Genomic DNA, 70,746 nt, shown 5'->3' with positions numbered 1-70,746 from the left:
CTGGTCAAGGTGACGTGCCGAGCTCCTGCTTGCCGTCGGGCCCCAGTTGCCACAGGTTAAGTTCAGAACTTAACACTTGTCATCCCGAGAGCATCACCCGAGGCCACCAGGCCACAGGGGTCTATAAGCACTTGTGACTCTTAGTAAATACCTGTTGAGACCAGTCAAATCTGCCTTCATTCTGCCTTCCCGTCACATCCAGCCCCGCTCACATAGTCCCTCTGCTTCCCCCGGCGGCAAGCGGCTCTGCTCTGCGTCTGTGGTGGGACATCCGTCTCCTCCGAGCCTTTCCTGGTCTCGGTCTCCGACAGCCTCTTCCAGGCACGTCCTTCTCGTGGCCGGCAGCCTTTATGTGCAGCCCGTGTTTGGGTTCTCACTGACCACTTTTAACATTTTTTTGTTTCAGAGCCTGTCGCACAGTGTGGCCCCAGACCTCCCTCAGACCTCCAGGGCCCACAGAGATCTCTGACAGGTGCGTCGAAGACACCTCAAACCCCTTCTGCTCGCGCCCCGTTCATTTCTTCCCCGGTGCCCGAGAGCCCTCACGGGTGCTCACGGTTCTGCGCGCCCCGCTGGCCCGGACTCGCTCTCGGGCTGACGACCTACATGGGGCCCGGCTCTCAACAGTGGTTCTCAACCAGGGGGTCATCTGTCCTCCCCACGAGACATCCTACCGTCCTACAGGGGACAGCCCCCGTTTCGGAATCGCCCAGGCCCCAAGGTCGGTGGGGGGGTGGTGAAGCCGCCGTGGTCTGTAACACGGCCTTGCCTCAGCGTGTGTGACCTCCTAGCAGCGTGACCGTGAACTGAAACCAGGAAAGGATGCCCTTGGCGCTGACCTGGCGTGGCTTCGTGCGGATGGGCGGGAACAGCGCGCGTGAAGTGCTTGGCCGACTTACTGTGGCCGCGCAGGAGCCAGTGGCCGGGACGCTGCCGTCTGTGCAGCCGCAGGCCTCGGCTTCGCTCAGGGCCGGCCCTCGCGTTCATCCTGCGCTCAGTGCCCCTCGCTGGCTCCCTGCGCTGCCCTGCTTCCCATCAGGACTGTTGTCCACTCCCCTTGAAGGCTGCCCGTGGCCTGGCCCGCCCTGCCCCGCCACTGTCTGAGCCAACCCTCGGCTGCCCCTGTCCCTTGTTCCCAGGGAAGTGTCCAGGTTCCTCACCCACGCGTCTCTCCAGCGCGGTCAGGACGTGTGGAAGGTGACTCGGCGTTCAGAGCCCACCTCACTGGTCCGCTCCCAGGGCCACCCGCTCCCGGGGGTCCACGAAGCCTGGCCTAGGCATTGGAAAGGGGCCCGACGTTCTCCCCTGCGGATTTGAGAGTCTTGGGAACAGGGCGGAGGGGATGTGAGGAGTGTGAGGGTCCCTCTCCCCTGCTCCTGAGTCCTTCCCTGAAGTGGGGGCTTCTCACCTGGTGAAAATACACTTTAGAGCCCTAGTTGAGGGAAAGAAGTGTGTCAGAAGGTCTCATACTGCATCATTCTTGAAAATGAGCTCAGGGCAGAGAAGCCGCCTCTGTTATCTGATACTTAGTATCAGAACTACAGACTATATATTTGCATAAAGATCTTCCCTCTGTGCGGCTGGGTTTTGATTGGCCCAGCCCAGGGGTCTGAGATGCCTCTGCTGTGTGGGTTGGCTCTGGGTCCAGCTGGGGTCTAGCCCCTGTGTCCTCAGGACCCTCTTGTTCTGGTGAACTCCAGCATATCCCCCCGACCCCGGTCTCAGCTCGCCTGTCACCTCCTCTTCTAGGCTTACCTGAGTGTCTCAGAGAAAAGGCCTTTTCATCATCAGTCTGCCTCCTGTAACCTGGTTCCCGGTCCAACATTGTCACCCTCTGAAAATACCTCTTTGATTGTCCACTTGTGTTCTCTGAGCTCTGCCGAGGGAGCAGGTCTGTGTCTGTTCTGTTTACTCCTCAGTGTAGCCAGTGGACTTAGCCGAGCCTCGGGCAGCTGCCGGTGCATGCATGGCAGGGACAGACGAAAGGTTCTCCTCTTGTTCATGGAGATGGGGGGAATGAGGGAAAGGCAACGGGATGTGGCATCATGTCACTTTCACGGATTCCCCTTGATTCAGGCTGGGGCTGGGCATGGTGACACCTTCAAGGTCAGCGGTATTCTTCTTGGATTCCATAGGCCAAGGTCTCTGTCACCTTTAAAGTCACCCGAGACTCTAAAAGGCCATGGATAATAAGAAGGCAGCTGGGTCCTTGGAGCCATTCTGAGCTTGGCACGCATGGAGAGTGTGCCCTGGCCCTGGGCGGGCACCTGCTGTGTGTGAGGGCCCGGACCACGGTCTCACAAGGCAACGAAGCCTGCCACCAGGGATGGCGGACTGGCGGGGCAAATGCAGGTGGGAAGGTGGCATACGTGACGTTACATGACAGTCTGTGGAAGTGGTAAGGAGCCCGGGGCTCCTCCATGGGACTCTTTGTGATATGGGCTGCTAGGAAGAGCCCTGTCGTTTCTGCCGCGAGGTGAGCCCCCACACCTTACCCGCGGAATCTCGGCTTTGGCAAGAGTGTCTGTGTTTGCTGTTCATTCCTGGCCTCTTGACACCCCCCTCCCCCGAGCGACCCCAGGTACCTGTCCCACCAGTTTCCCTGCTCTGCCCTCCCTTGCTCTGTAGCTGACCTTTAGGGCTCGTTGGATCCCCCCGCCTGGGTTCTGTCCCAGTCACTGGCACCAACATGCCCTGTTGTGGTCACAGGAACCACATCCTACACACTCTGCTGTGGCTGGAGCAGGGACTTTTTAGAATTTGTCCATGTGGGGTTGTGGACAGGCTCCTAAGGTGCCTTCCCTGTGACACACCTCCGTGTCCGTTCCCTGCTCTAGAGCGTGGTGTGCTCAGGGCCCCAGCAGGGCTTAGAGTCCGCGCTGAGAGCCGGTTGCAGGAAACGCTGCAGAGTCTGGGTTCGCACGGCCCCTGTTTGGATCCTGGACCAGCATTTGCCAGCCCTGAGGCCGGGCAGGGTGTGTCATTCCCCCGTGCCCACGTTCCCTCCCGTAGGGTGCAGAGGGTACCAGCTGTTGTGTGCAGCTCTCAGGATGGAAGCTCTAGGGTGAGGCTTGCTCCTGCCTGCCCGGTGCTGCTTCCAGCTCTGCCTGTGCGAGGTCCCCTTTCCTCTGGGGAGTGCATTTCATGTGGATCAGTCTCCCCACCTCCCTCTAGAGATGGGCCCCTGACCCAGGCCTGGCCCAGCCAAGCTCACATCCTCTGGGAGATTTCTGGGTCTGTAAGTTCATTCCCGCGTTGCCCAGGCTAGTTTGAGTCTTTGTTACTGGCCGCCGGCAGAGCACGCACAGTGCCCGGCACAGAGCAGATGGGAGGGGTTTCGGGTCGGGAACTGTACTCCCGGCTCTGGGAGGAGAAGCCAGTGGTTCTGGCTCCCCGGCAGGGTCCAGCGGCAGCCGGCTGTGGAGAGGTGTGCCGTTCCTTCACATCCATCACGAAGGCCGACTTCTGAAGCGTCTGGGAGAGATACAAGGTGCCTCTTTCAAGCCCTCGGTGTTCAGCCTTGGAGGGTGGAGAGAGCTTCCGTCTCGAGAATGGCAGCGGAATGAACACGCGTCTCTTTAGCGCTGCTCCGAGACAGATTTCCTTCCTGAATCCCTGGCTACCAATAGACACTAATGGAAATGCACTTTCATTCCCAACTTCTCTTGTAATTCATTCCTTTTCAGCAATGCAGAAAACGGCATTTTATCCACGGATGGCAGGCAGAGAAAAGCTTTGCCTTTCTAGAAAAGAGACTTCAATACTCATATGTGTTGAGTGTAATCTTGATGTAACTTGAGTCAACATTTTAGGGTCAGAGTGTATCGAGTTCCTACAAGCATGGGTCTTGGAGGCAGGAGCCGTCTTTCTGATGAGCTAAATGAAAGTCAAACTAGTTAAGCCCCTTGTTGAACAAGTGACAATTGGTAATCTCTCAGGATTTCAAGAACCTGAGTAAATCGAGTGAGGCACTATGGGTTCCCATGCACTCTCACTTCATAGAGCTTGACGGCTGAGCATCACGTCACTAGGACCGACAGCACCAAGCCATGAATTATTCCTGCATGATAACGCCCTCCCAGACTAAGACAAAATCTGTCATTACCTCATTATTCAGCTGTGTCTTATTTATTCTGGGACTGCTCTGCAGAAACCCCAGGAAAACATTTTCTTTCCCTCCCTGAAAGCGCTCCCTCCATCGGGTAGAAATAGTCTGCTTCCAAGCAAAGAGCTCACAAATCAATTATCCCCAGAGCGATGAAAATCCGGAGGTCACTGTAGACCGCACTGAAGGAAGGAGATCCGATTTGTCTCTCCCTGCTTCATTAGCTCCGAGTGTCTGCGCCTTCGCCGCATCCTTGCCGGAGGGTCTCCAGCCTTTTCCAAGGAGTGACTTCTGATTTCCCTGAAGTCTTACGAGTGTTGATGGGCCGTGTCAGAGAGTGGCCTGCCAAGGGCACCTCCTCTAGGTCATTTTGAGCCCCTGCCAAGGGTACCCCCTCTAGGTCACTTGGTGGGGCCTTCAGAGAAGAGATGCTGGCGGGGGAGCACCTGTGCAGATTCACCTGTGGGAACCAGGCTGGCTTGACCTCCAGGTCTCGCCTTTGCTTGAATCCATGCGGGCCGCTTCACGCCGGCTGCGTCGCTTGGCTCCTTGTTCCTTCGTTTGTGTCTGTGTGTGAAGGGACGTCTCGGGCGTACACCCAGGCTGTGTGCTTTGTCATGACACGAGTTAAGCACTTCTTAGGGGCACATTTTAGGAAGAGCAGCGGAGAGTGCTTGGGGGTCCCGGTAAGTGAGACGCGGTGTTGAGGAGCACAGGGGCTCCCCTCAGGCTCCCTGGGGCCCTGTCTGCCTCTGTTCCTCACCACTCAGTGCATTTTGTCTCCTGCGACGCAGTACCACAGAATGAGTTGTGAATGACAGACAGACCTTTTTAAGAGTTTCAGAATTTGAGGAGTCCAAGATCATGGTATCAGCAGGTTCAGTGTTCGGTGTCCTGCATTTGCTTCCTGGTTCCTAGAGGCCTGCGTGTGGTGAAGGAGACGGGGCCTATCTGGAGTGTCTTTCTTGAAGGCACCGGTCCCATTCATGAGGGCTCCACCCTCGGGACCCAACCACCTCCCAAATTCCCCACCTCCTGTCCCCACACATTAGGCTTTAGTGTTTCAACACAGGAGCTTGTGCTGGGGACACAGACATTCAGACCATAGCTTGGAGAGTCGCGGATGTTCCCTGTGTCAGTTTCTCACCTGGGAATGAAGTGAAGATGCGATCTAGTCTGAGACTTGTCGTGAGAGCCAGCGTTAAGCGCATGATACGCAACGCCCGGCACAGCCAGAAATGCCAGCCTTTATTTCTCAGAGGTCATTGGACTGAAATCTGGAACTGCGGTCTTGTCAGGAGGGAAAAAAAAAACCACTGGTATTTTAAGAATCATACCACTGTTGATAGACACTAAAAAGGAATGCATGTTATCCTTCCGATGATGATGACACACGTCTTTGGAAAATTACTACTGAATGCACCAAATTTTGCCCTGTTCTCTATCTCTTTAGGAACAATCTGTTTGCATAAAAATAGGGTCCTCTTCATGTGTGCCTTTGTCCTAGAGAGATATCATGGCTTAGACATTCTTAATCTACCCTGGCCCAACTTCTTTCATGCAGAGTCCAAAGGATGGAGAGTAAATGAATCTTGTAGATGTTTGCAATCTTTGTGAGCTGATAAACTTGGTGGCTTATTAGAATCATTGCCATGCTAGATTCTAGAATGCTGGAATTAATAACCATCACAGAGCAAAAGCACCAATTTCTCTTAGGTTCCAGAATGCCCCTTGAGGGCTGGCTGGTAATGACAGGCAGAACTGGTGGGTCTCCCTTAGAAGAGAAAAGCCTGGTGCAAAGTAAAGTTCGAAAACAAAGACAAATAAAAACTCCCCTTCCTCTTCCTCAAGACCCTGGATGCCAGCCATGTGCAGTGGAGCCTGTGAGGCTCGTTAGATCAGTTGACAGAAATCCAGGCTGATCTTAGGGGAAACTCATTCAGCTCCCAGTCCTGCTTGGAGGAAGGGAATTTCACAAAGGATCCCTGACATACTTACATACTTACTCCAATGTCAAAGGCACGGCTCACGGCCTGGGACCATAGGACTGCACTGGCCTCGGTAATGATCATCGGGGTTCAGATCCCTGCAAGGCAGCCCTGAAAGGTGGAGAGTTCCAGAACGTGGGAGAATCGGCGATAGAAATGGGTGCTGAAATGTGGGTGTAGGAGCTTAGTTCTGCTGAGGAGTAAGTCCGAATGTGAGTGATGGAGGAGATTTATCAGAGAAGAGATCCTGAAGCTCAGAGAGGTTGGCTGTGGAAGGGGCCAGAAATCAAGATGGTGGTTGCCCTACTTCCAGGTGATTTCATTTCTCACAGAAGAAACACTATCCAGCCCTCACTGGGAACTTTGAAGTGAGGTTGGACCCCTGTGTTCAGGTTTGGGAACTTGATGGAGGGATAGGATATGGAGGAGAGTCTTTTTTATGTCTTCCAACACTGGTGGCTTTCATCAAGCCAACAGGCTCCTCTGGTTTTCTGAATAGGTAAGAATGGTTCGTCATTAACATATTAATTGTCCAGTGCTTCTGGAACGCTTTAGGATGCTGGAGAAAGACTTGAGTCCATGTGGCTTTGCTTTGCTTTACCCAAACTGTGCCTGCCCTAAATTGACTTAGCGGGTCCTTTCTTTATGCAGAGGTTAGTTCCCACCGGCAGGTAGAGATTATCACAGTCCGATGTGGCACTTTCTGTATAATATTTGCCTCTGGCCACCCCTGTGAAAACAGCTAAAAATAGGGACTTTTAGAGAGGGAAATCAACTGAGAAAGCAGAGGACTGGAGGTGACCTCGAAACCCAGGGAGGGAAGTACGCCTTCCTGGGCGCTGAGGCTGCTGGAGGCTGCGAGGGATTTCTAAGACGTTAATTCCAAAGAGGCCTTAAGTCTCCTGTACTCCTACTTGGTTAACTGCCGCCGACCACCAGGAAATGTTTTCTTCACACACATCGCAGTGTGTGCGATGGTGATCTAGTTGTCCCTGGCCTCTTGCACATGTGGCCCTCACGCACCCTGGGAGGTGAAGGGAATGGGTTTCATTGCCCTGGAAAAATCGAGAAGGACTGTGTGCTGCGGCTGTCTGGTTGAGATGGGACTCGAACCCAGCTCTCCTGGCTGCCGACGGCCTGGAATCTTCCGTCTCCCGGGTGTCGTCGATTCCGTTCTCCAGCTGCTAGGGAAGCAGCCCACTGTACAGCCGTGCTCCTTGTTGGCAAAACCTCCGTGTCTGAATTTAGAAAAAAAAAACAGAAGTGGAGAGAAATATCTCACTTCACAGGAAGATTTTCTCCTCTTCTCGGAAGGATTTATCATGTTTCTTTAAATAAAAATATGTATGTATGTTGCCAATTGTCATTCAGTTTACAAAAACGTGGCAGAACGTCCCAGAGCACGTCCATCTGGTGGACCGAGGCCATCGAAGAGAAGACGCTCAGGGAGAGTTCCTGCACGTTCCCTTAGCCTGTTCCCCCCATGGGCCGCCCTGGCTGGCAGCGCCCGTGCAGCCCTGCGCCTCCTGTGTGTCTGCTTCCCGCCCTGCCCTCCCCGCAGCAGGCCGGGATGGGCGCCCACGTGCGTCCCACGCTCCATCATCGGCGAGCTTGGACGGGGCCTCGCTGCCCCCAGCCTGGCCTCCAGCTCGTCCGCGTTCGACGGCCGGACAGAGCAGGTGCTCCCGAGGGTCTTGGAACAGGTCAGCTCGTCACGGTTCAGCTTGACGGACCTCTTCCTGCCCAGTGCCCTGTACGTCCTGCCCGCCTCTGCAGCCAACACGCCGCGGGGCTTATGCGCGCACACGCACGCACGCGGGCTTATGCACACACGCGGATTTATGCACACACACGCACACACGCGGGCTTATGCGCGCACACACATACGCGGGCTTATGCACACGCGGATTTATGCACACACGCACACACGCGGGCTTATGCGCGCACACACACACATGCGGACTTATGCGCGCACACGCACACACACGGATTTATGCACACACACGCACACACACGGGCTTTCCTCGGCAAATGAACAGACATGAAGCCATTCTCCTAGTTACTGGAGCAAATCTGAGACCTCGTGGGGAGCCCTTGTCAGTAGCCTCCTTGCCGCACCGGCATCCGCCCTCGCGCTCCTCCCCGGATGGCTTCCTTAACCCAGAGTCCAGCTGTGTTCAGTCTGTAGGAAGGGTTTTCAACTAGGGCTGATTTTGCCCCCTTCCCAGGGCACACTTGGCAAAGGCTAGAGACATTTTTGTTGGCACAACTTTGGGGCTGGCTCCAGGCCTCTCGTGGGGAGAGTCAAGGGTACGGCTAAGCGTCCTTGTGCACGGAACGCCCGCGACAGGACTGCCGGCCCCAAATGTTGGTCGTGCGGGGGTGCGCGGTGGGGAGCTGAGCGTGAAGGCGGAAGGACGGCTGGTTCTGGTGCGGGAGCCTGGCCCGGAGCTGGTCGATAAGGGAGCCTGGCCCAGAGCTGGTCGACAGCTCTCGGAACTTTCTTGGAAAGGTGGAAGAGGAGAAACATGCCGCACACACAGAGTGAGGCGTGTGCGTGTAATAAAGTCACGACCGCGGCAGCCGTGGAGACTCTCCCCTTTAACTAAGTACATGTAGCCAGTGGACATGGTGCTCAGAGCGGCCGGTGGCAAGGGGCCCCTCTCGTGATGTCCCGGCCACGGCTGAGCTACAGGGGTACAGCTGTTCTTTCTGAAACACTTCCCCTCCTGTTATTAAGAGATGGCGCTGTAAAGAGGCACTTGCTGTCTTTGCTGCTATTAATAACTCTGTTGTGACATCACCCACGTCCCCCGAGAAGCAGAGATTCGATGGCTGTGTTCCCACAAAGCTGCCGCTGGCACCGGCGGAGAGACGGAGACAGTGAGACGGGGAGGCTGGAGGTGGCTGCCCTGGGCAGAGAGGACGGGACTGATGTGACTTCACGGCAGGACGGCATCCGAGCCGGGGACAGACTCAGCATCTCTGGAAGCAGAAGCCGTCTTTGGCTTTGCTTGTGGAGGAATTGCACGTACTTTGCCACAGAACTCGCAAGCTATATTTAGCTGCGTTCCGGACAGGGTAGGAGGCGGATATGTTTAAGTAAAGCTTCGGACAGCTTGTCTATACAAAACCCATCACCCTCCGGGTACACACGTCTCTACGCATCGAGCGAGAAAAGCCTTCATCCGATGGCTCCCTTAAATGGTGCTTTCTGCTTCTGTTTCCATCTCAGAAGTACCGAACACAGCCGTTCTCATCAGCACAGACTTTAATGGGAGAGATCTGTCTGCGCTGCTCTGTCGTCTCCACTAGCTGAGACCGCCATTTAAAACAGCGATTGTAATAGCATCTTTGAGCTTTTTAATTAAAAATTAATTAGGAGGTTTAAGAACAAACTCATTGGGGGTTACTGTACAATAACATGTTTACAGAATTAGGTCTGGGCTTTTTGTTCCAGCTAAGTGTTTCAATCAATTCTCTGTCTATTAAATGTAATTATGTATGATGCTTCCTCAAAATTATAATGTAGCATTTAAAAAGCAGCTGGGAAAAGTCTATAATTTTAAGTTTGGAATTGGGGTAACTACGAAAATGCAAATAAAGGCAACTGTGTCTGGTGGTTTGGGGAGTGGAGGGGCCAAGAATCTCGAAAGCACAGTTTCCACCTTGAGGCCTCTGGAATGCCTTTCTCCTTGCTGGTCTGTCCTTCCTTCCTTCTCCTGTTTGGGCGTCTCCTTGGGGAGCGCCAGCAGAAGGCAGAGTGCGTGACGCACAACGACAGGAACAGTGAGCAGAAAGAAGGGTTATTCGTGTGTGTGTCCTCGGCACGTATGCTCACTCTTGCTGCTCTTTAACGGGTGGTCCTCGTCGAGGAAACACTTGCTTTTGACTTTGGTCCTTCGAATGCAGGTGCTTCTGGATTAATCCCCATTTTCTGTCTGGAAATGGCACCTTTTAAAAAAAAAAAGTTTTTAAAGATTTATTTATTTGCAAGAGAGAGACACAGAGACAGCAAGAGAGAGCAGACGGGGGAGGAGAGGGAGAAGCAGACTCCCCGCTGAGCAGGGAGCCTGACACAAGGCTTGGTCCCTAAGATGGGGGTCATGACCTGAGCCAAAGGCGGACGCTTAACCCACTGAGCTGCCTGGGAAGGCCTGGAAATGGCACTTCCAAAGACAGGCTCTGTATTCAGTTCTTCTGAGTGTACCTCGTTGACGGGTAGTCTGGGATGAGAGGGTTTTATTCTGTCCACAGGCAGGGAGTCAGGCTTCAGGACATGGAAGCCAAAGTGGGATGAGTTCCTTCTCACCCCCTTCATCATCGGACCTTGGGGGTGGTGACCTGGCATGTGGGATCCCGCCTGCTTGATGACCTTTGTTATGTGGCTGCAACTATGTCATATCTTGAAATTATACGAAATAATTTAAAAACTAGTGCTTCCTGGAGAAGAATGCCAAGGTCCGGTCATGCAGCCGACTCCCTTCTCCCAGCTGGTGATGAGCGGCGGAGCAGTTAGTGCCCGTCTAACTAGAGCAGGTATTTAAGAAGCTTGCAGTGGTGGGGCTTCCCAGTGAGGGGGCAAAATCGTGCCTAGATAAGAGCGATCTCTGAACAAAGAAGGCAGACCCGTGCTCCTTGTGGATACACGAGGCACAGAACGTGATCTACTGGACCAGTGGGTGAGCCAGCCAGGATGGCCCTCTTCTCTTCCCCTAAAGGGACCCGTAGCCCAGCGATGTGCGCTGTTTGCAGATGGAGGGGGGATGCCCTGCAGGGTGGCCCCAGACCGCAGGGCACCGAGGCTGTGTCTGCAGATCCCAGCCTGGTCCGAGTGCGCGGCTTGTGAGCATGCGTAGCATGCCGCTCCAGACTTCCGGCAGGCATTCTGTAACCTGGAGAATGCAGGTTTCTTTCGCCGCTGTGTTTCGGAGCATGTTTCTTGGTGAGAGATACACAGGGATCTGGAAGGGGTGGTGCGTTAAAGCCCCAGTGTCGGTCTTGGTCATCTGTGTGGTCGTCCATGGAACAAGTCCGTGGCAGCGTGTAGGCCACGGTGCGTCCCACCTCTGTCCTGCCTTCCTGAGATGTCCGCTGTCCCAGAAGAAGGGGCGGATTCTTTCCCACACTCCCCCAGGGACTGCTGATTAGGCAGATCCCTTTGGAGGGGGTTCTAATAAGGGAAAATAGACTGTTTCTCTCGCTGTGTTCATGTAGTGTTTGGGGTATTTGAAGAGAAGGTCTGAGTTATTTTCGAGGCTTTGTGGGACATAATGCAATTGTGTGCTGTTACCTTCTTTTTGTTTCTGCAAGAGCATAGTTAAAAATCCAGATTAAAATTTTGTGGCATTTCCCACTGCGTATCCCGATGCTCAGATTTCAACTAGGAGATTATATTTATTCCGTATGCCTGAGTATAAGAACTATTTTTCTAAAAATCGTTCCTCGGAAAGTGGGAGTGACTTCGTGTCTGAGTTTTCAATGCCTTTCATTTCCTGCGGCTCTCGGTCTGTTTTGAATAACACAGTTTTGACTCAGGAAGACACTTCAGGCTAGAAGAGCCTCATTCAATCCCAGCTTGGGCTGCTTATGGAGGGCACATGTCAGGATGGGTAGTGGAGGTGGTTTCTTAACAGCAATAAAGAAAATGGAGCACAGATTCGGCAGCTGTTCCATGGGTGGGACGTCACGTTTCCAGGCCTCGTGTGTTACTGGACACGGGTCTTTTCAGAACCACTTTAAAAAGCAACACAGCAAGGAGCTACTCTGGAGCTGATGTACACCTACAGGAAAAATAAAAATGAAAAGCAGACCGTCCTTGTGTCATATAAATGAGTGCTTGGATTAGGAAGCAATTTCCAGAAACACATTCATGTGTGGAATCAAAAAGTGCTTAATTGCAAACATCTGAGATGAAAGATAAAATGAGGTGCTCTGGAAAAGTGTGCGAGATGATTCCAATGGGCGCCCTAGAGACGGCAAGGATGCTGATGGCAGAGACGTGCACGGAGTCTGAATGAAGTCGTCTCAGCAAATGCGAGATGGAAAGATCTGTGTTTCCAAACTGATATTTTCCATGTGATAAAAACATGCATATATGCCTACGTTAGCAACCTAAATATTATCCATAGACATTGGATTCCTTCATCTTATCCCAAGAGTTCTTTGATTCAGTTTGGTCAACATCCCCTTGGGGATGACCTCTTCCTGCAAACACAGCCCTGTATGTCTGGGCGCGTGTCTTCTTCATTTTGCCTTCTACACTTGGAGGCAGACTCAGGCTGGGAAATCCTTGCTGGAGGCGGAGAGAGCAGGCCATCAACACCTTCGCATGGTGTACGGGCAGGGGACGCACGGGACGCACACCGCTGTGATTAAGTCAACAAAGCTTTGCGTGTGTTCTAGAACAGTAGTTCTCGAAGTTTCATAAACATTGGAATGATCCATGGAGTTTATTACGAATACAGATGTTTGGGTATCTTCTCCCGGAGTCTTGGAGTGGGGCTAGGAACCCACTCTGTGAACATATAGGAAGTAGCTGTCACGCCGAAGCCTGGAGGTCCAGGGAGGATCCAGCATCGAGAGGAGGCATGGGATACAGAGCTCCACGCAGGTGTTCAGGTGAAGGAGCCGTGTTTATACGTGTGTGAGGAATTCTCTTTAGCCTGGGGAGGTCGGGTCTTCGCCCTCAGCCTCAGGGAGGTGATCTCCAAGGCCCTGTGCTGTCCTGCCGGCGGGAGTGTCTTGTTTGCTGGAGGTTTTGGTCACTGGACGATCCAGTGGTGTGATTTATGATGGGGCCTTTAGGATGGATCCTGGGACTTCTGAGGCTAAACCTCCGGGAGGGGCTGAGAAGAAAGGTCAGTCAAGTGGGCAGGATATGGCCAAGCCCCAGGGAGGACTCTGGACACTGAAGGCCGTGATAAGGCCGGCCGTAGTCTGGAGTGTGGTCACTCGTGCCGCGGTCTGGAGTGTGGTCACTCGTGGAAACCGGGAGGATGTAACGTGGCCCCGGACTCCACAGGGAGGCGCCTGGGAATTTGCACGTGTACCTACCCAGACTTTCCTCTCTCCTTTGGTGGGTTCTGATTTGTGTCCTTTTACTATATAAAACCGTAATTGTAAACACGGTGGTTTCTTTCCTGAGTTCTTGGAGGTGTTCTAGTTTGTTATCAAACCTGAGGGAATCTTGGGGACTCCAGAATTTGTAGCCAGGTGGTCAGAAGAGACAGTGGCCTGGGGGACCCAGGTTGTGTGTCTGGCATCTGAAGTCTCAGGCCTACTTGGCAATCTGGAGGACTGTGTCGTCCCCTGGAGCTTGGCCAGTTCCCCTGCAATATGCTGCCGCCTGAGAAGCCTCAAAAACACAAGGTTGAGGGAAAGAAACACGTTCCATAAAATTATATACAGTGTGATAGCACTGATGCCAATTTTAAAAAGAATAAAACAATGCCATATGTTGTTTATTAACATATATACACACATATAATCTGTAATATATTTGCTTGCGTTGAGGCACATAGGTAAATGTGTATATATAGTTTCTATATAAATGTGCACATTTATTCGTTTCTATTTATCTGCAAGGGATCGCTGTTTGGAACTGGATAGATACACACCAGGTTCATAACAGAGGCTGCCTCTGGGGTCGGGACGAGGAAGACAAAATGACGAACTGCGAGCACGTGTTAATTACCGATGATGCCTATTGGACGTCTGTGCTGTTATTCTGTGTGTTCTCCTGTATTTGACGTTACCGCAAACACATCTGGCGTGGAGGCCGGGGAGACAGTGGTGTTCGGAGGGCACTGCGAGGAGGCATGGGGAGGGGAGAAGTTGGGGCTCAGGCGGCATCGGAAGAACGAGACGGGCTGCTGAGCAGGGATTAGTGGATGCTTGGTGCGCTCTTCTGGGATGGCTGCTCCAGGCACAGCCACGGGAGGGCACGTCCTCTAACCCTCTGGTGGTGGGAGAGCTCTAGGGCTTACCCGTCTTTGGACAGCCCTGCGGGGGCGGTCAGCATGGAGGGCACAGCTGCGGGCTCTCGATTCAGCGTCCGTGTGGGGCATCTCCGAGCCGCCCGGACGGAGCCGTGGGTCGTCCTTCCACCTTTGCCGCTGCTGCCCCCGCGGCCGGGGGTGCACGTGGGTCTGCGGACTGGCGCAGGCCGCTGGGGGGCCGTGGGTCGGGCCTCCCGCAGAGAGGTCTGTGAGACCCTCTCCCTGGCCCTGCCCCCAGCCTGCTCACACTCTCCTTCCGTGACTGTTGTTTCTTGCCTTTGCCTAATTATGCTCAACGGTGGCACAAGTCAATAAAAACCCCATCTGGCTCTCACATCACAAAAGACTGTATATGCCTTGAAAATTCATTTGTGCTGAGCAGAGCACACGCTCCTAAATCACAAGTGCCAGGGGAGTCAAGGTGACATGTCAGGAACAGGAAGAAACCAGCCGGCAGAACGGCCTGTGCCTCAGCCGGATTTCACCCTCAGTGGGAGGAGACCGAAGGCGCCTTGTCTAGTTTGCTCGGGTGATCAGAGGACCTGGGGAGCATGGACAGGCACGTGTGTGGCCTCCCTGTGCCACGCCCCTTGCGCATTTTACCCAGAGCACCGATACCCGGGGCTGATGCGCAGATGGCCCTTAGGTTCTGTTTGACCTGCTTGGGGACCCAGGAAAATGGAGCAGATTCGCTGTCTCAGAACTCCAGGCGTTTTGAGCTCCAGCCTTCCCAAAAGGTGCCTGACACGGTATTAGGCCATGTGTGGAGACTGCCTGCTCCCCACTCCCGAGGGTCCTGGGCACCATCCAGGTGTCAGAGACTCCTGGGCAGGATACCGGGTGGGGAAAGCCTGGATTTTCAGAACAGAAATGACCTTGATGTTAAAGGTGTTTTGTTTTTGGGTTGGGGAAGGACGTGCTCCTTCACTTCCTTACCCTCACTTTGCGAGCATCTGGGGAACACGCCAAGTACCGCGTCTGTGCTGGGGAAGGCGTGGGTCCTGCTCTCCAGGCTCGTTGTGTGGTCGGAAGACGGAGGCAGCCCCGTGAACAAGCAGGCATTTTCCGATGGTGAGAGCATGGGGGGCGGGGATGGGGTGGGGAGTGGGCTGTGGCATGGGGGCACGGTGAGGGCAGGGTCCGAGCAGCTGGCCACGTGAAGTGCCGGACAGACGGGAAGGCCTGGACATCGGACAGTCTGATGGGAGGGGCTTCTGGAGGGCAAAGGCAGAGAGTGAGGTTTGGGTGGGGGTCCTTAGGATTTGATTTTTAATCGGGGGGTACGGCGCAGATTCAGAGACAGGGACACTCATGGGGAAACAGCAGCAGGAGGAGGAAGGATGGAGGAAGGTGGGAGAGAAGAACACGAAGGGCGGCTCGCGGTTGCTGTGCGCTGGGGCTTCCTGGCGCCGCCCCGTGCCCCGCGCTGCCCTGCGAAGGTCTCAGCACGGGGCTCCCACCTGCTCTCCCTTTGATGCTGTCCCTGCTGCCTCTGGCTGTCTGTTCCTGTGGCCTCCAGCCTGGGTCCCTGCTTTGGGGCCAAGATTCAACAGCTGCACTTTTTTATCCAGTGTTGGAACCTTGAGCATGTCAGCCGCCCGGGGCCGGGGTTCCCCTGCGGGTCCCGTCCTGACCTTGCCGCTGGTGGGGCCTCCCGCTCCTGTCCGGGACGCCTGCGGCCACTGCGCCGTCCTGCAGGGGCCGGCTTCAGTGTCGCAGCCCTGGCCTCTGGGTCCCTCGAAATTAGACCCTGCAGTGGAGGGGGTGGATTTCCTAGCAGCCGGAATCGGCAGGAGCCTCATGTCCGTGCGCTACACACACTGGTCCGCCGCCTGCAGTCCCCGTAACCACCGTGCATGGGGCTGTGAGTCCCGTCTGCGGACAGACGGGGCCCCCAGCTCCACGCCCCATGCAGGATTAAAAATGTGGTTCAAATTCTGCTTGTGAATTCTGTCAATAATTCTAATAAAAACTTGCAATAATTAAATTAGAACCAGCCTATAGGTTTTTTACATGAAAGGAAGACACAATTTGCTGAGATAAGTCAATTTGAAAAAAAAAAGAAACTGCTTGTATTATGTATTTATGAAGTAGAAACTCATTTTCCCATCCAATTTGAGCTTGCGACTTTGCGTCGGGTAATAGGTCCTTCTGGGAGCAGCAACCGCCTCTGATGGCCGTGCACGCGCCTTCTCGCCAGCTTGGCCTTAGACCCAGGCCAGTGATGAAGCCGTCTCATGGGACCGACCCCGGCCAATTCCAGGGGGAGCGGTGCAGACCAGCCAGCACCCACTCCCTGCCTTCCTAGCCCGCGTGTGCTCTACGTTGTTCTTCTGTAGATGCCGCCATCCTGCGCTCGGGAACTCAGAGCTCCCTCCTCTGGGAGGTGTGTGAGTGTGGCCCCTGGGGGGAGCAGGTCTGCCTCTGGCCACAGCCGCCCTTGAGGCTCCTCCCACGCCGATCCCCAGCTCTGGCCTCAGGATGGGTGAGGAAGGAGGGGGAAGTACGTGCCAAGTCTGTCACCTGTTTTGTGCCGAGCCCCTCAAGAGAGATCTGTCTGTGGACCTGACGCAGTGTCTGCCAAGGCTCCAGGGGGTGTCCTCTGCCTGTTTGGGGCCCCGCCCGGTGTGGGAATCAGGGCGATGGGCGGAAAGGCCTAGAAGGACCCAGAAGGGTCTGAGGAAGTCACGCGGTTGAAAAGCTGGGGGCAGATTTGTTTCTGGAGAACTAGAGTCAGAGTGAGGTGCCGGAGGGAGCAGGGGCCCAGTTTAGGGAGAACTGTGCCATTGCTTGGGATTGGAAGTTGAGAGGGAGGTGAAGAGGGACTTTGAGGATGGCCACAGGGTGAGGAGCAGTTGAGAGTGAGTGGAAAGCGGAACCGGTGGACGGTAGGGTTGTCAGCGTTGTACACTGCATCATCTTTGATGTTCTCTAGATACTTGCCTAAACACAGAGTCAGTGACCTCCGTCTCTCTGCACCACTCCGTGTGGTGGTGCGGGTGGAAATACTTGTGGATCCACGTGGGCGTGTTGTGGGCTGCATAGGACCAGGACTCAGACCTGGGTTCGAATGCGGCTCCATCCCTTGGAAGGTGGATGGCCCGTCTCAAGCAGGCCTCGGCCGTGGAAGGAGACACGAATCGCCTCCTCAGAGGGTTATTTCGAGATCGAAGTGGGTCGAGTGCGGGTGAGGATGGGGCTCACTGTGCCGGAAGCAAGGAGTGGCGAAGAGGTCTTTGTGTCTCAGTCCAGCCCGCCCTCCGCACCTCTGCCCCCTGTGTCTGCGTCCTCCGCTCCAGCTACGGTGGGTGTCCTCTGTGGACGGCACCCTTCGTGTTGAGCTGTTGGTGCCTCCAGAGCCTTCCAGGGTGGGGTGCGCTGTGGGAGCTCCCCGAGCCCCGCGCTGCCCTCCCGGTACCCTCGCAGGAGCCTTCCCGCGCTGCAGGGGGACCACGCCCGGCTCAGCCCGGAGGTGAGCCCTGCAGTCAGCCCACAGGCCCGATGGGGCTGCTCTTGGGCTGTGCTGTTCTGTGTCTGAGTTTCTGGACTCTGATCGCAAGAATCTCATGAGGGAGAAGCACGAGGCTTTGGCCTGCTGTGCTCCACTTCTAGAAACGAACCCCCCGCACGCAGGCTCTCAGCAATGTTCCCGCACAGAATCATGAATTCTGAATCCCGTTTAACTTTCCAACAAGGCATCCACTTGTCTAAGGGCTAAATACTGAAAAATGCATAAAGAAGGGAAAAATCCTCAAAAGAAATTTAATTTAAAGCCCCACGACTAAGTGTTTTTGGAGGGTGTTCTGCGCAATTACAACTGACCATGTCTGGAAGCAACCAGATTGTGCGGAGGCTGGGAGTAGTAGCCAGGGGTCCGTCCCAGCCGGGCCAGGGGACTGAGGTCGCATCTGTGAGCAGGTGACTCTGGCATCGACAGCGCGTGCCTGGACCTCGTCTCACAGGAGGGGCTGCGTGCACAGGGACCGGCACCGAGCCGAGGCCTCCGTGCACAGCAGCTGCCGTGGCGGCTGTTACTGGAGTCAGGAGTCCTCAGGCCATGGGCTCCTCCTGACGGATAATCACGTCTTCGTTCTTGCGTGTGCTGTGAAGTGAGATAAAGAGTCTAACGCGCTGCTATGGCATGTCTTGTCTCTGACATTCTAGTGAGCAGCAGACACACTTCCATTCAGTAACGGCCTTAGAAGGACCGGAGACCTGGTTTTGCAGAGCGCTGCATCTTTGCAGGCAACAGACCTGTCATTCACTCCTGCGGACGCCAGCTGCCTTCCAGCTGTTCGAATGTGTACCTTTGCCAGAAATACAGAGGGCGTTGCGTGATCTTGAATATTTGCATTAGAACAGCAGGTGGCTGCGGACATAACCCTTGCGCCCAAGCTAAGAGCAAAGAGCCCACTTAGGAACATTCCATCGAGAGTAGGATCCCTGAGGCTTGCACCTTCTCACGTGGAAGCAAATCCGCGGAGGAAGAAGTGGGGAGAGCATGACATGGCTCCGACCAGGGGCCCCACAATCTGTGCAAAGACCTAAGAGTCTGATGCAGACCCAACACCGGCCCTTCCTGACTGTTCTAAGATAAACATCCTGAAAAGCAGCAGATGAGCTTGAGTCAATAGTTGCGGAAAGAAGAGTCCAAAAACTAGTGAGCAAAGAGAAAGCACCCAGTGGTGACTGACGGGTGTTTGGATTTTCCACCTGTTTGCCCCAAAGCCCAGCCCTGGGTGTTACCCCACTATTTCTGCTGCCTCCATAAGCCTGAATGAGCAAGGGCCCGTCCTAGGTCCCCAAAGCAGCCAAGGTCCCTGCTCTGAGAGAAATGTTGGTAAGACCATGGCTGTGAGTCCTCAGTGGGCAAGGTGCTTTGCAGAGCAATTCCGTGTGTGTCTGCTGTGGTCTAGATGTGTGTAGCCCCCAAGTTCATACGTTGAACCCTATTCCCAATGTGATGGTATTAGAAGGTGATCCTGTGGGAAGTGATTGGTCATAGCCATGGTTCAGTCCCTTCCTTACAAAACAGAGAACTCAGAGAGCTCCGTCACCCCCTCCACCATGGGAGGACACAGCAAGAAGAAGCTTTCTCTGAACCAAGAAGCCTTCACTAAGCATTGGGTACACAGTGCTGTGATCAGGAGTTCCTGGCTTCCAAAAGTGTGAGAGGTAAATTTCTGTTGTTTACATGTTATCCAGTCTATGGTATTTTTTGTTATAGCAGCCTGAGTGGACTGAAACAGCGTCATTTCTAATTTTATCTTCATAATAATCTATGAACTGGAAAATACCATCACCCCATTTCACAGATGTGGAAACGAGGCTCAGTGGGGCTAATGTGCTCCGGATAGCATAGGTGATGTGTGTTAGGGTTCCAACCCCTGGAATGTGTTGTTCCTCCTTCTGGGACCGCCTTCCGTCACAGTCCAGGCTCCCCACTTGGAGCCACTCATCAAACGCCTGTCCTGCCCAGAGAACAGACCTTAGGCAGCCAGAGGTGGTGCTCACGCTCCCGCAGTAACCACCTTCCGTACCTGCCGTGTCCTTCCAGCCTCCTTCCCTGGCCTGGCTTTGAGTCTCCTTAACATTTTCTGTTGTTTTAAAACCACATCCAGTGGGGGCACCTGGGTGGCTCAGTGGGTGAAGCCTCTGCCTTTGGCTCAGGTCATGATCCCAGGGTCCTGAGATCAAGCCCTGCATCAGGCTCTTTACTCGGTTTGGAGCCCGCTTCCTCCTCTCTCTCTGCCGGCCTCTCTGCCGATTTGTGATCTCTGTCTGTCAAATAAATAAAAATTAAAAACAAAAAACAAAAAAAAACACATCCAGTGGAGGGACACCCCTCCATGAAGTTCAGTGCCTTGGACCCAAGGTCATGCCGCTGCCTGGTTTTAAACACCTGGGTTATGTGTACAATGATTGCTTCTGTTAGCGCCGTCACTAGAACTTTCTAGTGCAACCTGAGTGTGTCCTAGCTGAGTCAGTGGCTGGTAATCGTGTGACTCCGTGTAGGTCACAGGGAGAGCTTGTTTGTTCATTGATTCGTAAAGAGCAGGGGCTGTCCCCTGTGTGCTGGGCTCTTGGCTCGGTGCTGGGATGTAACGAGGAACAGCAGTATTACACATGGAGCCGTTATGGGGCAGAGACAAGTGCAGTGGTTGAGCCAGTCTAAGTGGCTAGGTCCTGTGTATGTGCGGTGGAGGGGAGGGACCCTGGGCTCGACGGGAGCCTGACTAGGTAGTCTGGGTCTAGTCTGGATGGGGGGTAAGGGAGCATTTCCCCTAAAGAAGTGACATCTGAAGGATAAGCAAGGGGGTGCAGGGGTGGGGAGTTGGTAGGAGAGAGTATTCCAGGAAGGGGGCCTGGCATGTGCAGAGGTCCTGGGGTAGCAAGGGTCTTCTTGGTGTAGGGCTCAGAGGGAGAGGGAGTGTATGCAGACACGGCTGGAGGAGTCAGGGAGAGCAGCCATGTGAGAGCTGGGGGGTTGTGGCTGGGATTCTGGTTTTCGCTGGAGCGTAACCAGAAGTCACTGAAGGATTGTAGGCCTACGAGGGAGACCATGAGCTGACTTCCATCCCATCACGGCGTCGCAGGCAGGCTCCGGAGCGGAGACTTCCAACCACCTCCTCTCTCTTGCACAGAAGGCAGACCTTCCTCCAGCTCCCCACCTGCTTGCACTGACCAGGGAAGGAGAGGTTCGAGCCTGAGCTTGTGTTCTCTGAAGCTGTGCGGTTGGGAGGAAGCGCGATGGTGGATCCAGCCACCCATGCTCACCGTAGATGCTGATGCTCTAGAAACGGCAAAAGAGCTTCTCTGAGGTCGGCTGTGTCTTTGAGGTTGGAAGAGCTTACTCCCAGCTTGCTTCTTCCCAGCCGCACCCCTTCCCTGCTGCCACCCTGTCCGGGACGAACGCCCACGGTGCGGGGGAGCTGGTGGTGTGACGGGATGTGCAGGGGTGGGGGTGCCGGCTGCCCGGTCCCCTTGGGGACCAGCAGTTCGCAGGAGAGCATTTGGGGCTCAGAGGCCCTCATTTGGGTGACATGCTTGGAGTCTCAGGCCAACCTTTCAAGGGCATAACATCCTCCATTTCCCAGGCTTATTGGTCACACTCATAGGGATGCTGCAATTAATTATTTAATCATGGTGTGTAAAACCAGCAGTTAATGAGGATACAAGTGATGAAATTGATTGCTTTGCCCCCCAAGGTGACGAACTTCCACCCTGACTGCCCACACCAGGGCTGGAAAGCAGGTTCCCGTGGAACAGCTCTCGTGGGCAGAAGCCAGGGTAGAGGGCATTCGCTACATGGTTTCTGTGCTTGTCACGAGGGGCTTGGGGCAGAGTGGGCACAGCGACCTGGCAGTAACTGTGACCCCATGCGCTGGCCTGGCCCCGTGTCAGTCCTGTGATCGCCCGTCGTAGGCGCTGGGCCGGAGATGCTAAGGAGCTCGTCCAGCATCGCTCGGCTGGGAAGTGGTGGAGACAGGTCCCGAATCCGGGTCTGTGGGGTGACTGCATTCCTGCCTTTAAGAAGACCTTCTTGGAGAAAGCCCCGTGCCCATGTTTGGGACTCCCATGATGGGGACACCTGGGGAACAGGCCTGGAAGATGCTGCTGCTTATCCCCGTCCAGAGAAAGAGAAGATGGGGCTGTTGTGTCTTCCTGGGCGGACGGAACAGCTACCACGTCTGAAGCCTTCAGACAGCAGAAGCTCACTCTCTCACAAGTTCTGGAGGCCAGACGTTCAAAACAAGGGCGTCAGCAGGGCTGTGCTCCCTCTGGAGGCTCTAGGGGAACCTCCCTCCCGCCTCTTCCAGCTGATAGTGGCCCCAGCCGTCGTCCCTGCTTCATGGTGTCACCCTGACCTCTGCCTCCTCTTCACGTCACCTCCAACGTAAGTCACCGTCTGTCTCGTATAAGGACGCCACTGTGGTCATCTAGGACAAGTGCATCTTGAGACTCTTAACATGACTGCATCTGCAACGACCCTTTTCCAGATGAGGTAACCTTCACGGGTTCTAGGATGTGCCCGGAATGGGGGGCGGGCACCGTTCAACCCCGCAGCGGTCATTCCATCAAAGCACTTGGCGCAGTGCCTGGCACAGTGGGTGTTCAAGGAATGCTGTCTGTCCTTGTGACAGTAATAGCTCTGTTTCCTGGGGGAGGGCTTGGGCAGCCCTCTGGCCCTTTGGTTAAAACTGAACAGAGGAAAAGGAGAGATGATATCACGGTGGTGGGGGGAGAACGGGCTGGGGGGGCCCTGCCTGGCCTGCTGAGCGCGACAGGGCTCCCTGCCTTGGCTCCCATCAGCTTCGGTTGAGCTTGTCTCTTGGCATCTGCACGGTGGGTCTCTCTGGAGCTGGTGTTTTGAGGGTTGAGTGTGTTTTCCCTCCTGAGCGGCTCAGCTGTCCTGCCCTTAGCCAGTTCTCCTCAGTGCCTAACCTCAGGGCTGATAGCCCCCTGCTCTCACAGGAGCGGCAGGTGGGGCCCAGGAGGATGGCACGGGGTGAGCGCACTGCTGGCCCCTGCTGTCGTCCGAGGCTTCTGAGTGGCTCTGAGCTCTCCAAGGCTGTCTGAGCCTTCTTCCCCCAGCAGGGGAATTCAGGGATCCGACCAGGATGTTTGGCAGCCTGAGGACAGGGACTGAAGGGCCAGAGGCTCCTGGCCTGTGGCTGGTGCTCTTCGATGGGTCTGTATCCTGAACCCTGCACAAGGCCCTCTCACCCTGGCCTCTGGCCCGGCCTCCCGGATCTCATGGCGGACCCACGTGCACTCACGCCCTTCCATGTTCTCCTGACTTCCGGTGACCACGGGCCACTTTGTGCCAGGTGCTGTGCTCGGTGAACATTGTGGCTGGCGGGGAGCACGGGCTGGGCACAGGCCATCCCTCTGTGTCGGCGTCTGTGTCTGCGTACCGACCTGTAGGTCCCTGCCCGGCCGTCTGCCGGCTGTGGGCTCTCCTGGCTTTGGAGCCCTGGAGTCCCAAGCGCGTCTCCCACTCTGGGGTTGTGCGCTTGCAAAGACTGGTTATTTTTGTTCCCAAATCTGTTTATGCCAGTTGTACCAGCAAGTGTAATTATATCATGTAACTAAATATCACATAAAACAATGACATTTCAGTGCAAACAGGAAGAAGGCGGTTGTTTCTATAAAAACAGTTGCATTTTTGGAAAGGCTCAAAAAAGGCAAGGTACTAAAATTTTTCTTTCAAATTAAGTTTCTATGAATCTGCAATAAAGGTTTGGTGAAAAAGTGACAGTCCTGATGGATGGCGGTACCCATGGCTGCTTCTGATAACCTCCATGTCCTCACAGCAGGCTCTGTGGGCAGGACACGGCATCATAGGCCCAGAAGCCAGAGGGCAGAGGTGGGCGGATGGGTACGTGAATGCACATTCCGTGTTCCCTGCTGGAAGAGTTAAGGCACGTATCCCCGTCAGTGACGGTCCACTTCAGGACTTTCCCGATCCTGTTTAATCCCTGCTGAGCTGGGCAGTCGTCTGTGGGGGACGCTGTGACCAGAGCACCAACTGCCCCGTGGCAGCCCACGGGATCCCGGTGTCTCCGAGGGCCAGGCCTTCGCCCCCAGCCTGGAGACACAGAGCAATGGCACCCAGGGGCGCATGTGCAGGCCTCAGCGGGGCCTTGTGCCTTCCAAGGGGACCCATGCCACGGTTGTTGTCATGGCTCCGTGGAGCGAGTGCCCAACAGTGCTCACTGATTGCACACACACGCGGCCGTGTGCGTTCCTCTCTGTGCTCCTGAGAACGCTCTCATCCCCGCCGGCTTACACAGAGCAGTCCTAGCACCTGGGGCCTCACTTCTGAGAGAACAAGGGAGTGTAGACAGGAGCTGAGGTGTAAGCAGCAGTTAGCCCCCCGTCAGGTCTGCTTGGTGACCCGGGAGAGCTGTCCGCTGGCCCCTCGACGTGCAAACACCACGGCTCCTGGAGGGGCTGCCCGGGTGCCCGTGCCCAAGTGTAGGGATGCTTGGCTTGCAAAGCTCGTTGCCCTCAGTGTCTAGGTAGACGGCAATATCTTTTAAAATGTAAAATATTGCTCATGTAGATTATTTAACTATTTTTTTAGCTCCTTCTATAATAAAAAAGAAACATATAGCATTGCAATGAGCGATTTATGGAAACACATAAAGGAACACATTTTCCTAGCGAGTCATTGAAATTTAATTTAGAGATGTGGAACCAGATGAAGGGATGCATTTTAAAGTTGCTTGTTTCCCCTCCTTTGGATGACTTTGCTGCGCCTTTGTGAGAGCAGCTGAGTTCGGGGAAAGGAGCTACGGGGTCTCTCAGATGGCCAGCAGCGCCCGAACATCCAATGGGGGGACTTCCTCTCCCCCCGCACTCACTCCCTCGCTCAAGATCAGACGCCGTCCGCTTCTCCACTTGGATGGCCAGGAGCCATCTGAAGTCTGGAGTGAGCTCAGCTCCCACCTCCAGGACTTCCTGTCCCGGCGCTTCCCCTGATCAGCAGATTTAAAACCTCCCAGGTGCTTCAGACCAAATCCTGCGCCCTCGCGGCCCTGCCCCACCCCTCACACGTGACCATGACTGTGAGGCTCAGCTCCGCCTTCAATGCTTCCAGACTCCGGCCGCCCTGGCTTCCAGCTGGTCCATGCTGTCCACCCCGGGGAATGGCCCCTGGCTTCTAAACTTCCTGCTCCCACCCGCCCGACCCCGCGTCAGTGTCTACCCTGTGGCCAGGGGAGCCCACTCATGGCTCTCTGCTTCTCATCATCCGATGGCCCTTTTCTAACTCGGCGGGTCACGTGGCCGGGTGAGAGGAGGCCCACGTGCCACACTGAGCCACAGACGCTTGCCACAGGAGATATCGAGAGGGGGCAAAGGGCACAGGGCCCACGGCCAGAGCGGGAGCTTAGAGTTCTGACCTTGTCCCTCTGATGCCAGAGCAAGGGCTTATCGGCCTCATGTTACTGTTGCCAGGGAAGGCTTTCGAGGGCCGGGCTGCAGTGGACATGAAGGCCGGGTGCTTCGGGCGCCAGGGTGGTTTATGGGTTAAGCGTCCAACTCTTGATTTTGGCGCAGGTCATGATCTTAGGGTCATGGGATTGAGCCCTGCCCTGGGTTCTGCACCCGGTAGAGGGCCTGCTTAAGATTCCCTCTCTCCCCGTCTCCCTCTGCCCCTCCCCTTGTGTTCTCTCCATCTCTTTCTCTCTCTCAAATAAATTTTTTTTTTTTTTTTAAAGGAAGGGTGTCTCTAGGGGAGAGAAAATAGCAGGGCAGATGGGTGAAATGTCAATGAGTCTATTCCGGTGTAGGAAAAATAAATGCATCAAAGTAGAGAGAATCCAAGGTAGGACCCTCACGATGGTGATTTGGGGCCACAGTCCTAGTGCTTAGCCCTTGACCATGGTGGGGAGCAGAGACAGTTGTTAAAAAGACTCCCTGCTCTTAAAAAAGAGTGTCGAGTCTGGAAGACTTGTCACCAACCTCCAGGAGGGTCTGAAACTGGCTCATGTCAGCCTTGCCACGAAGAGTGTGGCCCGAGACGAGGCTCTGTGTCTTGCCTCACAAGAGAGCTCACTGGTGTCAATGATCATGTGATCATCGTTTGGTCCAGACTCAAGTGGACCATTTAAGCCCTCATCTAGAGTGACGCCAGGGCTCTGGGTGATTGTCCATTGTTTCACCCATCCACACACATTAATTGAGCACCTGTTATGTGCTAGGCACTGGGCAAGCCGCGAGGGTGGTGAGCCACTGGCTCCACGAAGTGCACCCAGACTTTCCCAGCACAGTCTCCCAGACGATCCCTGTCATGCGGCCGTCTTGCACAAGGGTGTCCGCACACTTGCCCTGGGCGGCTGCCCATGCACGCCGCCTCTCGGCTGTGTGTGTACGTGGGGCATCGGGGATTCGTGCTAGGAGGCGTGAAAGCATCTGGGAGATCCATTCAGAGCAACAAAAATACAAGATGGCCCTGAGGCCCTGAGGCTTGCACAGCTGTTTTCTGTGACAAATACGAACAACATTAAATCCGTTTTGGGTGGAATAATTGCTTGCCACCCGATGAAGAAGGTGGCTTAAAATGACAACCTCAGTAATGCAGATTTGCCGGCGTTATTTAAAGCCGGCACATTGTCCAGAGAGAGTGGGAGGAAGGCAGAGCCGGTCTTGACCGCCTCCCTTCCTAGCTCGTGCGGGCCTCTGTATCTGTTTTCAGCCCTCGCAAGTTCACTGTTTCTCAGGAGACAAAGCGTTTGTACCTAGGTTTGTACCAGGTCCCTCCACCAGACCGCGGTCGAGATAAACCTCCCAGAGCTGGGGGGAGGGTATGACGCACGCCATGGCCAAGTTCACTTACGCTGGAAGCTAACAGCCGTGTTTCTTTGCCCCGGCGGTTCCCAGAGTGTGGAGAGAGGAGGGACGAACAGACCAGTCCCGTCTGGTCCCTTCAGCGCCACAGGCTTCCCGGTGGAGAGTGGGGAGGATCCAGCTGTGCGTTCTGGTTCTCCTGCCCGTCCTGGCGGCTCCGTGGGGAGACCTGGTGAAGCAGGGGGCGGGGCTGTTCTCGCACCCCCACGTGCCACCCCTGGTTAGAGGCGCTGTTCCCCCCTCCCCCCCGCCACGTGCCTCCACTTCCCTTGAAATACATTTTAGAAGAAATGGCCTGAAGAGATTTGGGGCTCCTCGTTTTCTTTCTTTTCAGTAACTGACTTTGTATTGAGGTCCCCACACACGGATAGTCAGGTGCTGGTTCCAGGTAGAAACTGCAGCAAGAAACAAACGGCGTTGAAACAGATGACATCCCGTTGCTTGACAAATGGGTTTGCAGCAGCAGCAGAGACCCCTCCCCCGCCTCGGGAGCCGTGCTGAGCTCCTGACTGGCAGAAGGCAGCTCCTCAGTCGCCGCAGGAGAATGAATTGGCTGCAGAGGGCCTGGGGTGGGCAGTTTCCATATATTTGTCCTGGGAAAGTTAATCAGAGTGAAGCCGAGATGGGGAGAGCCAGGGTGAGCCAGGGTTATCCTGATAGTGCTAAAAAAATTAAATTCCTGGTGACCCTTTGCGATCCAGTGCATCTCTCTCTCCCTCCCTCTCTCTCCTCTAGAAACTGTGCCTATCCACATCTTTTCTCGGTAAAACATCATTCCGCCCTTAAATCTGTAGGAGGGAGCTTGAAGCTACTTGGGGGAGTGCGGAGGTGATTGCAGGGGGAGGCCTGCTGTCCCCCCATCGCCCTGTAGCCTCAGTCTCCAAGCTCAGGGCTGCTGGGAGAGCACAGACAGCCCCGTTTCACTTGGACAAGTGTGTGGGCAAAGACAAGGCTTCTGGTGGCTTTGGTGGGCATGGGTTTGCCCGGAGGACGTCTCTGAGAAGGTTAAGAGAATCTACCCAGGGACTTCCTGAGGAGCAAAGGAAGGACAGGTCAGAAATCCTGAATCATCGAGCACTCCTTGTCCTGAACAAGTCACATCATGTGACAGTGCCATCTTTGCCTCTGTATGTCATGCACAAAGCTGAGGGGTAGGCTGCACCCCTCAGGATTCAGTGACCAGACAGAGCCTCTCTGTGGGGTAGGGTTAGAGTGAACTCAGCGTGGGGTTCTCAGATGCTCACAGGTTGTTACTGGAGGAACTAGAGGGGGCTCTGGCCAGGCTGGGGGACACTCCCCAAGCACGGCACTGCCGGCTGGCCACACCAGCACTGACCACCGTGGCCTGGAGGGCTCAGAAGGTCAGGACCGGGAAGCCACCCTGGACGTGGTGCCTGTAGGAAGTCCCTCCCTTAGCTGTAATCCAGGGGACAGTCCCTGATCTTGCTTCTGAGCACACTGCCCCCTGCCCCTCAGCACCCTGGACAGTTCCTGGAGGCTGCTGGCCACCGCATCTCCCTGATCTGCTGCCCTCGGGAAAATGGACACAGCCAGGTGACAAGAAGTGACAGTGCCCACCATCCCTGCCCCGCCTCCAGCCAGGTGAGAACCTGCCAGGAGACCGGTAGGGGACTTTGTACGTGTGCAGCTGTCATGGCATCCAAGGCCGTGTGGTAGGCTGCTGGGTGCTGGGGCGGTCCAGCACCCCTACCCAGAGTCATGTCCTGCTTTTGGCTCCAGGTCCTCCTCTCCTCCTGCCCCCTGGGCGCCACATGCACACAAGCCACATGGTCCTGCCTGCCTGGTGCTGCCCCTCGTGGGTCACCAGTCACAGTGTTCTCCCACTGCAGCCGTTTCCTTCTTGCCCCACGGTTCTGGCCAAGCCTGCCTGACCCTACTTTCTGCCTTCACGGTTTTCCACTGAGAAATGCTACCTTTTTTATAGTTCACTGATTGTCTCCTCTTAGGTACCTTTTTTAAAAAAAAAAAAAAAAAACAGTCTTTATGTTTTAGAGTAGTTTTCAATTCACAACAAAGTTGAGAGGAAAGTACAGAGACTTTGGCCAAAACTGCCTGCCCTGCACACACACAGCCTCCCTTGTGCCCAGTGCGCCCAGGGGGGTCTGTTACAGTCCACGAACCCACATGGGACGAGTCATTGTCCCCCAATGTCCACAGTCCCCAGGGTTCACTGTTGGGGTGTGCGTTCTGTGGGTCTGGATGGATGTGCAGCGGGCACAGTCCTGGCACACCGCCACGCGCCACGGTCCACCGGCTCACCGCCACGCGCTGGGGTCCCGCGCTCCTGCGGGCTCTCTGTGCTCCTCCTCGTCCTCCCCCTCACACGCCCCCCCACAACCACTGATCTCTGTGCTGTCTCCCCAGTCTGGCCCGTTGCAGAAAGTCGTAGATGGGAATCAGACTGGCTTCTTTCCCTTCGTAATATACGTTGATTCCTTGGGTGACTTTTAAACTGAACAGAGTTTGTTTTAAATGGGATCAGTGTTGTAGATGGAAAACTAGTATCATTTATAGTCATAGGGGATAATGGAGTGAATACAGTAAAAAGTGAATACATGTCAGCTGCAGATCATTAATTAACCAAGGATCAGAGCCCAAGATCTGTTTTCTTTATTGAAGAGATAAATACGTGAGGTGTCGAAGATGCAAACACCGTGACGCGGGGACTTTCTTCCTTGTCAGGAGGGTTGAAAACCAGCTGTAAAGGAAAAAACCCACAGCCACGTCCATCGACCAGGGTGAGGCGCACAAAACGGCGGCCAAGCCGTGCCCGTCCTTATCTTCTCATTTGGTTTTACTCTGGAATAGATGTTATCATTCCCAGTTTAGAGATGGGAACACTGAGGCTCAGATAACTGTGTCAGCCTGCGAGGCGGTGTAGCCGGGGTCTGAAGCTGGCGTGCTGGGCCTCAGGGCTCACACTCGTGAACCTCGTGTCCGTGCGTCTGGGGGAGGAAGGGGCAGTTCTGTCCGAGGGCTCCCCGGCCTCGGCCTCCAGCAAGCAGGGGGTTGTCTTGGAGCGCTCTCAGTTGGGGACCACTAAAGCGCCCACCCCTGGGGCCCAGGCAGGCCCCGTCCCCGTCTTTGGGCTGGCTCTCTGGCACAGAGCACAGGCAGGCCTCTGTGTGAGCGGATCTCCCTGGCAAGGGCTCCAGCCTTTGGAAGCATTCTCCATGTTCACATGTCCTGGGAGGGGTCAGGAAGGGACACAGAGTGACCTTTTACTCCAGGCAGAGCTCTCCAGCCTGAGGGCACCTGCCCCATTAATGCGTGGCACCTGGGAAGATTAGGACCCAGACCCGGAGTCACTTTCTCAGAGAGGCTCTCCACGGGTCTGGCGTTCCTTTTAGATTTCTCAGCAGCAGTGGATGTGCTGGGATGACCGGAGTGCCCGCCCCGGCGGCTGGAGGTTTTCTTCCCAGTCACCCGGGAAGTGACCCGCTGCACTCTTCGGAAGGATACGCGCTGTACGTCCGGCACCTGTGAGCATCTGGCAGGGGTTATTACACATGCAAATTTTATACATGAAATTCAAACGCAGAAGGAGATGCCCCCCAACATTTACGACCTGGGGATAAGTTATGTGCCGAGTTATGCATCTGACTGAGATGGCGGCAGACCTGTGAGCATCTGTCCTGGTCTTCTGGGGTCTTCTGGGGTGGCTGTGCCTGAGGTTCTGAGCAGGACGATTGACATGCCTCCCACGCGTCCTGCATCCCTCCCTTCTTTCAACACCTGTTGCTAGCCCAGCTCCTACATGCAAGGCCCTGTATCATTCACGAGGGTACACAGCCCTCATTTCTGGCTCTAGTGAGCCATGGGGCATAGTGGCCAAGTGTGCAGGCTCTCTGCACCCACCCTGCCTGCCTCGCTCTGCCTTGTCCCTGTCTGGAAGCAGAGACAACAGTGGTGCTTACATCTAGGCTGTGGTTGTGATGACTGCACGTGTGTGTGTGTGTGTGTATGTAAGGAAAACGTGCATGATTACAGGGAGATCAGGAGGGGGCCCTGGGGGTCTCTTTCCTCCCCATTATGAGGCTGTGTGGGGGGGGAGATGGAAATGGGACCTACTGTCTCGAAGCCCTATGTTGAGAACTGAGTGGCGGGAAGTGTGTGAATGGACATGGCCAAGGGGGCCTGGCTCTCTTATCTGAGAAGTTTCTGGAAGCAACAGAGAGCAAAGTCAAAGGGCTTGTGTCCTGATCCCGTGTGGTCAGTCTGCTGATCTCCAGTCTGAGGTGGGGGAGTAGATCATAGGAAGGTTGGATCCATCACCCAGAGGAGGGAGTGGACAGGCCTCGGGCAGGTGAGCAGGGCCCCATGCAGTGGCTGAACTTTGGCTGTGGCTCCAGTTCCCATGGAAACTGTCAGTGCGGTGTGACACGGGAGGAGACGGGTGCCGCCAGCACACCAGGTACAACGTCTCCGTACCCGGCTGAGCAAGACAAGAGCTTGTGCCCATCACCGGCTGTGCTGAGGCTTCGGGTCTGCCTCGTCCTCTGTCGTCGCCCCCTCTCTGTTCGATCGTAAATAGTGGAAATTTGGGCCGGACCTTACACGGGGCCTCTTCTCTCACTCCCACGTGTGTGTTTATTGCTTTCTCCGATCATCCTCCAACCCACAGGCGCGTGTCTGGCACCCGCGAGTTCCAGATGTGACATGTGAGGAAGAGCCCCTACTCTTAGGTCAAACGCTCTGAAGGTCACAGAGGCTGATGGGGGGACAGCATTGGCTGTGGCCACAGGGACTTGCCAGCGGCCGTCCAGGGCCTGAGAGGAAGCCCAGGCGGCAAGAACGGCAGACGTATGAGTGGAAGGAAGTGAGACAGTAAATGGGTGCTGTGTCTTTGAGAAGTTCAGAGGTGGGGAGGAGACGCCAAGGTTCGTGAGAGTTGGCAGCTTGGGGATTGAAATGAACGTATTTCAGGTGGATGGAGAATGGCCAGGGGGGAGAAAGTGCTTGATGCCGGGAGCATGGAGCCCACTGCATGTCTTTTATCTTCTCCTGTCCTGTGGGACTGGCTGGCGAGGACGTAAGCATGCCTAGGAGGACCTAGGGGGACCCGCCTTCGTCTGGACTCTCAGATACCTTAAGTCAGAGATGCCGTGAGCAAGCATGCGGTGCTGCGGGGTGGCCCCCCTCCAGGATGGTGAGCAGGGGTGAGGGGGGATGGCTTTCTTAGGGACCCGTCCTGGGTATGTCAGAGCAGTTTGCACCACCAATGTGCCACGTGACAGGGACAGCTTCTGCAGCTGTGTCCTGGCAAAGCCAAAGTGAAAGAAGTCATTTGACAGATGTGCCCGAGTGCCTGAAATGTGCCAGGAGAGACGTTCCCGAAGGGGCAGCGTCCGCGGAGGCGCAGTCGGTGTTGATGGGCACGAGGCGGTCTCCTAGAGTGAACAGTAGTCTGACGGGGGTGCACCCAGCCCTTCCACCCCACGCCCTGGGAGCTCTTTTCCCGGAATCTGCACTAGCGATGGGGGCATTGGACTCTTCCATGAAATCATTACCAGTTGGATGAGGGCAAAGTGATCGCTCGCTGTAACTTGAATTTTCATTTCTGGATGAGTGAGTTGGAGACTTTTTTTCATGTTTGTGGATCACTTGGAGATACTTTCTAGAATTACCTACTCATAGCCTTTTATTCATTTACAAACAACTGGGTTGCTGCTTCTTGTCATTTTTGTAAGAGCTCTGTCTGTGTTAAAGCTACTAGCCCATTCCTTATTCTCTGTGTTACAAAGGCAGGTGGCCCCCAGCTAACGATGGTTTGACTTAACCGCTTCTCGCCTCTGCTGTGGCCTGAAAGCAGTATGTACTCGGTAGAACCCATTCTTGGCATTTTGCATCTGGACTCCTTCCTGGGTTAGCGATCTGCAGTTGGCTCTTGTCCTGTGACGCTGGGCAGCGGCGGCTCCCTGCCTGCCATGCATACGTGGATACTCACCCTGCCCCAGATATCCCTTCCACCTCCCACTTCGGGACAGTGTCCGGTATGTTAGGTGACACAGTTGACAGTTGGTGACCAGGCAGGCTTTGGGTTGAAAGATCCTACGCAGCTGCAGGCTCCGGGGAGCATTCCTGGTGTGGTCACGGCCACGGGGGCTTCGCGAGCACGGTCACAGCCGCTGGGGGTGTTGCCGGCATGGTCATGGCAGGCCAGGCTGGGCTGTGGTGGGCGGTTGGCCAGGTGTATTAGTACATCGTCAACTTAAGATATTTTCTACTTAGAATGGCTTTATCGGGATGTAGCCCCATCGTGTGCCCAGAAGGATCTGTGTTTATTTTTTACAAATCCTCCATTTATCTGTTGACGTGTTTGTAAAGGCTTCTGCCATGTAAAATCTCCCAATTTTTAGGCAGTCGAGCGTGACTGTTGATTTCACAGCATCTGCGTTTCCAGTCTTGGGCGTGTCCCTGCCCCCCCGAGTCTGGGTGCACTTCCCTAGATTTCTTCTGGGAAGGTACCTCCCCTCAAGAGCCTTGTCTTTTCTAAAACTTTAATTAAATTTGGAATAGGAGAAATATGAAAGATATGAAATTGTTGCTTTGATATTATTTTATAATCCTCTGTCAAGATCCTACTGAGAATTGCTAGAAAACCAGTGTTTTGACAGAACTTCAGCAAGAAGAGTTGGTTGCAGATTTCCACAGCGGACACTCACTTCATCACCTCCGAGCAGCGCCCATCCCTCTTCTCTGGACAGTGGCATCCCCAGGGTTTTGGGGGGAATGGATGCCTTCTGGCTATCGAGGGCATTCTGAATTTAACCCGTTGGGGTGCCCTCCCATCACTGGCTCCCTGTACAGCCATGCCCAGGGGAGTGAGGGCAGGGCCGGGGCAAGGGGCCAGGACCACTGTTTCCAGGCCCTCGGCCTCTCCTCTTTGCCTCCAGGCGCCATGTTTCTCAGGAGCGACTTGGCCGTCCCCGGCTGGAGCGCCCTCCATGCAAGCCTTCCTTGTTCTGGGCACACACGTGGCTCTTTCGTCCCCAGCTCTGGGGATGCATAGATACTTACCAGTCGGTGTCCGCATCCCAGGCCTGGGTCCAGGAGGACACTCAGCAGGCCCTGGCAGCACACTAGAGCTCATTTGGCTTGAACTTGGGAGAATGCTGGTGAGTCCAGGCCTACACCAGGGCTGGGCCAGGTAATTTGGTTCCTGATTTGCAGTCAGAATCCTGGATTTCCCTTGCAGGGAACCGGATGGACTCTGGCTAAGGAGCTCTTTCTTGGGGCTGCCCCTTGTGGAGTTGGGTGAGAGTGGGCAGAATAAAGACATCAGCCATGAAGGGACAGTGGTGCTTTGTGGCTGTGGCTCTAGGATCCCAGCCCTGGCACTGGGGGAGAAGTTCCCAGAATGTGATCCTGAAGTGTGTGCCTAGGGAGCCCAGGGGAGCCTGCAGTCCCTGCATTTCAATGTTGGATTTTCACACTGAAAGCTGTTTACAAGACAAGCTCAGTCCAAATATTTGCATTACCTGATGGTTTATGGATCAAATGCCAAACCACTTGACTTCATTTTTCCAAATTCAGCAGAGTGGTTGTAGTCCAAGTGGTGGGAAGAAGCACTCAGGGGAGGCCTGGATTCCTGAGAATGGGATTGCGGTGATTTTTGTGCAGTGACCAGAGGCAGTTTGCCCTCTTCCAGCCACGCCTCCAGGGTCTAGAGGGAACACACCCACTGCAGCGTGGTGACCCGCTTCCTCTGCGGGCTGGGCTGTCAGGGCATTCTGTTAAGAGTTTGCACTTGTGCACACACTCAAAAGTGTCGTTTTCATTCCTGTAACGTAGATTGCTTGTGAGCAAAGCCAAATGTGGTCACTGCCTATCTTCAAAGAGCTGAAATCTAATAGAGAAAACAGGTAACAGCTCTTAAACGTTTATATAATTTTATATAGAGTTTCAAGGCTGCAAGAGTGAATAGTAGGAGGCTTTGGGTTAGTCCTTGGGACTAGAGGAGGCAAGGAAGCCTTCCCTGGAGGAGGTAATGACTGCTCAGAGAGAGAGAATCATTGTTCTGGGCAGAGGGGATGGCATGAGCAAAGGCCTCGGGGCAAGTGGGAGCTTAGAATTCAGTGACTTGGAAGGCCCTCCTCATGGTTGGGAGTCACAGAGTAAGGGGAAATAGCAGGCAATGAAGCAGAATGGTGTCTAACACGTACCGAGGAGGCTGGTGTGGACGTCGATCATGTGACTGGAGCATCCCAGATCCGCCCTCCGTACCCCAGCTCTGTCCATCTGACCTGGCAGTCTTGTCTCTGCGATTCCACTCCTGACTTGCCAGACTGGGAGGTGCTGAGAAGCAGGTTCCAGAAGCTTCCTGGCTGCCGCTGCCTGACACCCAGAGCTATTTTCAAATGCTAGTCACAGACATTTTGAACTGCATTAGAATAAACAGAATTCTGAATTATCTTTTCAGCAGTACATGAAATAACTGTCTGTCACCCAAAAGGGGAAGAAGGGAATGAGGCATTTCTAAGGTACAGAGCCTAGAAGGGGGAGACAGATCCACAGGCGGTTCTGGAACTTTCTTATACTGCAGGCGGCCCTCTATCTCACCCTCTCTTCCCAGCCCAGCTCCGGCGATCTGGGGAGAGTGGAAAGAGCTCAGGCAGGATGAGCCAGAGTGGTGGGCTCCTGCCTGTGGGCAGCAGATCGGCAGAAACGGTGCCTCCACATTCATGCAGAGCCCTGCCCAGGAGTCCAGCCAGGCTGCCGAGGAGGCCGCCTGCAGCCCGCCATGGCCAGCCAGGCTCAGGCGCACACACAGCAGGGCCTTTGCAATGTGACTTTTATGCAATGCATGAGAAGAGCCTCACAGGCCTTCCTTTGGTCCCCAGGTCTCCTGTCACAAAGCTGGGCTTGTGCCAAATGACATCTGGGTGCCACCCCTGGGGCCTTGGTCATAATGAGCCCCCACGGCCTATGCTCATCCCCTTAGCTCATCCCCCACCTCACGCCCTGGCCATAGTGGTCACCCCCCACAACACACGAACCACAGGGCCTTTGCTCATGCTGCCCCTACCTCTGGAAAGTCCTGCCCTTTCTCAGTGTGGTGTTACCTCCCCAGAGAGGCCTTCCTGCCCACCCCTAAATTGGCCTGCCCCTGTCTCTTGCTCCGTGCCATGTAGTGTCCTTTGTGGTACTGCTCCTGACTGTGGCCATTTCCCCCGATGTTCTCTCCTGCTCTGGCTGTTCGCTTCCACCGGAATGGATCTCCTGCTCGCGAGCCCCTTTTGGCCAAGTGCAGTGCTCGGCCCAGGCTGGAAACCCAGTCATCAAGTCACTGAGTGAAGGAAATCCCACTTGGCGACCTTCCGGTTTTCTTTCCATGAAGTCTGCCGAGCGACAGACCGAGCAGTGGGCTTGCACGGGGACGTGTCCGGGCTCTGTTTCTGATCGGTTCTGACTGCAGCGGCCAAGCCGACGTTTGGCGGTGTGCTTCGTCGGGATCGGCAAATACCGATGGGTGGCACTGGACCGGGGGGCGGTGGCACTCTGGCTGTGTGTGCCCCCGGGTGGGCGGCCCCACTCCACTCCCATGGGACAGCTGCCTGGGGGGCCCCGCCCCCTACCTGCTTCTCTCCCTTCTCTGTCCTGCGGGCTTGCCACACGGATCCTCTCGGTTTCTCCCTCCACATGTCGGTTTCTCATGGAAGCTGGCCTGGGTAAGACGGGCAGTGAGCCCGCCGTGTGACTGTCGCGTCAGGGCCCTGATGTGCACGCTCAGAGGTAAAGGGTAGCAGTGCTCAGCCAGGGTGAGTTTGTGTGCTCTCGGGGAAAGCTTCGGTGACTTAGGGTCAGCGCACGCCTGACAGACACTGTGGCTTTCTCTCTGGCCCGTGGCTCTCCGTGCGCATTCCTCTGTCTGGGGCAGGTGTGGGCTCGGTGCGTTCACTCAGCCGTCCTGCATTCCTGCTATGTGCTGGGCGCCTGTGAGTGTGTTGGGGCTACTTTAAACCGCACAGAGTCAGACCGCACACGCTCCCGCCTTCCAGGGGTTCAAGCCTGGGGGAGAGAAGGCTGTGAAGATGAGGGACCCCGGTACCAGACGCGGCCACAGAAGTGCTCCGAGGGTCCCGTGGAGGGCAGAGGTGGGCTGCTCGCTGCCGCCGGGCTTGGTGGGGGTTCCTCCTCAGGCTCTCCTTGGCGGCCGTGCTGTAACCCAGCATTGGTCATAGCCGCCTGGTAGAGAAGGACGCAGCTGCCCTCTGAAGGGCTCCTGCACAGCTGCCGGGCGGCCTGAGCTGGGGCATCCCCTTGGCATCTGGGGTGGGCTCTGCGGACGGTGCTTGTCCGGCCTCCTGGGGCGCTCAGAGAACGGCCACTTCTTGGGTTCCTGCTGCTGGGGAAGTAGTCCCACACGCCACCTCCTTCTGTCCTCCCAGATGGCCTCCCTTCGGGTACGAACAGGCCTTTTTTGTGCAGCAAAGGGCTCTAGCCACCATTTCCAAAGAGAAATAAGAATGCAGATTCCTGCAAGTGGCAAGTGCGCTCCAAGGGATTGATAGTGTAGAAGTCTCCAGAGGAGGAAAATGGGGATTTTCATGGGTGGTGGTGTTTGGGGAAGGATCGTGGTCTCCAGGCTGAAAGAGAATCCATCCAGCTTTGGTTTTTGGAGAGAGTGCACACCACGCGGTGCTTCTGCCTGGCTTCCTTTAGGCTGCACCCGCTGGCTGAGGTCAGGGGCCCCACCTCCCATTTCCCATCAAAGGCTCTTCTCCCACTTTGGTGGAGCTCGTCTCTCGGAACCAGGTTTGCACATGAATTTTGGGATGCCTGGTCAGGAAGGGCTCCTGTATGGAGTGAGAGTGGACTGTGGAAGGGTGCGTGGAGGGAACATGGGCGTCTGTGTCAGCTCTACTCAAGGCTAGGGCCTTGTGTCCTGTTCACTATGTGTGTGATCACAGCCACGCACATGGAGTGCTAACACACGGCAGGCTGTGCAGAGCGCCTTAACCTGTCTCTCCCCACCACATAGCCCCCTGCTGTCCTCTGTGTAACCCTGCTGACCTCTTCCTGTTCACAAAGCATGAGAACTCCCTTCCTCCCTATGACCTCAGGACATTTGCACGTGCTGCTCTACTGCCTGGACTGCTCTTCCCAAGCTTTGCCTGTTGGTCCCTCTGCATTTATCTTGTCTCTACTTAAGCATCACCTCCTTAGAGGGCTCTGCCTACCACCACCCTGGCCAGTTCTATCCGTTCTGTGTATTATGTGTCTCCATGCTGACTCTCTGAGCCCTGCATCAGAATGTTTACTTGGAGGGGGTGGGTCTGGCGGTCCTGGGTGCAGCCGTGCCCGCGGCGCCTGCAGCATGAGCTCAGTGGTTTCTGCTGAGCAAATGCATGAACAAGTGACTTGCTCCAGATGCAGGCTGTGGGCTCTAAACTGAAATATGAGAAGAATACAACATGACACATTCGAAGTGAGTTAGGAAAAGGGCTTATTTAAATTCTAAAAAGCTAAAATATTTTTTTAAAATCACAAATTCTATGAAATTGTAGAATTTTTAAATTAGTGACCTGATCCTGTAAGTCACCCCCCCTACATTCTTCTGCTGCCTCTTCACGTGAGACGATTGTGCGCCATTGTTCCCGCACAGAGAACAGAAAGAGATTTGCACACGTCTTGTTGTGTGCTTGGCTGAAAGTGGGGTTTTTACTGTTACAGATGGTGGAATGCATCACCCTACAGATTGGCACATGGGCACACTCACTGTCACACACACGAATTCAGACAATGTCTGTCTCGACCCACCAAAAAATACATGGTGTGTTGACACTTGTGCATGTGCATTGTGAACGACCCTGGGGGCACGGGGACACTCGTTCGGACAAGGGGCTGAGGAGAGCCGATGAGAACAGCATCCTGTCCTCGTAGTGACTTCCCTGCAGTCAGAGGTTCCCACGGTCTGGCTTCTGGCTGCACACACTCAGTGGCTTGTGTATTTGCCTTCGTCCACGGTCCCCTGGTGGTTCTGGGTGCCCTGGACCCGATCGGACGATGCGGGAGGCCAGCGCCGGGGCGGCCGGCATCACGCCACTCTGCTGGAAGTGAACTGTCCAGAGCTGCCGCCAGTCCCTAAATGGGTGTTGCCGGAAGTGCCAAGCGCTGCTACCACTATCCAGCACAGGGGAGACGGGATGCGGGAGTCAGGGCAGCGCAGGACGGTGGTCTGATCTGATGGAAGTGGAAGAGTACCTTCCCGGCGGTTTTGCAAAGTGTGGGAGCCCTGGAGCCTCTTCCAGGTCCCGGAAGGAGCCCCGTGGGAGTGAGGGCTCCGGGCTGACCTTGCCTCCCGTCCTGCTCACCTGCAGTCCTGTCCCAGTCCCGTCACCGGGGAACTCCAGCAGCCACAGGCTGTCGTGCCCCTGGACAAATTGATCAGTGGCAGACTCCCTTTCCCTCGAGGCGCTCACTGCCGAGGCTGTGCCGGCATCTCTGCTTCAAACACAAACGTGAGGGACTTCCTCTCATCGCATGTGCAGACAGCATGGGCCCGGCTGCACTTTCAGCTGCAACAGGCCACTGCCGCTGGTTCTGTGACATCTGGGCAGAGTGGCCACAGAGGGCCACCCAGAGTCTGTGCTTGGCAGATGGGAGTGCGCATAATTGTGCCGAGAACGCAGACCTCACGGCCGCGGGAGACAAGCACGGATGGCGAGCTGAGTTCTCCCTGGGCAGCGGCTGGGGCCCAAGAGGCCTTCTCCAGCCAGGGCGGGGAGTCCGCTGAGGAGGCCACGGCGGCCAGGTGACCGTGTCTGTAGCCCTCAGCAGGCCCCGGGGGGAAAGAGCTTTGTGCACAGGACGGAGAAATGGCTCAGGAGCATGCATGACTGTGACTGGGAGTTTGTGATCGTGGCAGAATATGGCCAACAGTAGGTGAATCGGGAAATACACGGCCAGGCCTAGACAGGCAGGAAACCACACCTGCTTGGTGGTTTCAAGACGTGCCGAGGGTGCTCGCCAAGGAGCATCAAGTGACAAAAGCTACTCCAGTGGAGACCTCGCTTTCTGTCCCCATCACAGGCTTACGTCCTTCTGGACGGATCATCCAGGACGGGTGCTGCACCTGCTCCGCCGGCTCCGGAGGGGCAGGAAGGGGCGTGGTCCCGAGCAGCAGACTCAGGCTTCCTCCGGCTGACGCGGCGGCGGTCAGGGAGATGCCCCCGGCGAGGTCAGGGCCTCTGCAGTTTCCAGCGAGCCTCCAGGTGACCCTGAGGTGGCTGGTTCTCAGAGCGCCGTCTGGTGACTGGGAAGGCGGAGGCCGGGCACATCGCCGGTGTCTGCCTGGATATCCTGGGCCAAGTGGGGACGGTGTCGATGCCGTGTTTCTCAGACGCTCAGGAAGCCGAACGGGACGTGTGTGGGTTTGAGGGTCGGTTTCTGTGACAGAGTGTGAGACTTGGCCCCAGAGTCCACAGTGGCCTGGGTTGGGGGCCGCCAGCTGACAGGACCCCGGCGAGGGACGGCCCTTTGCCTGGACCGCTCAGGAGGATGGCAGGGTGCTGCCCCGCCGCGCCGGGCGGGATTCACCACCGAACTGGCCTAGCGTCCTGTTTCCTGGACCTTGCCCCTCCAGGCGTATCCAGCTTTGAGGAGCAATTAATGCATCAGTTGACATCTTCCCTGAGAGTTCTCAGGTCACAAAAGCTAATTAACCTCTTCTTGCTTCCAAACAGAGTAACCACCAGAGCCAGACCTTCTGGAATAAACAGGGAGAAAGAAAGAAGGAAGAGCCATCTTGGTTGTTTGCTTTTTTAAAAAAAGGATTTGCAGAGAATTTTTAAAAAAAGATAAACTCCCAGGAGGGGAAGTGGTGGGAGGCACGATCTCCAGGAGCTCCCGCCCGCTTCAGCACAACTTCAGGGGCGCCTGTGCTCAACTGGAAGCTCTGCTTTTGCCCAGTAGCTGAGATGCGGAAATTCTCGGTGGAAGCTTGATGGGGGGGGAGTCCTGAGATGACCCTGAGCTCGGAGGCGAGGCTGCTGGGCACCCCAGGGTTGGACTTGTCTGTGCCGTAGGACTTGCCCCAATACCCCGGACGGAGGTCCTGTCTGGCCCTCACGTGGGAGCCGCTCTGATGCTCTGGGCCCCTGCAAAGCTGGCTGGACGTCACAGCATCTCCCTTTGCGTTCCTCTCCGAGGAGCCGGGAAGTCCAATTGTGAAGGATGTGGGTTCTCCTGTGGGACATGGCTGAGCCCAAATGTCCATGGTGACACTGGCTGGCTGTGTTTCCCAGACTCCACTGCGTCCACAAACCCCTGGGTCGCACTGTGTGAGTGTCCAGTGGCCGCTGACGGGTCAGCCTCAGACAGCAGAAGCTTCTGTCTTGGTTCTGGAGGTCAGAGGTCAGAAGTCAGGGTCAGCAGGGCCATCTGCTCTCTGATGGCCCCGAGAAGATGCCTTCTTTGCCCCCTGCCCACCCCCAGCCGTCCTCGGAGTCCTCGGCTTGTACCCGCAGGGCCCCCGTCTTCGCCTCCCTTCGCGTCCTCTTCCTTCTGTGTGCCTCCGTGTGCGGATTTCTCCCCTCTTGTAAGGACCCCGGTCTTTGGACGAGGGCCTGCCTCAAGCAGGTATGGCCTCATCTTCACCTGATTACCTCTGCATAGACCCTGTTTCCAAATGAGGTCACATGCGGAGGTTTCAGGCGGACACGATGGGCTGGGGACAGAGTCCACCCGGTGGAGGTTCTCCCACGGCTCCGGAGAGTGGACTGTGCACGTCGCTTCCCAATTTTGTGGTGATGGCACCTCGATGTGGCCACTGGGCGGGGCCACGGGGGCCCCGATACCTGGCACGTTTTTTCCTGGGTGTGCGTGGGGGAGTATTTCCAGAAGTGATTAGCCTTTGAGTCCTTAGACTGAGTAAAGCCGATGGCCGTCCCCACGTGGATGGGCACCTGCCATCCTTTGAGGGTCTGAATAGGACAGAAAGGTGGAGGGTGCGTTTTCTCTGTCTGTCCGACGGCGTGAGCGGGGGCGCGAGTCTCCCGCCCTTTCCCCCTGAGACTTGAGGTCACCCCCGTGGATCCCCTGGTTCTAGAACTTCAGGCTCAGGTTGGACTACGCAATGGATTTCCTGGGACACCAGCTCGCAGGTGGCAGACCATGGACCTTCTCTGTCTTTCGGCCTCCATAACCACATGAGCCAGTTCCTCATAAATCTCTTAAATGGGGTCAATAATAGGGTAAAATAAGCATAAATGCATAATAGGATAAATAAATTATATATGTGTGTATCTGTCTCCTGTTCGTCTGTTTCTCCGGAGAACGCTGACCGTCCGTCTGTGTTCAGTGATCTATGAGGACAGGTGGGAGCCTTCACCCCAGAGAGATGCGTCGTTCCTACAAGGTGGGGCTTACGTCTCCTTCTAAAAAATTCACATTAAAAAAATGAAAAATGAGTTTATTTTGCAAAGACAGCTTTAGACCGGAGGTCAGCAAACCAGAGCCCAAAGTACAAAGCTGACCCGTCATCTGTTCTTATAAATAAAGTTTTGCATTAACTCAGCCACACTCATTTCCATATTGTCTGTGGCTATTTTCAGGCCCCAGGGGCAGCACTGAGCAGTGAGGACAGAAGCCATACGGCCCGCACACACAGTGTTTACTCCCAGGTCCGTGGCCAGCTCCTACTAGAGACCGGAACTTCTCTGACATCATGAGCAGGTGGATCCCGCGTCTGGTCCCGGCCACCAGCTTATACCACAGGCGAACGGAAAATCAGAAGTGCTTGCCCTACCGAGCAGGTGCCCTGGAGAGGAGAACAGGGCAAACTAGACCATATTGTAGAATCCTAGCCGGATTCTGTGGTCTGCCAAAGGCTCCGAGCCTGATGTCTCTTTTTGTTGTGAAGACATTAGCAAGAGCCCCAGCCGTGTTAAAGACGTGTTGGCAGCAAAGCCAGACTTCGTCCTGCACGTGGAAGAGACACGAACGGTCACGGAGAAGGCGCTGCTCCCACGCCGTGTGGTCCGTGGTGTTGTGTGTCCTGTTCATGCTGCCCTGAATGCTGCTGCTGCTGCTGAGATGCGGCCCACACGTGGGGACCACGGCACGGAGACAGCAGGACTGACTAAAGCGATAAAGCTCTCGGGGCTGACAAATGGTTTTGTTTTTGTTTCTGTTTTACGTTTCCCCCCCAAAATGCCACCTTCTTTCCCGCACGGTTTGAGTCTCGCTGAGGACCTGGCATGTCTGCATCAGGAAAGTGGGAAGGGCTGGAGACTGTTCCCCACCTTTTTCCCAAGCCCCACCACTTCCAGCTCGGCACCTCGGCTCTCGCGGTATTTTTTAAAGCCGTCTGGCGCATCTCGAAAACTAATGGTACAAACCGCCATGTGATAAATTAAAATACTTTCTACTCTGTCCTACTGCAAACACGTAGCTACTCCCAGGTCTTTGAAAAAGTACTTCTGAGATAAAATATGTGCTTGTAGGGTCTGCAGGTTGAGAAAAAGTCCTGAATCTTCATAGATTTACGGGGTGGGGAGGGGGGGCTTCACGTAAAATGTGTTTTTCCTTGACATTTAGAGGTCTTGCAAAGTGGTTTATTATAGATCTTGTGGACATCTTGATATTTAATTAAATTTCAGAAATATATTCTCTGTACTCACAAGGAGGGATATGAAGAATGTATTTATTCTATGTCTATTTGTTATTCTTTTTCTGTTTCTCACACAAAATTATCAGTTGGAAGTAAGTCATCAGAGGCACTTAAAATTTTTCAGGGTCGGAAATCTAATTAACCCCAGCAACTGTGCTTAAAACGTTGAATAATATAAGACGAGTCCTTACAGGAATCTTTGGTAATATTCAGTCCGGGTGATATATTTACAATTTTTTTTGAAACTGACCTTTAATGTCTATTTTCAAGACGCACGAGGGAATGGAAAGCAGATTGGGAAACAAGTCCCCGTGAGGTATCATCCAGTCCATTTCTGTAAATTACTGCTGAGCGTGAGCGGCTGAATTGGTAAGCGGTTTCATCCTTTTGCATTTTTATAGACTGAATTAAGATCAAGTTCGCCGTAGATGGACCATCCGTCTGCAATAGCTCCTTCTCCCCCACTTAGACTTGGTGTCGGAAGGACAGAACCCACTTGTGTTCAGCCTACGACTCTCAGGGTGACTGTGCCTCCCACCTGTCCTGGTGCGGGGCGAGCCTCGTGCAGTGCGGGTCCCTGACACCCCTTGACGGGCTCAGCTGCTGAGCTGAGCTCTCGGACGCTCTGCTTTATTTTCCTGTGAGTGCGTTCGAGTTCCGGCCGGACAACCTCTACGGCCACATTCAGATACCAGCGGGGTTCAGACGGTTTCTTGAGGCTGTGTTTCGCCCTTAACTGGTCCGAGGGAGAGCAGCTGGCCGCGGTCAGGACAGGAGCTCTTAGAAGCTGGGGAGAAGTCCCAGAAGACTTGAATGGCTGGTGGGGAAGGTCCTGGGGCGGGGAGGGGGGGCAGTTGGGCAAGAAGCAGGGGCTGCAGTGGCAGGAGCCCGGCAGGTCACCTGCGAGGGCTGGTGTCAGGTGAGCTGCGCTGGCGTGACAAGCAGGTGGTTGACCCCTTGCCCTTTAAGGTGGGAACTTTGCGGGGAGGCAGAACGGAACGGGGAGTGCCGGGGCCTGATGTCCGGTGGGCAGACTGCACCAGAAAGGTCTACAGGCTGCGCGTGGAGTCCGTTCTGGGCAGTGGCGAGGAAGCGGAGGCCAGGCCTCGCGGAGAGAGGGCTGGGAAGAGCTGGTCTTATACAGTGTCATTATAGGTAGGAATTTCACTCTTTACCAGAAATCTGAGGCAGCGCCCTTGTTCATGTCCCACGGCTGCCGGAACAAGTCTCACAAACTCAGTGGCTTCAAACACAAATGTAACATCTCACTGTTCTAGAGCCAAGTCTGCGGCGGGCCCCACAGGGCTGCCGGCAAGGTGCTGGCAGGGCTGGCTCCTTCTGGAAGCTCCAGGGGATAGTGCTGGCTCTAGGGGATGTCCTGGCCTCCTCCAGCCGGTGGGATGCCCACGTTCCATCCTCAAGGCCACAGCATTGTCACAGCCCGTGACACCATGCTGCTGCCTCTAGTTCTTAGCCTTCTGCCTCGGTCTCCTTGTCCTTGTCATTGCGTGGGGCGGCCCAGGTGGCCCAGATGATCTCCCCATCTCAGAGTCACGCCAGTGGCCTGTGATTTCAAACACAGTCATAAACGCACAGTGTTGTATTGGTTTCAGGAGCACAGTGTAGACATTCAGCCCTCGCATCTGTCACCGGCGCTCGTCACGGCAAGTGTGCTCCCCGCCCCTCGTTTCTCCCGGCCCTGCTCCCCTCCCCTCTGCGAACCTCAGTGTGTTCTCCGTAGTCAAGAGCCTGGTGTTTTTGTTGGTCTCTCCTTTTTTCTTTGCTTTGTTTCGTTTCTTCAGTTCCAACTATGAGTGAAATCATATGGCATTTGCTTTTTTCTGACTTAATTTGCTCGCATTATACCCTCTGGACCCCTTCATGGCATTGCAAATGGCAAGAATTCATTCTTTTTGATGGTTGAACAATGTTCCGTGGTGTGTTTACACCACTTCCTCTCACCACTCAGCAGTTGATGGACATGTGGGCTGTTTCCAGGATTTGGCTGTGGTTGAGAATACAGCACAAGCATCGGGGTGCATGTGTCCCTTTGAAGTAGTGTTTTTCTGCTCTTTGGGTAAATATCTGTTAGTGTGATTGCTGGATTGCAGGGTAGCTCTGCTTCTCACTTCTGGAGGAACCTCCATGCTGTTGCCCGGAGCGGCCGTACCAGCCTGCGTTCCCGCTGACGGTGCAGGAGGGTCCCCCTTTCTCCGCGTGCTCGCCAGCACCTGCTGTTTCTCGTGCTCTGAAGAGTAGCCATTCCGACAGGTGTGAGGTGGGGTCTCACTGTGGTTTTGCTTTGTGTTTCCCTGATGCCGAGTGACGTGGAGCATCTTTTCATGTGTTGGCCATCTGTATATCTTCTACCTATTTTTAAAATCGGGTTGTTTTGTTGTTGTTGGATTATATAAGTATGTATCTTAGGTACTGATCTTTTATGGTATGTCATTTGCAAATATTTTCTTCCAGTCGGTTGCCTGTTAGTTGTGTTGATTGTTTCCTTCGCTGTGCGAAAGCTGTTTATTTTGATAAAGTCCCAACAGTTATTTTTGATTTTGTATCCCTCACCTCAGGATCCCTATCTAGTAAGAAGTGGCTACAGCCATGGTCAAGGAGGTTTCCGCCTGTGTTCTCTAGGGTTCTATGATTTCCGGTCTCACATTTAGGTGTTTAATCTATTCTGATTTTATTTTTGCATACGGTGTAAGAAGTCCGGTTTCCCTCTTTTGCACACAGCTGTCCGGTTTCCCCAGCACCACTTGTTAAAGACTGTTTTTTTCCCATTGGATATTCTTGCTTTTCTTGTGGAAGATTAATTGACCATATATAATTGTGGGTTTATTTCTGGATTTTCTATTCTGTTCCATTGATCTGTGAATCTGTTTTTGTGCCATTGCTGTACTGTCTTTTTTTTTTTTTATTTGACAGAGAGAGATCACAAATAGGCAGAGAGGCAGGCAGAGAGAGGGAGAGGAGGAAGCAGGCTCCCCGCTGAGCAGAGAGCCCGACGCGGGACTCAATCCCAGGACCCTGAGACCATGACCTGAGCCGAAGGCAGCGGCTTAACCCACTGAGCCACCCAGGCGCCCTGCTGTACTGTCTTGATGATGACAGCTTTGTAGTGTAACTTGAAGTTTGGAATTGGGATGCCTTCAGCTTTGCTTTTCTTTGTCAAGATTGCTTTGGCTATTCAGGGTCTTTTGTGGTTCCATACAAATTTTAGAATTGTTTGTTCTAGTTCTGTGTGTGAAAAATGTTTTGGGTATTTTGACAGGGATTGTGTTAAATGTGTAAATGGCTTTGGGTAGCATGGACATTTTAACAGTATTCATTCTTCCAACCCAGGAGCATGGGATGTCTTTCCATTTCTTTGTGTCACCTTTAGTTTCTTTAATCAGTGTCTTACAGCTTTCAGACTACACATCTTTCTCCTCTTTGGTTATGTTTATTCCTGGGGATCTTATTTCTGGTACAATCGTAAATGGGATTATTTTCTTAATTTCTCTTTCTGTTGCTTCGTTTTTGTCATATAGAAATGCAACAGATTCCTGTACATGGACTTGGTACCCTGCAGCTTTAATGAATTTGCTTATTAGCTCTTGGTTTAACACTCCTAAATCCCTCTGTAACCCTCATCTTCCTCCCACATCAGGTGACAGAGGCAGAGCTGCTGGGTTTTGGGGTGTGGGTGTCTTTGGGGGACCATTGTTCTGCCTTCAGAAGAGAGGAGGAGGACAAAAGTGACTGGAGCTGGGATGAGGCAGGACATGACCAAGGGCGCAGCCGACCGCGATGCTGCTGCGTAACAAACACTGCGAAGTTCCGTGGAGCGAAACAGCTGTTCTGTTCTGTGCCTGGAGTCTGTGGGTCAGAAGTCCATCCAGAACACGTCAGGGACACCTGTCTCTGCTGCATGATGTCTGATGTCTCATCTGGGAAGATGAAAAAACTGGGGTTGGCCCGCAGCGGGGGGCTGCAGCCATCTGGCCGCTTCCCCGTGTGGCTGTCAGTTGAGGCCGGCAGTTTTCTGGGACTACGGAGCGGCTTCTGGCTCTCGTCTGGAAGGTCTGCAGGTGGCCTGGCCCTGGGACCCGGGCTTCCTCACAGTATGGCTGCCTCAGGGTATTTGAATTTCCTGTGTGGTGCCTGAGGGCCCCAGAGGCCAGTGTCCAAGCCTTGACACAGGATCTGCATTACCTTGGAAGTCACAAGCCGACATTTATGCCACTGGTTAGAAGCCAGCTACAAGCGCCTCCACCCCTGACTCACAGGAGGGTGTTAGAGCCCATCCCTCGATGAGGGAGTGAGCACGCAGGCCGGGAGAATTGAGCACTGAGCCTTGGCCAAGCCAGCGGCCATGTCCTCCTAGGACCCAGCCTAGCTGCTCCTCAGCGGGCATGGGCTGGTTGTTTCTAGCTGACCACCATTCCAGGGTGGCCAGGTTTAGCAAATAAAAACATAGAATGTCTAGTTAAACCAGAATTTCAGATAAACAATGGCTTTTTAGGTATAATCATATCCATGCAATATTTAGGATATACTTATGCTAAAAAAAAGTTGTTGTTTTTCTGAAATTGGGCTTTTACTGGGTGCCTTGCTTTGATCTGGCAGCCCTCACCCACCCTGAGTGTCCATTTGGACGTGCTTTGAGCACAGCCTCTGGAGTTGAGGACAGAAGAAGGAGGGTGGTGAGGGGAAGCTTCTGAGAGAGGGTCCTTGAGGAAGGGGGCTCCCTTCTGTGTGAAGAGGCCTGGACCTGAGCGGTGACTGCTCCTGCCTTGCCCATTTCCGCGGAGTTAGCCCATCCCCTCTCCACGTGCCACCGGCTGCAGAGCACCTCCAGCCTCCTTGGGACGAACGGGAAGTGTGAGCCCATTCTCCTGATGAGCTTTCACTCAGCCTGTGTCTCGCTCCAAATGCTCACAGATAAATGATTCATTAAGTCAGGTCAAAAAAAAAAAAAAATCAAAGATCTTGCCACCTATAACCAGAACGATTCAAGAGCGGACCTCGTTGTCATTTCCACCAGCCTCTCCGTCGTCAGGAAGCAAGGAGAAAGCCCCGGTCACAGAACCTGTGCTCTGCCGGACACCTCCCTGGATTCTTGATCTAGTGACAAATCACATGGCTAGTGTCCGTTAGTACCCGATCCATGCAAACCCAGCAACTGGCGGTCACCCAGTGATCACCCAGCGGGAAAGCCGTGGGGCCGGTGGGGGGGTACTCAGCTGGGCCCCCATCCTGGCCTGGTTCTTCATTTCTCTGTCCTGCTCACTGTCCCTTTTCTGAGGGCAGCAAGCAAGCTCGCTTACAAGTTTGGTGTTCCCATATCCCTTTGGCTGTAGTTGTGGGTTCATTATTGTTTCCCAAAGTGGTAGGTCCGGGTTCTAATGCCCATACTTGGAAATGGGGTTTTTGCAGATGTAAAGAAGCTCGGGATGTCAGGGTGAGAACATCCTGGGTTGAAGGTGGGCTCTGAATCCAGTGACCAGGGTCCTTAGAAGAGCACGGAGAGGGAGATTGGAGACACGGATGCAGAGAGGGGAGACGGCCATGTGAAGGCCAAGGGGCAGGCTGGAGTGACGCCCCTACCCTCCTACAAGCCAGAGGTACAAAGGACTGCCGGCCTCTGCAAGCCAGGGAAGCCACGGATTGCAGAAGCCCCCAGCAGCTGGGAGAAGGCAAGGGAGAGAGTGCCTGTCAGAGCCTCCAGAGGGACCAACCAGGTGCATGCCCCGGTCTTGGACTTCTGGACCCCAGAACAGTGAGACAGTAAATGTCTGTTGTTCTCTGCAGCCTCATTGATGGTGACTGGTGAGCAGCCAAAGAGAAGAGATAGAGCTGCGCCCTGAGCACTGAGGGGGTCTGTTCTTAGGCCTGAAAATAGGCTGTAAGCAGCCCAGCCGGCCTGTCCCCTACCAGCGGCCCCGACAGGAAGCCATCATGTGGTCTTTTGTCACACAAAGCCCAGGGCTTTCGTGTCTCCTGTTTGTCTGAGAGACACAGACACCGATTTGTGATGCTGGCCTGCCTGGCCTGCCCTGTGCGGCACTGGAGGAAGACAAATCATGTCAGCAGAGCCTCTGCTGGGGTCTTCGGAGGGAAATTTAGGGTAACGTGGAGTCTGTGGGCTTTTCTCTCCAAGAACCAAAATTATGGCTTTTATAAGTTGTGCTGCAGAAGCACTTAAATCAGCTCCACAAGCGAGCTGACTGGCCACTTGCACGTGCGGACACCAGATGAGGAGGCGGACGCGCGTTTGGGGGGTGAGAAATCACCTCCTAGGAGGCTCACTGCCTTTAAATCGACGTCCGCACCTCTGGTCTTAGGCAAACTTGTAAAAGTAGGACCGTTCCTGCTCTCCTTTGTGCAGACACCCCCAGGAAAGGAGGGAGGTGGGACTGAATTGCGCGGGTTTGCTTGCCTCCGCGGGCACATTCCTCAGCATCACGTCTAGGCCTCGCCGGAGCTCCGACACCGGGAAATAAACATTGTCACAGATCAGCCCGCAGGTTCCAGCAGTTGTCCCCTCTGTTTGCTGGCGAGAAAGCAGGTCCCTGGCAGCGGGGCTGTGCTAACTGCTTGTCAAATGGCTTTTTGCAGAAGCAGCTGAACTGTCATTTCCCCCTGAACTTCACAAATGCCGCGCTCACCCCCCGAGCAGGAGCACTTGCCCTGTGAAGACATCAAGGCACTGGAAGAGGATTTAAAGGATTTGCTTAAGAGCAGCTTTGAAGACCTCAAAGAGGGTGAGAGCCAGCTCAGCACGAAGCCGAAGAGGGGCCCTTTCCTGGTGGGGCTTAATTTTAATTTGCAAATGTGACCAGAGGAAGGAGCCGCTGAGGAGAACCAAGCTCGGAGAAGGAGACAGAAGCACGTCCTCCTTCGCTTTCATCTCCACCTGGGGGACGCCAGGGCTGCTGCGGGCACTCCAGCAGCAAAATCCACGGAGTCCGGGAAGTGAGGCGAACCCCCTCTCGGGTGCCAAGCACACTCCTGCGAGGCCCAGACCTCACGTTGTTCCCAGAGCCAGGCACGGCGGGGACATGTTGGGCTTTGATATCTGGGCTTGATGTTGGTCCCCTCTGCTTCCCTTCCCCGGGCCTGGTGCCCTGTGGGCGTGGGCAGCGGGAGACTGAGCGCAGGCCCTTTCTGTGGCGTCCCTGGTTCATAACCTGAGCAAGCCTCGATCCGTCTCCAGCCCCAGTTCCCAGTCCGTAAAAGGAAACAAGGGTTTCTCCTTTCCAGTCTCCCTGGGGTAGTTTGGGAGAGCAAATAAGGCACGAATGTCGAGATAACAGTATGGACGCCACTGTCGGGCTGCCTTACGCCGCTCTGTGCTAGTGCTTCCCACACAGCACAGATTTGCTCCTTGGTTTATGTAGGAGCGTCGGGGGCAGGGGCGCAGACCGAGAAGGAACCCACCCCAAGTCCTAACGGCAAGGTGACTGGCTCGGATTCCAGCCCACGCCAAAGCTAGTGCTCTCAGTCGTTCCTCGGAGTCAAGGACCAGAGCGTGCCTGCCCTATAAACTGGCTGCTTCCCGGGGAAAGCAGGACCCGTGAGACCACCAGTGTGGGGACGAGCCCCAGGCTCGGGGCGCCCCGTCTCTGTCCCGCACCAGCAGAGGCAGCACAGCACATGGCCCTGCCATCAGGCCGCCCCCCTGTAAGACAGCGGTCAAGGGGATGGGCTGCGGGAATGCGCGTTCAGGGGAGGAGGCCCCTAAGTGCCACCCGTTGTTTCAGTTTGGAGAGAGGAGGGAGCTTTCCTCCCCGTCAGCTCCTGCTTGCTAATAAGTGGGAGCTCAGCGGGCAGCTCTGTTTTCTCCTTCCCTTTTCCTCCCATTTGCTGAGATATAATTGACATACAAAATTGTGTAAACTCCAGGTGTGCAGCGTGATCATTTGATATACGTACATACCGTGGGATGATTACCGCAATAGGGTTAGGGAACACATCCATCACTTCAAAAGTCCCCCTCTATCTTTGTTGCGCTGAGAACGTGTAAGCTTTATTCCCTTAGCAGCTCTCAAGTGCACAGTGTCATGTTCTTAGCCACAGTGACCTCGCTGCCCCTGAGGTCCCCAGAATCTGTTCATCTTATACCTAGAAGTGTGTACCCTTTGACCCGCGTGGCCCCTTCTGACGAGCTCCTAGCTCCCGGCAGCCACCAGTCCTCTTGGTTTCTAGGAGTTTGACCTTTTTGGGTTCAACATATAAGCGAGATCGTATAGTGATCTGCATGATCAGTGTTTTTTCTGTGTGACTTCTTTGACCCAACACGATGCCATCAAGGTCCATCCGTGTCACACATTGCAGGGCTCCCTTCCTTTTCATGGCTGAGTAGTATTTCTCTTTGTGAGTGCGTGTGTATGTGTGTGTGTGTGTGTGCGTGTGTGCGTGTGCCCATGTAGCATGTTTTCTTCATCTACTCATGTACCGACACACTTAGATTGCTTCCACATCTTGATTATTGTGAGTAATGGTGCCATGAATGTGGGGTACAGGTCTCTCTTCCAGATGGTGGTTTCATTTCCTTTGAATATATACCCAGAGACGGAGTTTCTGGATCATGTGGAAATCATATTTTTAATTTTTTGAGGAAGCTCCATGTTTTATGTTTTCCATAATGGCTGTACCAATTTGTATTTCTACCAGTAGTGCACAAGGGTCCGTTCCCATTTTTCACGTCTCTGCTGACACTTGTTATCTCTTGTAATTTTGATGATAGTCATTCTGACAGGTGTGGGGTGGGGTCTCATTATGGTTTTTATTTGCATTTCCCTGTGATCAGGGATGTCGAGCACCTTCATATGTATCTGTTGGTCATTTGCATGTCTTCTTTGGAAAAATATCCATTCAGGTACTTTCCCCGTGTTTGGATCGGATGGGAATGATGGTGATGATGCTGATGGTTTTGCTACTGAGTTGTATGAGTTTCTTGGCTATTTTGGATATTAACCCCTTATTTGGGATATGGTTTGCAAATATTTTCTCCCATTCCGTAGGTTGCCTTTTCATTGTTGATCATTTCTGTTGACGCATAGAACCTTTTGGTTGGGTTTGATGTGGTCCCACTTTTTTTTTTTTTTTTTTGCTTTTGTTGCATATGCCTTTGGTGTCACATCAAGAAAATTTTTGCCTAGACCGATATCAAGGAGTTTTTTCCCCATTTTCTTCTAGGAGTTTATGGCTCCAGATCTTACATTTAAGTCTTTGTAATCTACTTACAGCTACTTTTTCTGAGTGGTATAACATAAGGTCTAACTTCATTCTTTTGCATGAAAATATCCAGTTTTCTCAATACCATTTATCAAAGAGACCATCCTTTCTCCAGTAAGTGTTCTTTTTTCCCTTGTCAAGTACTGTTAGTTGACAGTGGTATATACCTGAGTTTTTCCCCGGGCTCCCAATCCTGTTCTCTCGGTCTGTGTGTCTGTTTTTTTTTTTTTTGTTTTGTTTTGTTTTGTTTTGTTTTTTAACTTTTGCCAGTACCATACTATTTTGATTAATACAGCTTTGTAACATAGTTTGATATCAGAAAGTGTGATGCTTTTCCTTTTTCCCCCTCTTTTTCAAGACTGCTTTGACTCTTAGGGTCTTTATGATTCCATATTAATTTAAGGTTTTTTTTCTATTTCTGTGAACAATGTGATTGGAATTTTGATAGGCATCTCATTGAATCTGTGGATTCCTTTAAGCAGTACGGACACTTTGACAACGTTCTTCCAATCCATGAACATGGGCCTCTTTCTATTTCTTCATGTTTTCTTTAGTTTCTTTCATCAGTATCATAGTTTTTGGTGTACAGATCGTTTACCTCTTTGGTTAAATTTATTGCTAAGTATTTTATTATGTTTAACCCTATTACAAATGATACTATTTTCTGTCTTTCTCAGAGAGTTTGTTGTTAGTATATAGAAATGTAATTGATTCTTGTATGTCAATTTTGTATTCTTCAACTTTATTTTTTTAAAGATTTTATTTATTTATTTGAGAGAGAGAGAAAGAGAGGGAGAGAGCATGAGAGGAGAGAAGTCAGCAGGAGCAGCCGACTCCGTTTGGCCCAGAGCCCAATTCGTGACTCGATCCTGGGACTCCAGGGTCATGTCCCGAGCCGAAGGCAGTCGCCCAACCCACTGAGCCACCCAGGTGCCCATCTTCAACTTGATTGAATTTATTAGTTCCAACAGATTTCTGGTTTCCTGTAGGTAAGATAATGTCATCTGCAGAGACACATTAACTGCTTTTCTGGTTTATATGCCTTTTATTTCTTTGTCCTGCCTAATTACTCTGGCTTGGAATTTAGAACCATGTTTAATGGAAGTGGGGAGAGTAGGCATCTTTGCCTTCTTCCTGATCTTGGGGGAAACCTTTTAGCTTTTCACCATTGCAGGATGTTAGATGTGGTATGTCATATATGGCTTTGATTTTGTTGAGGTACGTTCCTTCTATATGTAATTTGTTGAAAGTTTTTATCATGAAAGGATGTTGAACTTTGTTAAATGCTTAATCTATGTCTATTGAGACAACCATTTGGTTTTATCCTTTGTTGTGTTAATCCCGTATAACATTTTTATCAACTTGTGTATATGGAGTCATCCTTCTATCCCAGGGATAATCCCCGCGGGACCTTGGTGTGTGACTGAGAGGGGCTGGAACTGGGTTGTGGGCCATTTCAGGGTACGAAGCAGAGACCATGGTCTATGGGCCTATCAGCGGTTGCACCCATGAGTGCGACTTCTCCCAGGCCCTTTGACACCTGGGGCTGATGACAGCGCTGACTGCAGATGACGTTCTGGCTGAGTTGTTCGGGGCACGGGGCTGTTTCTGGGTCTGCAGCTGAGACTGTCATCAGCGGGTCAGCCACCTGCCATGGGCCTGCACTTTCAAACCAGCTCTTACCCTGCCCAGCGTCTCAGAATTTCCTACCTAGATTCCAAGGCTCCCACAGAAGCACTTTTGTCCATGGATAGATGCCACGTTACTGCTGCTGAAGGGGGATAGGAACGTGTCCCACCCTCTTGCTGCCGTCACTCACCCAGCCCTGGCTTTCAGGAGTCAGCCCTGGTGAGCCCTAGTAAGCGTGTTAAAGGCGGTCCAGGGGCAACTCTGGACAGGTTCAGGAGATTCTGTGGGCAAAGGCTGGACTTGATAACTTGTGTTCATCATGAATTTAACCCACATGGCTCCTAACTTCTCCGTCTTTAGGGCTCAGAGCTCCCGCTTTTGTCCAGCTGACAGTAGAAGAGCCTGTGTCTGTCTGACCACAGAAGCCCGATCTTTACCCGATCAGGGTTCAGGAAGGAAACAGATCCCAAACTGAGGAATCCCTAGGCTATGATAGTGGGAGAACTATTTCTGTCCCAGGATGGGAAGAAGCAGGGGAGGGAGCAGTTACAGGACCCCAGGGAAGAGAGCCGTCGGGAGCCAGGACAGAAATGAGGGCTTTAGAAGAAGGAAGAAGGAAGAAGCCAGCTCCTGACAGCGGGGCGGAGAGCAACCCAGAGGCACAAGAAACTCCACCGTCCTTCACTCTCAGTTGGGCCCCCGTGTGCCAGCCCGAAGCCAGCTGCCAGCCCTGCAGGCTCACATCGCCTCCACAGCAACTTTCTCAGCCAACAGCTGATGGTTCCGGTGCAAGTCCGAAGGCTTCTCATTGGCCGGGATTGAGCCCAAACACTAAAACATTCCGATGGGCTGAGTCTGCATGCAGAGGGGTTCAGATGAGAAAGAGAGACTGTCACACCTGGAAAAGGAAGACAGGGCCGGGGCAGATGCAACTCACATCCACGGACGTCCTCTGCCCTTCTTCTCAGACTGGTGGTCTGGCCCTGCACACGTCATCTGCATTCTGCAGTTACCTTCTCCAGAAGAACACTGATCTCCCTGTGGAGCTTTATCCTAAATGTGGATTCAGGTCCTCCCCCATTTCCTTAAGGTGGGAGTAAGTCAGGCTCCCCTAATACTTACCAAAATTTCACTGGAAGCTTGGAGGGACAGAGAGAAGTTGAAAAAAGGCTATGGTCTCCAGCCAAGTCCAGCATAGAGGAGGTCCCTACTGGATTCGCTTCTCTTCACCACTCCACTTGACCCCGTGTCTCTGGAGCCAGGCCACCGGTCCCCGGACCCCTCTCCTGCCTGCTGTCAAAAGCAGTGTTTTGGAACCAGCAGAAGGAACCCAGTCCTCCATCCCCTAGCCCCACACACTCCCAGGCTCCTCTCCCACATCAGGGTCACCCTGCCAGCTCGGGGGTGAGTTCCATCCTCTGACAAGCCCGACGTTTCACGCGGGCCTGTTTCACATCTCCTTATCTGGAACCTCTGCACTCCCAAATAGGGTTTGGCTTCTTCTTTGCAAAATCAAAGGTCTCATTGAAATGCTTTGTTTTGTTTTTCTGAAATAAAAGAGCAATCTTCCCCCCCAAAGATGGTTCAGAAAATTGCTGAGAGACTTAAAATAGCAGCGTGTTCCCTCTCCCACCCATTACGTATCAAAACATATGAGGGTCTAGACTCAGAGTGTCCAGTTTAGAGCAGGATGAATTAAAATCAGAATGCATTATTGCAAAAATCTGTTTCCTGCTAGGAAAAACTGACCTGCCATGTGTCAAGGGGGAAAATTCTAGAAAACACCTCCAATTTTCCCTAACCCTAGGGACTCATAGCTGGACCTCAGGGGCCTCCAGGTCAGGAGCTCTGACATTTTGGCGAAACGTATTCTCTTTTCCTCTCCCCATGTCTGGAGCTGCACTGTAATCCATTCCTCCTGAGTCCTGTTCTCACGTTTTCTTTCTTTCTTTCTTTCGTTTTTTTTTTTTTTTTCAATGGTTTTGAATAGATGAGTTTTCTCTCCACCCCCAGCCAAGTCCTTGCAGGTTCTGTAATCACAGAGGCAGAAGATCAAACCGCAGAAGAAATTCGGTGCTGGGGTTGGGCATGCATCCCTGCCAGGAGGGTGTGTTCTGCCCAACAGAGATTTAATTGGTACCTTTGCCTTCTGAAGATAATGCTACTCCATTATCTGCTATTGTTATAAACATTTTATGATTTTAGAGAAAACCTTTTTTCCTTTTCTTTTATTTCTTTCTTTCTTTTTTTTTTTTTTTAACGTGCCTCTGCTCAGATTGCCTTTTTGTCTCCTTTATTTGGGGAACGTTTACCACTTCTGCTAGAACCCGTTGAGATCAATAGGAGCATTAGGTATTGATCGAAGAGGCAGGGAGATCCATAGTGGAGATCTTCCGGCAGCGCTCCCCGTGTAGTGCTCCCCAGACTCCCGATTCTTCCCTGAGATGCCGGGCGCCCTAGTCTGCATCCCATGGAGGCCGGCCCGGCGTCTGATCCTCCCCGGCTCTGCCCAGGGCTCTGGAGGCCACCGCACGATGGCGTTCAGCCAGGGCCGAGCCCGCCTCCTCCATCTCTTCTGTAGGAAGTTTCTCCCGGGCCCCTCACCGTGTGCCGTCACAGGTACTGGGCCACCGCAGCTCAAGAACTCAGTGCCGGCCGCAGAGATCGGCCACGGAGACTGGGATGAGCACCGCTGGTTGGAGGGCTGCTGGCCGTTCCTGGGCACACGACTACAGCTCGGGTCCCGTGGGTGGCTAAGGGCAAGTCACTGAGGACAGACTCAGTGATCGCCATCCGGGGAAAGCTCTCCCCTTGACATTTTCCAGAGCAGGCTGCTGTTTTGGGAGCGCAGTTGGAAAGGTTTAGAAAGAAAACAGCACAGAGGCGCAGGACTTTCCAGGACTTCCGAGGGGTACCTGCCTCCTCAGAGCCCCGCCTGCGGGGCCCTCGTCTCAGTTGTGCTGCGGGCGCGCCCGTTTGTTCGTCCGTCTGGTGGACATCGCTTTGGGTGTTGAGTAGGTGACAGGCTGTAGTGGTGCCCAGATGAACACAACACACAGTTCTTGTCCTTTGAGGGCTTAAGGGCCGGGGGAGTTTCCAGACTGTAAGGAGATGAATGAGCCACTACAGAGTTCCGACGGCTATGGGCGCTACATGCCCACGTTTGTAGAGCATGCTGGCATGGGCGTGTGGGGTCATCCGCCAGCAAGCTGACCGGGGAGGAAACTCATGGGGAGGTGGCCCCTCAGCCCCACAGGCAAAGTGCTGGAGAGCCTGTTTGAGGCAGACATGGGACATGTGCAAAGGTCCTGTGGTAAGGAGGTACTCAGCATGGTTCAGGACAGAATGGATTCAGCGTGGTGCAAGCACAGGGACCAAAGTGGGCTGGGGAGAGACAAAAAGGACCAGATCCCTCAGATCCTGCGGCACAGATGGGAGTTTGGACTTTTCTTCTAATAGGAAGGTCAGCAAGGATTGGATGTGACGTCTCAATTTAGGTTTAAAACTCCTCATCAGCGCTGGTAAAGGGAGAGTTCTGGAAGGAGCAGAAAGAGGAAAAGGCGCCTGTCCAAGTGAGAGGTGGTAACTTGCAGTCAGGTGGTCATGGTGGGAACGGGGTTGTGCTGGGAACGGGGTCGGCTGGGAACGAGGTCATGGTAGAGATGGGGCCTTGGTGGGGACGGGGTGGTACTGGGGACGGGGTGGTACTGGGGACGGGGGCAGATGGGGATGGGGTTGTGCTGAGGATGGGGGTTGCAGTGGAGACGGGCCTTGGTGGGGATGGGGTCATGCTGAAGGTGGGGTCATTCCGGGGATGGGGCCGTGGTGGGGAGGGGGTTGGGGGGGATAAGGTCGTGGTGGTGCTGGGGTGGTGCTGGGCATGAGGTCATGGTGGGGGCAGGGTGGGGAGGGGAGGAAGAGGGCGGGAATGGGAAGAAACAAACGGGGGTGTGGGAGTAGCACGTTGGTTAGCCAGCTCTCTTCAAACTGAACACTCTGAGTTTGGCGGTTTGCCAGTCCCATGGTGTCAACACTGCCATCGCCGGCTGACTCCAAGCCACTCGGGATGTCACTGAACACGGAGTCTGGAAGCTGCGTGCACAGTCCAGCCACACCCCTGCGCTGCTTGGGAGGAGGGACCTCAGGCCGGGAGGCTGGGTTGAAGAGGCCACGATGGGGGTGTGGGGAGCTCCGCACTCTTTGGTTTGAGGAGCCAAGAGGAGAGCAGAGTCCTGGATGGAGACAGAGGGGAATGGATGGGACACAGACACAGGTGGGGCTTCCCTGAAGGTCCTCCTCCCAGACGTGTCCCGTCCTCCTGCGGGCCTCTCCTCTTCCAATCCGCAAGCGCTGGTATTGGCTCAGCCGGCTTAGCTTCGGTCGTCCTGTTGCTCAGGGGTCTGCGGGGCAGTGATGGGCACAGGAGGGCGGGGCCGCAGATCCAGAGATAGGACAGAATGAAGCATAAGGCTCTTAAGCTTCGGGGTTCTTGGCTAGAGAATGGCTCGAACCCACACTTCCTGACTTGAAAGAGCGAGCCCTCTTCTCCACTCCCAGCTGTGGATTTCTGCATTGTTAAAAATCTATTAAAAACTAAACAAGTTTTTTTTTCCCTTCATTTTTTCCCTTTGCCCTTATTTTCCCCCACTAAATTATTATGCACAGGGAGAAGTAGCCCATGGTGAAACAGGATAAATATTCCCTCTGTAGTTCGGGGAAGAAATCGTGATCCAGCACAAGCGGCAGCCTGCCGCAAAGACTGATCACACGTGTGCGTTCCGGATCACGCCGGTGGTGTGCAGGGAGCTTTTGTTCTGGGTTAATCCTGCGGACACCGTTAAACTGAAGCATTGTGTGCCCTGGGCCCGTGATTGGGGCCCTGCTGGGCGCAAAGGCTCCTGTGGGGGGCTCTCTGCTGCTTTCTTGGGCGTCTCCCTCCAGCCCCAGGCACCCCGAGAGCACTTTGGGAGCAACTGTCAGAGCTGGCAGGTGATGTTTCTATCAGGAGGCTGTTTGCACTTTCTAGCTGACCTAGCCAGCCTGCCCCTTCTCCGGATTTAACAAGTGCCTCAGGAGGCTCTTGTTCTCACGTCTTCATCCCTTAATCTGGAAAGAGCATGGCAGTCTGCATCTGGCCGGTGTGGGGGTGGAGATGGAACAAGACCCCTGGGGTCCGTCGGGTGTGGGTTTGAATCCTTGCCCAGGCTCCATTCACTCCATGGGTTCAGCCATTAACTCTCTGACCCTCAGTATTCCTGTCTGTGAAGTGGGAGCCGCTCCGAAATCACACATCCACCTTGAGTCCCGCTAACCACACTCATCACCATTGTCACTTCTGCCTTCAAACGCTGAGCTCAGCGCAGAGGAGCAAAGACCCTGGTTCTGCCCCTTCCCTGCTGCTGCCCACTCACTGCGGTGTACGCAGGCGGCTGGCCCGGCCGAGCACGGTGCCTGGGGTGGGGGCCTGACGGGTGGCTCCAGGCCCTGTGGTTTCTGCACACCCAGGGGGCCTTCCCCATAGCCCTCGGCAGGCCCGTGATCGCCTTTCCTATCCTCTCTCCTTCCCTTTCTCCTCTGACCTAACCGGGACTCCAGGCCTTTCCCTGTGACTCACACACACAAACTCACGAGGGGCGTGTGCTTGGGGGGGGGCTCTGACCCCATGTGCTCTCTCCTGCACCCCCTCGTCTCTGTCTTCTCCAGAGCCAAGCCTGTTCCTACAGAGGGACTCCTGCCCTCCAGCAGCACCGGTCGGCTCCCAGCAAGAGCAGCGAGGCTCGGCTCCTGGCTCCTTCCTCCTCTCGTCTGAGGGTCTGTGACGCGATCCCTCCGAGAAACCACCCCGGAAATTCTCTCCCCAGGTCTCTTATCTTCGCCCCGATAGCACCCTTTGGCTCCGTGGATAGTCTGAAGTCCTTAAAGGATGAAAACCCAAGATGTTAGAGGCCATTTGAAAGATCTGCCTTAAAAACAGCAATTTTCTCCTTAGCTCTGCTAGGTCCCAACTGAGAAGGGCTCCTGTCCCGGATGCTGAATCCATAAAACCCCAGTAAAACCCTTTTCTGAAAAGATCTCATTGAGATGCTGGAATCAAGAACCAGTTACCACATTAAGAGTTAAAAGGAAAAGGTACTATTAATTTTCCATTTTTAGCCATGAAATTTGCAGCTGTACGCTTATGAGAAGTATTATTTTAACCTTTATATTTCCCTTTACATTACTTTCTGGAGACAAAATTAAAAGTTAAAAATTGATAGCTGACTTCAAAAGCTCAGCATGCTAAAGGGTACAAGTCATGAAAAAAATAAGAAGAAACCGTGGCTTTGAAGACTTAGGGGATAGAAATATATCGAGAAGAGCTTCAATTGTCTATAAAGATGTATGCGAGAGAAATAGTCCATAAAGATCTATGGCAGGGAACGAGAAAATAATATTTGAGGGGCTTTTGGAACGAGTCCCTATAATTAAAATAACATAAAACATCTGAAGATTTTCTTCCCAGAAACTAATCAAGATAACGTACGATGAAATATACCTGTCAGCTAACCTGTATTTCTTGTCTATTTATAAACTGTGGGGCTTGTATTGTCTTCCAGACAGCTGGGCTTCCTGCTTCAGTCGGGCCGTTCTGGGTTGCGGCTGCCCTCGGGAGCCTGGGGGCTTATCCCCCACCCTTACTGAGGCTGGAGAGCTCCTGCTGGCTCTCCGCGCCACTCTCTTCCCCAGGAGCCCCAGGACACAGAGAGGCAGGTGGCCTGAGGGTCCTGGGCCTCTCTTTACTGATCCCAGGAAAGTCTCAGCGAATGAACCATGAGACAAAATATAAACCAGACGATTATTGTGTCGGGGGAAAATGCATCCATCCAGTCAGAGGACGGTATAGATCAGATGCTGGAAGCCAGCCCTGCGGGGGCGGGTAGTGAAATCCTGGGCAATGACCGTGGGCTCTGATGGGTCAGGCACTGAGGCGTCCTTCCTGCGACAGCTGAGACACTATCATCATTCTGGTTGTACACACGAGAAAGTGAGGCCTGCTGTGAGTGGGGTCCCAAGGACGTGTGTCTGGGCTCCTGGGTTGAGCAGTTGACTCTCGGGGTCCGTTCGGTGCTTGGCGCATGGGGTGCTGCTAAAGGATGGAGCCTGCCCTCCTCCCTCACCAGCCGCCGACTGGATTGCGCCCGATGTTTAAGAAGGGTCCCTTGGTTACTTTCACCTCCCACCTTCCAAGGGACCTTGGAGCACCCACGGGCCTGCCCAAGGCCCCCTGAGGGTTGCTTGGCGTCCACACGGCAGTCATGACCGAAGGGAAGAAGCTGGGCTCTTCCAACCTCCTCTTCATCCGTCTGAGTAGTAAACACATGCCTGTCTTTCCTCTGATAAATCTCCCCTTCAGTGTCTCGGAGCATCTGGAGGGACGCATTCTTCAGCATCCCTCAGAATTTTGCCTCTCCTCGCTGCAGCCCTTCCTCAGCTCGCACCTGTGTCCCGTAAGCACAGCAACACGGACGGCACTGACGGCCACGAGCACAGGTGTGGCCACATTCGCGCCCAGGGGCTCTGTCAGCACCTCCGGGCCCTGAGTGTCCCCAGGCCCAGCCCCACCCGGGAGCACCCCCCACCTGAGGCCGGGGACCCTGCACAGCCAGCCTTGATTTCAGTGTCACTGCCCATGTGTGGACTTTTCCAGATGCCAGGCCGGCTCTTGGCTTGTGTCACCCTGCACCTTCTCGGGCAGGCAGGCCAGCGTCAGTGCCCACAAGAGCCCTTGTCACCTGGGACCCAGGACTCTCCAGTCCAAGAGCAGGATTGGTTCAGGCAGAAAATCAGGCTCAGGATCCAGGAACTTTCTACATCGGAAGAAAAGGAAGCAAGCAAGAAGGTGCCTTTGTTTTGACTAAAAACCTGACGGAGCCTTTCAAGTGCCCATGTCTGTAAACCAGACGGTGTCTGAGCAGACATGAGACTTGACTTTCAGCAGAGAACCTCTTTCCTGCAGCTGCTCTTAGTATGTATGTGGACACAGGGCGTCTGTGGCTGTGCATGGTATTCTGAACGTAGGCACACACGTGCATACAAACACACGCACGCATACCTGTGCACACGCATGCACACACGCATGCACACGCACGCAACACACCCGTGCACATGCCTACACACATGGACACACATGCATGCACATGCACGCGCACACATGCAAACACACATGTATACTGCAGCACATTCCTGGGCACACATGGACACGTACACACATGAACACCCACACACATGCACACAGCACACCCATGCACACACCCGTGCATGTGACATACACTCATGCACACACATGCACACCGCACACATGCACATGCACAGAACACGTACACACGCACACACATGCACACACCAAACCTCTCTGTGCTCTGTTTTCTGGCTAAAAACATGCTAGAAAGGAGTTGGAAGCTCTGCTGTTCTTTGGAATCATCGGAGCGGGTCTGTGGGAGGGAGTCTGTGAGGAGCCTCAGTTTGTTCTTCTCGTGGGCTGTCGGGGGCAGGGGGTGGCCTCCTCTCCTCTGAGAGAGAAAAGGAGCAAAGGGCTGCCTATTCCAGGAAGTGTGGGTTGACTCCCACCTGCACTGTGTGTCCTGGTGACATGGAAAACCCAAGGGAGCTTTGACCAACCCGGGTAAATACATGCACGCACACACACAGAGGTTTGCTCGCATCTTAGGGTGGCCGACGTGGGCCGGACCCTGGCCGGGCTGGGACCTCACTTTGCCAACGTGCGTCGTGTTTCTGTACATTAGGTTAGATTGTGTCATGTTTCTGTACATTAGATTAGATTCGCTGGGTGGATCCCGCTGCTACTTCTGCATCCAGCATCCCTGCAGAGAGAAAGCATTGCAGGAAGGAAGTCAGCCTAATACTGAGGCCAGGATCTCTGAGCAGCCGGCAGGACTTGGAGGAAACCTTGTCGTGGGCCCTGGACAGAGAACACAGTTCACTTCCGCGGCGGCAGGGAGGAGAAAGGAAGCGGGAGGGTTGGGGAAGGAGGGCTTCAGAGGGAAGAAAGTGATCAGGATTGACGCTGATCAGGCACCAAGTGGTCAGTGTCCCTGCGGGGGTATGGAGGGGGAATGAGCAGTGTGCTCGAGTGTGGACAAGTCGTGGCTGCAGGGGCCGTGGGAATGAACACTTGATGGTGAGGCCGTATTGAGGGGGTGACAGAGGGGCCAGGTCTTCCCTCCAGGCCAGTCTTTCTTTTATTCTTTCTTGAGCACCCAGGACATGCCGGGAACGAACCTAGGTATCGAGGTTACACATGTAGATTCATCAGGTCCCCAGACTGGGACATGCACAGAACACTGAATGCTCATATATTCTGTACATCGAGGGGGCAACCATGCTGAGCCTCCATCCTTTCCGGTGAGAGGAAGACTCAGCCACACTTGCTCTTCGGATCAGCTTCTGTCGGGGTTCTGGAGAACATCCACGCTCTGAGGCCACAGTCTGGCATTGGGGAGCCGCTCTGGTCACTGCTCATCAGGCCAGGGCGCCTGTGTCCCAGTGCCAAGGTCCATGCTGGCTCACGCCCATCCCAGGCTGCAAGAATCATTGGTCGAAAGGTCCGCGGTGTACAGCAGGTGTACCGTACAGGCCCCTACGAACCAAAGCCGGGGCTCATTTAGAACCCCCTAATCTATTCTTCCCTATCTGTTTCCAGAAGGAGCTCCTTTTCTTTTTTTTCCTGCAAATTCAACCGCATGTCATCTTCTCAACCTCACCTTGTGTTTTTCACACTCTGCCACTTATTTTTTTAAGATTTAATTAACTTATTAGAGAGAAAGAGAAAGAGAGAGTAGCGGAGGGAATCTCAAGCAGACTCCCTGGTGAGCACAGACCCTGATGTTGGGCTCGTCACACAGCCCCAAGATCACGACTGAAGCCAAAATCAAGAGGCAGACGCTCAACCCACTGAGCCACCCAGATGCCCCACTGTCTGCAGTGGGTCTTCCCTGCCCCAGGGCCTTTGGACCTCCTCTTCCCTCTGCCATCAATGCTCTCGTCCTGGGCTTAATGCATCCTAATTGTGATCTCATCTCAATATCATTTTCAGAATGGCTTCCATGGTCCCTTGATTTCGGTAGTTCTGAGTCGTTGTCCCTTCCTTTCACGCACGTGTTGGTTTGTCTTTGTAACGTATACCACCGCCTTACAGTTTGATCCTTACTTCTTCATCATGTGTAAGCGTCTGAGGATAGCCTTGTCCCATCTGCTCGACTCTGACTCCCCAGTGACCTTCTCAGTTGCTGGCATGTAGTAGGTGCTCAATAAAACCCCTGTCGAGTGACAGATGGCTGAACCCAGAAAGTCTGGCTCCTTCCATGCTAGGCACAGCTCACTTACGATTTCCTGCCTCCCTACTCCTGAGTCTCTCTGCCTTGAGACAAGGGCTGTTTTATTTCCTTTCTGGATCTCATAGAATACATCTATTCTATCTTAATTAAAAAATAAGAAGAGACAATAAAACGCATTGTTACAGATTGGATGGGTGAAACAATTGGCTTGACAGTAATCTAGGAATTTAATTATAGCAAAACAAGCCCATGTAACACACAGACTCGGGAAAGAGGTTGAAGAGAGCCAATAAATCATTGTTTTTAAAAACAGAAGACGCCTCTGTAATCGTCCGGTTGCTGCCGATGAGGCCATAAAGAAGGTGTAAGCAGGCGGCGTGCCGAGCGTCGCAGGCTGTGACGAGTGGACGGCTCTGCAGAGGGGAAGCTGCCGCGGAGGGGCTGCGCCGTGTGGCAGTTAGGCTCCAAGGGAAGGCAGCCGCGCGGGGTGGCGGGAGCCGTTGAGTGGAGGTCCTGCACACCCACTGCGCGGCCCCGCACATCTTCGAGCAGCCGCATAAAGGAGGAAAGGGGGGCTGAGGATGTCCAGGGAGTGGTTGCTGCCCCCCTTGGGTGGAGCTGCCTGGTAGACAGTTGGGAGCTCCCGCGACCCCAGCCAGACCTGCCTGCCCCGCCCCCTGCTCGGGAGGGCCGAGCGCATCCTTCTGGGCCCGCTGCCAGGGGAGCGGTGAGGGTCCCCAAGCGCCTCTTCCAGCCGCTCGGCTACGGCCCCTCCTTTCCATGCCGGCTCCCCGGAGCCCTCCTGCCTGTCCACCTGCAGAGGCTTCTGCCACCGCCCTCCCCTCCCCACCTACACCAGCACCTGTTTCGTTTCCTTCAGGGCATTTATCCCCATTGGAGAGGGTCGCGCCTGATGGCTTATTCACACGTCATCCCTCTCCCCAGTGGACCGTCAGCTTGGAGAAGGGGAGGGCTGGCTCACACTGCCGGCGGTAACTGGAACGGCGCCAGGCCCTGCGATGGCTGTGCAGCCGGCGAGCAGGTGCGGCGGTGCCCGTCTCCACCTGACCGAGGGCTGGGGCGGTCCCCCGCGCACCCTCCTCGAGGAAGCGGTGCGGCTGCGGCGGGTGGGAGTGTCCTGGGCACCGCCAGGCTCGGCCGGAGGGTCTGGAGTTGGGGCCATTGTCTGTTTTTAGTCTTTGCAAGTGTTTACTGTGGGCCAAGTGTGAGGGCTCACACTCTGCACGGACATGTGCATCGAGGGGAGTGTGTATGTATACAGATACGTGCGTGTGACATGATCTGTGTGTGCGTGATATGACCTGAGTGTGCGTGTGACATGATCTGTGTGTGCGCGTGACATGATCTGAGTGTGCGCATGACATGATGTGTGCGCGTGACATGATGTGTGCGCGTGACATGATGTGAGTGTGCGCGTGACATGATCTGTGTGTGCGCGTGACATGATCTGAGTGTGCGTGTGACATCTGTGTGTGCGCGTGACATGATCTGAGTGTGCGCGTGACATGATCTGAGTGTGCGCATGACATGATGTGTGCGCGTGACATGATGTGTGCGCGTGACATGATGTGAGTGTGCGCGTGACATGATCTGTGTGTGCGCGTGACATGATCTGAGTGTGCGTGTGACATCTGTGTGTGCGCGTGACATGATCTGAGTGTGCGTGACATGATGTGAGTGTGCGTGTGACATGATCTGAGTGTGCGCGTGACATGATGTGAGTGTGCGTGTGACATGACGTGAGTGTGCATGTGACATGATCTGAGTGTGCGTGACATGATCTGAGTGTGCGCGTGACATGATCTGAGTGTGCGCGTGACATGATGTGAGTGTGTGTGTGACATGATCTGAGTGTGCGCGTGACATGATGTGAGTGTGCGTGTGACATGGTCAGTGTGTGTGTGACATGATCTGAGTGTGTGCGTGACATGATGTGAGTGTGCGTGTGACATGACGTGAGTGTGCGTGTGACATGATGTGAGTGTGCGTGTGACATGACGTGAGTGCGTGTGACATGATGTGAGTGTGCGTGTGACATGACGTGAGTGTGCGTGTGACATGATCTGAGTGTGTGCGTGACATGATGTGAGTGTGCACGTGACATGATCTGAGTGTGCGTGTGACATGATGTGAGTGTGCATGTGACATGGTCAGTGTGTGCGTGACATGATCTGAGTGTGCATGTGACATGATCTGAGTGTGCGTGTGACATGATCTGAGTGTGCATGTGACATGATGTGAGTGTGCGTGTGACATGATCTCAGTGTGCGTGTGACATGATGTGAGTGTGCGTGTGACATGATCTGAGTGTGCGTGGCATGATGTGAGTGTGCGTGTGACATGATGTGAGTGTGCGCGTGACATGATCTGAGTGTGCGTGTGACATGATCTGAGTGTGCGCGTGACATGATCTGAGTGTGCGCGTGACATGATCTGAGTGTGCGTGTGACATGATCTGAGTGTGCGTGACATGATCTGAGTGTGCGTGTGACATGATCTGAGTGTGCGCGTGACATGATGTGAGTGTGCGTGACATGATCTGAGTGTGCGTGTGACATGATCTGAGTGTGCGCATGACATGATCTGAGTGTGCGTGTGACATGATCTGAGTGTGCGCGTGGCATTACGTGGACTCTCGGAGCGTGTCCCGTTGCTCGTTTCCAGTGTGCTAGTCATCCGGGTGAAGGGAGGCGCTTCTCTAGCCGCCCCTCTCCGTGTGTCCGGCACGATGCCGTTTCCTGGCCGGCCCCGGGTCGGGTGGGGTCACAGGATGGCTCCGGCCGGCGCGTGGTGAGGGGCGTTGGCCCGTCCTTGCCAGCACGTCACTGCCCGTGTGAGCGCCCCGAGATCCTCTCTTCCGCGGCGACCCCGAGCAGCCGGGGAACAGCACGGAGCCCCCGCTCAGCCTGGGTCCCGGGCGGGCGCCCCCAGCAGGATGCCAGGCTGCTCCAGCCCCCGGGGATCGGGAAACCGTTTGTTCCTCTGACGTGTAGTTAACAGCCAGGTCCATCCTGATTTCTAGCTTCCTTGTGTTGTTTCTTTATGTAAAAATCGAGTACGACATGGAGAGTCTCACGTCACGGAAATCGGGGAAACTGCTCTGGGTGTTTGTGTGCGTGTCTGTGCCCGTGTCTGTCGGCGGAGGCGGAGGCGGGGAGACGTGCCAGGCTGTCTGTGTGCCTGACCCGTGTTCCGTCGTCGCGGCCCGTCCTTACACTTTCAAACCTTCTAACCCGAACGAGGAAGCAGATTCCAGTCCAAGGCCAGGCCTTGAGGTGCCCGCGGTCTCTGAGCTGAAGGACGGAGCCGCCAGGGAACGGAACTAGGTCTTCCCCTTGCCCAAAGAGCACTGCCCTACCTGGCTAACCATTTCCATTTTTTCTCCATTTCCTCTGATGGCAGGGGACTCTTTTCTCATTTGTTTTATCTTGGAGCATGGCACAGGAGGCGTCTCAGATATCTTCATTTCTTCTCAGTAGCAGAGTCCTCCTTCATTTCCCTCACGCCCGCCTTTCCCTCTGATTCTGCCGGTGACGTGTATATCCTCGGGCTATTCTGTTCTTCTAAAGATGCGCAGTAATTTCCCAGGCCCCACTCACATCCCCGTGGATCGAAGGCGGCTTTTTCAAAATGCCGTTCCCGGACCAGGCGCGTGAGCACTGTGTGGGGTGTTTGCTGCACAGGTTCCAGAGTGGGTCCTGGGGCTGGGGGCGTCGAAGCCCGCCCCAGCGTCTGCACACAGCCCCACCCTGAGCACCACGGAACACGTGTTGTCCCGGGCTCCCCTGTGCACACTGTCAGGTAATCGTTTGATGATCAGGGGAAACGAGGTCTTAGCACTGTGAAGAGGTCAGGGTCTTGGGGTCCTCTCCGCTTTCCTGCAGCCAGCCCGGAGCGCGGCTATGTCCCTCCCGTCCGGCGGATGGCTGCTCCGTGCTCCCACAGCCCCTGTGTCTGGGTAAGGACCCTCACCCCTTCCTTTGGGGGGGCCACTCTGCACCCACTCTTAGTCTGTGCGGTGTGGGTGGGGGCTGACTCCCCGCAGTCACAGAGACCCCCGGCCCTGGCCTGGCCAGTCATCAGCCAGCCGAGGGGGTCCTGGGGCTTGTGCCGGACCGTCGGGAAGGGCTTCCCTCTTCCCCTTCACCAGGACGGAGCCGGTGGAAGGTGAGCCCGGATGGCGGGTGGGGCTCCTCGCCCCCGCCTGGGGAGCTTCCCTGGAGTAGCGTCCAAGGAGGTGGGCCAAGGCCGGCAGAAGGGCCTGGTCCCAGGGGGGCTGGTGGATAACCGTGACGAGCCACAGCTGGCCATGAAGACGCAGCCGGGGTGCCCCCGTGGGGGGACTGTGGCGCACGCGGCAGGAAGTACAGTCTGAAGCAGGGCTGGAAGCAAGGCGACGCCGTTCGAACCCACGGACGCATCCCCAGCTCTGGCCACCAGGCCCCAAGCCCCGTGCAGCGGAGCACGCGCCGCGGCTACTGTGGGAGTGGTGACCTCACGTGGCCTCTTCTGAGGAGGTTTAAAGTCACACTGGGAAGCAGAACTCATTGAGGCATAATGGCTTTGGCAACTAGGTAACTCCAGTAAATCCCATTTCTGCCCTTTCCTGTTTGGGACAGAACCATTCTGTCCTAGAAGAAGTAATATTAGTAGCCGTTTGTAATCATAGGAGCCTTCCGTGTTTCAGTCGCCCGCGGACTCTGGACAGCAATCCCAGGACGAGAGTGCTGGGATCATCGCCATGCATAGACGAGGGAACAGAGAGATTAAAGAACTCGTGCAAATTCACGCCGCTCGTGAACGTGTGCAGACGTGATCTGAGTTCAGAGCTGTTCTCCAAAATGAAAGGGGGTGGCCGGCATCTTAGAGTCTGATTACGGGATAAGTAAGTATCTTTAATCCTGGAATCAGAGCCCCGGAGAGCTGTTTCCCCGCAAGCAGCACGTGGGGACGGGACTGTTGAGGGAATCCCAGACCCGCCGCTGGCCATCAGGCTCTTTCTGGGCCCTTGTTCTCCGAGCAAACCGGAGAGCGGCTTCTGCATAACCTGATGCATTCCTATGTGACTGTCCTGCCCTGGGTTCTGCCATGTCTGTCGTGTGGGGCAGAACCGCCTTGGTCACCCCTGGGTCCACACCCCCTGGAACAGGGCCGCCCAGAGGGGGAGTCCCAGGCTCTTTCAGAAACGCGGTGATGGGCGCAGGGTCCCTCCCTCCCTCCTCATCTGCTGTCCTCCCTGGCTCTGGTTCTCTGGAGCGTGCTGGTGGCGCGGTTTGTTCACACTTTGTTTCCGATGGGCCTGAGGTCACACGCAGGGTACAGCGTCACTGTGATTACTGCCGTTCGCTGCGGCAGCCTTGCTGTGGTCATGGTGTTGAACGAGCCCCGATTTCATTGCATTTGATTTTTTTGAATTATGAAGTGATTTCCTCTGTGCATACGTGTGAGAGATAGAGAGATGATGTCTTACGTCCCACCTTGTCTTTTGACTACCATGGGATAATCAGCAAGGGACCCCCTCATTTTCTGTGTCCCGGCCCTGGCTGGCGCATAAGTCCAGATGCCTCCCCGAAGGAGGTTGGCCTGGCAGAGGCAGAGGCCTGGGAGCTCGCAGCGCCTAGGAGCTGAAGAGATCAGAGAGCCTCGGGCTGCAGCCCCAAAGCCAAGAAGCCAAAGCCAGCGTCACCGGGGAGCTGAGGGCTGGAGTCCAGCCTGCAGGGGGAGGTGTGGGGAGGGAGCGGGGCTGCCCGCTGCTCCATGCGGGGCCGTCCCTGCTCCAAGTGGAGCCTTGCTGCCAGGCTGTGAACACAGGGGCACCGGGCCCACACCCAACACCACGGAGGAGCCTCACCGTGTCCGGGGGATAAAGGGTTTGAAGGGGCTGGAAGGAAGATTCGATTTTCTATTTCCTTTGAACATCTGGAACTCTTAGGAGTATTCATTTTTAAGCTACCACCAGGAATGGGAAAGATGCTGGCTGTCCATTTCGAGGAAGATTATCAAGTTGCAGCCTGTGCGAAGTGAGTTTTTCTAGCTCGTGTCTGACCCCCTGAAGGCAGAGTTTATGCTGACAGTTCGCGGGATGCTTAGAGTTCAGTGGTGTAGCAATAAAGAAATCGGAGGGGAAAGTGCTCTCCTTCCCGGCCAAGTCCTTCTCTCAGCAAAATTTCACTTCAAGTGTCTTTTTCTAATAAAATAATTCTGTGTCCCTGCTGAGAGCGCCACAAACCCCTCACTCGCTCTGCGCCGATAGCCTGGGCAGGGTTTGCTAATGGACACTTCACTGCTAAGCGTGCTGTCCCTTTGGGAGAAAAGGGACTGTGTCCCAGCGCATGCCCAGTGGCGTTATTATAATACCGGCAAGAGTTATTTGTAAGCTTTTCAAATGATAACGCCAGTGTTTTCTTATGTTTTGTTTTTTCCAGGTAAAAGAGAAAAAACGGTAAAA

The sequence above is a fragment of the Neovison vison genome, chromosome 8, assembly GCF_020171115.1.
Source record: "Neovison vison isolate M4711 chromosome 8, ASM_NN_V1, whole genome shotgun sequence".
In the NCBI taxonomy this organism is placed as follows: Eukaryota; Metazoa; Chordata; class Mammalia; order Carnivora; family Mustelidae; genus Neogale; species Neogale vison.
The sequence above is the reverse complement of the archived record's forward strand: the minus strand, read 5'-3'. Positions refer to the sequence as shown.